Source organism: Leiobunum rupestre, chromosome 6 (assembly GCF_980474605.1).
Source record: "Leiobunum rupestre chromosome 6, qqLeiRupe1.1.hap1, whole genome shotgun sequence".
Lineage (NCBI taxonomy): Eukaryota > Metazoa > Arthropoda > Arachnida > Opiliones > Sclerosomatidae > Leiobunum > Leiobunum rupestre.
The window spans coordinates 7,657,871-7,729,959 of NC_143389.1; the positions used below are offsets into that span (position 1 = coordinate 7,657,871).

The 72,089-nt window shown below is 37.7% G+C and overlaps 5 protein-coding genes across 5 annotated transcripts; 4 read left to right on the top strand and 1 right to left on the bottom strand.

The window, feature by feature from the left end:
• The first annotated feature begins 8,373 nt into the window (after positions 1-8,373).
• LOC149939208 (uncharacterized) lies at positions 8,374-12,138 on the top strand. Its single transcript, XM_090179049.1, has 2 exons — positions 8,374-10,399; positions 10,475-12,138. The coding sequence occupies exons 1-2, from the start codon at positions 8,374-8,376 to the stop codon at positions 12,136-12,138; spliced, it is 3,690 nt and encodes a 1,229-aa protein (XP_090035175.1).
• A 332-nt stretch (positions 12,139-12,470) lies between these two features.
• Positions 12,471-12,953, top strand: LOC149939209 (uncharacterized). The gene has a single exon (XM_090179050.1). The coding sequence runs from the start codon at positions 12,471-12,473 to the stop codon at positions 12,951-12,953; it is 483 nt and encodes a 160-aa protein (XP_090035176.1).
• Positions 12,954-17,685: 4,732 nt separating this feature from the next.
• LOC149939210 (uncharacterized) lies at positions 17,686-18,355 on the top strand. The gene is made up of 2 exons (XM_090179051.1): positions 17,686-17,857; positions 18,018-18,355. The coding sequence occupies exons 1-2, from the start codon at positions 17,686-17,688 to the stop codon at positions 18,353-18,355; spliced, it is 510 nt and encodes a 169-aa protein (XP_090035177.1).
• Positions 18,356-34,326: 15,971 nt separating this feature from the next.
• Positions 34,327-43,320, bottom strand: LOC149939211 (uncharacterized). The gene is made up of 4 exons (XM_090179052.1): positions 43,232-43,320; positions 36,677-37,007; positions 36,075-36,607; positions 34,327-34,533 (listed from the first exon to the last, which is right to left on the bottom strand). The coding sequence occupies exons 2-4, from the start codon at positions 36,693-36,695 to the stop codon at positions 34,327-34,329; spliced, it is 759 nt and encodes a 252-aa protein (XP_090035178.1). The 5' UTR covers positions 36,696-37,007; positions 43,232-43,320.
• A 21,094-nt stretch (positions 43,321-64,414) lies between these two features.
• LOC149939212 (zinc finger MYM-type protein 1-like) lies at positions 64,415-65,019 on the top strand. Its single transcript, XM_090179053.1, has 2 exons — positions 64,415-64,464; positions 64,536-65,019. The coding sequence occupies exons 1-2, from the start codon at positions 64,415-64,417 to the stop codon at positions 65,017-65,019; spliced, it is 534 nt and encodes a 177-aa protein (XP_090035179.1).
• The last annotated feature ends 7,070 nt before the right edge of the window (positions 65,020-72,089 follow it).

A 72,089-nucleotide genomic window follows, 5' to 3' on the forward strand; every position in this document is an offset into this window, starting at 1 on the left:
TGAATTAGAGTCGAGAGTCTCTTGGAGTGGCTATGTATCTGGCGCGTGTATGAAGATAGATTACCAAAAGTCAAGTGTGTCAGCCTTACCATTCATTAATCTCGACCCTGGAAATTTAAACTCTATACACTCCGCACTAGTTTATGCCAAAGAAAAAAGTCAGAAATACAATCAAAGTGTATGTGTGGTAACTTTCGATCAACCTCTGTTTTTCAAAGCTGTTACTACGGTTGAGTCCGTTTCAAGTGAAAACCCAATATCAGATATAATAGTACGGCTGGGTGGATTTCACACTCTTATGTCATTTTTGGGTTCAATAGGATACATTATGGATTGTAGCGGACTAGAAAACGCGTGGGAAACAGTTTACGCGAAAAACTCAATAATCCATATGATGAACGGAGATGTATACTCAAGGGCGGTTAGAGCTCATTTTCTCTCGGAGCAGACGCTACATCATTTAGTATGGAAAATATCTGGTTTAAATGAAGAAGATTTGAACGATTTAGATTTACTTGCAATATATAAAACTCCAAAGAAAGAAGATCTTGAAAATAAAGTACTGCTAACCTTGTATGGAAAGCGCAAACGTACGATGGAAACTCTCAAGAGTTCGGGGAAAACTCCTAAGCTTTGGACAATGTACATGGAAATGGTTAATTTGGTTAAACTGTTCATATTTGCCGAAAGAACCGGCAACTGGAACCTTCATGTAGCTTGTTTAAAAGAAATGGTTTCATATTTTTTTCCCACCGGTCACATTCACTATGCGAAATCCACTCTCTTGTATTTAAGCCAAATTGAAAAGATGGCCAAGCAAATGAGTGAAGCTGACTTTATGAAATTTACTCAATGTGGAAATTTCACAATACGGGGAACGGATAAAATTTGGAGCGGTACCTGGTCCGATATGGTCATAGAACAAAACTGAAGACGCGCATTGAAAATGAAAGGAGGGTTAACGCAAGGCCGAGGTTTCGAGGATAGTACCGTGGCGAAATGGATTTCCGCGATGCCGCTGTATTCTGCCATTAGTAACGCCATCGAAGAGTTAGCTGGAGTGAATTCTTCAACAAGTGAACAACATATTGAAATTAGAGAGTCGAGAATTTCACGTGATCAACTAGACCCTTCCAAAATTCGAAGCTGGTTTGAAGAACACAGTCCATTTTCCGTCGATCTAGGCTCCAGTCTCGTTTCTCTACAGAATGGAATTGTTGCAGAAAATGAAATTAATTGCGAAACTGCTAAGGAAATTGGTCATGGTTTGTTCAAAACAATTGTTGGTACAACCATTGGAAACCTAAAAGTAAAAAGAAATGACAAAGTTAAGACTCTTTCAGTTTCCAACAAAAAGACACTCAAAATAAACAACGATGTTGTCAGTATAAATCCTGTCCAACTTTTTAATTGAATTATTTGTACGAACACTAGCCCAGTTCAGCTTGAAGAATGGTTTAGCTACGAATTATCTACATATCCAACTTCGATTTTTGTCCATGGCTTGATAAGAAAATCTATAAAATCAAATATCTTGAAAGAATTTGACAAAATTGATAATCCTTCCACCGCCTTTCAGAAAAACGATCAAGATTCGTATATTATAGACGGTGGCCATTTGCTCCACAAAGTCGTTTGGCAACGCCCCGCAACATGGATGGATATTATCCAGCAATACATCCGATATATCAAGCACAACTAAGGAAAAAATGTCATCGTTGTATTTGATGGTTACAACTCCAGCCAAATGAGTACGAAAAGTGTAGATCAGCAACGCAGAGGGAAGTTTTCCCCGAATGTTAAGATTCAACCAGGTCTAATATGCAATGTGCCTCAGAGTGACTTTTTATCAAATTCGGAAAACAAATCCAAATTTATTAGCGAACTAGCGAAAAACTTGAAAGAAATTGATATTCAAATAATTCAAGCCGCGGCGGACGCCGACTTCGAGATTGTATCTGCGGCAATCAAGATTAATAATCCAGTAAATTCAGTCTATGTCGTTGCCGACGATTCAGATATCTTGGTTTTGTTAATTTTCCACGTGATTAACAAAAATTTATTCATGTTAAGACCGGGAAAAGGGATAAAATCCGACAAAATAACAAATGTGCTCAAATTAAATCATAAATTGGGTAGACTATCTAATATTATGGCTTTTATCCACGCGTTTTCTGGATGTGATACTACATCGAGCCTCCACAAAAAAGGCAAAAATACAGTTTTAAAGTTGTTTAGAGACAATGAAAGCCTAGTGAAAGAAGCGGAAATTTTCAACACTGAAAATCCTGACAGACACGCTCTTTACAAAGCTGGAGAAAGGATTTTTTTTAAACTTTACGGAGCCGGGTTAAAAACCAAATCATTAAACCAACACCGGTATTTACTATACAACAAATTTGTATCAAAACAACAAATAAAAACGGCTTTCGAGCTAGCTACCCTTCCTCCTACAACCGAATCGGCCAAATACCACATTGAAAGAGTATATTTTCAAACACAAGAATGGATCGGAATAAAACTGTCTCCTGAAGAGTGGGGCTGGAAAAGTAACGGTGAATTGCTAATCGCCATTCAAACGGGCCGTCCTCCAGCTCCAGACAAAATTTTGAAGATGATATTTTGCCATTGTAAAACTAGCAATTGTGGTATGACTTGCACCTGTAGGAGATATGGGATGAGTTGCTCTGCAATGTGCGGAGAATGTAGTGGTATTTCGTGTCTAAATGCATACGAAGACGAAAAGGAATCGGATGATCTAATAAATATATAACCAACTCTTCTAAAGTTAGTTCTCAACGTAATTTTTAATTAATTAATTTTTATCGAAAAAATCCCTACCTATATTGAGTCGTATAATAAGTATATGAACTGAAAACTTCGGTTCATGTACTTTTTGTACTTCTGGTAGTACTAAAATATTAAACTTTCCAGTTTTTATTCAAGAAATATTTAGTAACAACAAATGTAACACTAGAACCTTAGTTAACTATATATATTGATGTATAATGAACAAAGTAAATAATGCTGTTATATTCAATTCGTTTCTAAAAATGTTTTCCATCAATTTTGCAGAATTAGGTTTTAGCCTAATGGTGGTATCGTATTAATATTTTATATACCATTTTTTGAAATTGTGATGTCTAAACATTTTTCTGTATCAAAAACGTGCTATACCTAGCCATTGTGGAGCAATAATCGAAAAATGTACTATTTTATTACATGCAAAGTTGATTAAATTTATTTCCTCTAGATGGCGCTGGCGCACTATGGCATACTATATCCCATTCGATAGGAAACGACGTTCTCTACAACTTTGGTCACTGGTTTTAATTTAATTTCCCTGTACCTATATCTCGTAATTTTCCGTTCGGCTAGAGACGTTTCCAGCGTGCTAAATATCGCTAAACAAATTTCACTGGCTAATACCAAATTCGTTGTTGACGCGTTTCGTCAAGCCGTGGTGAAACCATACGGTTATTTATTCTACGACATGAAACCAAATACCGCGTATGAATATCGTCTGCGAACGGGGGATCATACCGGCAGAAAATACCGCGATTTCCATCCCGAAATAAAATCAAAATGACTATAGCAACCTCAAAACGAGTGTGTAATAACTGGAATTTTTTAAAATATTTAAGCACGTGAAATGTGAAACAGAGAATAGCTATCATTGAACTTGCGAATCACGACGCTGGTCGAATGTTGAATAACTGTACACTCTGTTTAAAAAGTCTTCGACAAGTGAAATTTTTGCCCACTTTTTAAATCTGCTAGAAATCTATAATAGATAGATCGATGAAACCAATTGCAACTATTATTTATTTTCCAATATCTTTCGTTATTTATTGGTTTCATCCGCCAAAAATGAATAGTTTGACGGGAACCGTCAAAACTCATTTTTGAAACCTTTTTAAATATTGATTCTACGGCACTAGCTAGCGCGTTTTTGAATTCCCAATGGTCGGTGCATATTTAGAAAGTGGAAAAATTATCCCTCTACAACCAACGGTTGAGAAGATATCGCGTTTGCAAATTTTCGTAAAAATTACGAAACACCTAAATTGCATCAAGCCATTATTAATAACGCCACTTCGACAGCGATAGAGTCTGCTATGCGTATCGTACAATATCTACCGATGCGTTATTGGTAATAACCAACTAAACCCCGATTGGAAACATTGTAAATGACGAAGGTCTTTTTACCAACATATGGGAGCTAAACACTGTGATTACAATGTAAGAGGTGGAAATTTTCTCTACCCAGGTGACCCTTGGGCAAGGCACACAGCCTCTCGTGTAGAGATTTCCAGTGGAGACGCTCTTCCCACTAATGCAGGTTTAGAGATCTTCTCCGATGGTTCGTTATTGTGATAGTTAATCTTCTCTACGAGCCATTGGAAATCCATCCAACCTTAATGGAATGTGTGCTAACATTAGGGATTTGATTTTAAGTCATTGAGCTAGAATCTCCCTTAATTGGGTTAAAGCACACAGTGGTATTCTAGGTAACAAGAGAGCGGATGCGCTGGCCAAGGGCGCGTTAACGAATCAAGTGATCCAATCCGTTATACCCGATAAGGGTATCATTTAAAATATTTTGAGGGGCATTACTAACGAGGAGACTACCCGAGGTGATAATCACCGATTTGGTTGAAACTAGGTGGGTATGTAAACCTTATGGTAACATGAAATTTCACCAAGGGAAAAGTTGCAATGCGCATTAGTTTTGCCATGGCAACCGAAAATGTTTTTGACAACACAGTACGTATATTGTCCCATTGAAAATAACAATTGATCAATTTTTACATATTTTGATCTAATTGACCAAAATTCATCAAAATATCATAAAATACATTTCATTTGTCAATTTTGATCTATTTTTTTAGATGCGGGGGGGGGGGGCGCTCCATTGAGGGGCCCCCAAATTGCCGTTGGGACTGTGTACAGTCCAACCGCGCGAGGCCTCGTCTAATTTTTTCTCTTGTCAGCTCAAGTTAATGTTTTACTTGCTTCATATATTTCTTTATGTTTCGACAGGCATGCCCAAAACTTTATAAATACAACCACAATAACCGTCGCATAAATATCCAAACAACGTACATAATGAAAGTAAAATACTGAAGTTTGAAAAGTATCGAGACACATGTTTTTATAGCAGATCCGAGGGGCCGGACATTTACCAAAATCCCGTACACTTTTTCTAAAAGGTAATGGGCCAATTGCGCAGTTCCCATTTCCGCAAATGCAATTTCGCGGTTTTCCATTTGCGCAGTTTTCATTTGCGCAGTATCCCATTCCCGCAGTTTTCATTTGCGCAGTATCCCATTTCCGCAGTTTTCCATTAGCGCGTTTTTCATTTGCGTTTTTTCCGTAAGCGCAGTTTTCCACTTCCGCAGATATTTTCCATTTGCGCGGTTTATCATTTGCGCGGTTTATCATTTGCGCAGGTTTTTCATTTGCGCAGGTTTGTCATAAAGAGGTAGTTATATCAAGGCTAGCGTGCGAAGCGCGCAACGGTTAGGTTAGCCGGGCGCGCCGCAGGCGCGTAGGCACCGTTTTCATATAGGGAAACCGCGCAAACGGGAAACTGCGCAAACGAGAAACCCGCGCAAGCGGTAAATTGCGCAAATGACAAACTGCGCAAATGGGGAGCTGCGCAAATAGCAATTCCGCAAATGGGAAACGCGCAATTGGGAACGTGCGCAAACGAAAACTGCGCAAATGAAAACTGCGCAAGTGGACCCCAATCGTCTAAAATCTCAAAATCTTTTAACTCTCTCTATGGTAAATTAACATTGAAATCTAAAAATCACTTCAACAAGTAATGATAAAATCGCCAAAATCTCTACGAAATCCTTAAATCCCGTACAAAATAATGGCAAGTGTCCGACCCCTCGAGCAGATCGTTAAATCTTGTAAATTAATAACTAAGTTGTGTTTCTGGATTTAAAGTTGTGAAGGTAAGGCTAATTCGTTTTCATAATATAATCGCTGGCCTGGGTAGTTTTTGTCTAGAAAATCTAAAATTTCAACTTATGCATTTGCTTACATTTCACAAATGACAATGCTTATTGAACGAAATAATATGGACTCCATTTAGAACGGTATACTCAACTGAAATCAAAACGAGTCATAGAAATCCCGTTTTTATATTTTTCAATGAAATGAGGCAGGGGCGTAGGAACCAAGGGAGCAATGCCCCTCCCTAGAATTTGACTGGGAGGGGCAACTAATGTTATTGCCCCATCAACTTTTTGGTCATTTGAAATCCTCAAAGCTCAAATTCTCAATTTAAAAGCATATAAAGCTTTTAGAAGCTCAAATGTGTCTTTTCCCGCCCATTTACATAGTAGTCAAACAGTAACACATGCATTCGGTGAAGCTACACTCATTTAAAAATTCAAAACCATTCTCATTTCATTATTGTGGATTTGTGTATCTTAAATTTTTAAACGACTCTAAAGACTAAAATACACTTCGTATGATAACTGTTATTACTGTTAATGCCTTAATGACATTCGCGGCCGACTACTTACGCTACATCGGGGGCTAAGCTCCTAGACCTCCGTTTCGTTTCTCTTTGCCCCCTCCAACTTCTAAAACGTTCCTACACCCCTGAAATGAGGAGCGCAAGGGAAAGCAATGTCTCCCCAAAACTTGAAAGTACATCATTACTCCCCCCCCCCATCTTGAAACGATGAAACCGTGGGAATTTTCAAACAGAAGATTTCATTTTTACCCTACTTTATTGAATAAACAAATAACGCGCTTACATGAGTTCCCTACGAGATAATAGTAGCAATAATTTTTTAATTATTTTACATTAAGTAATCTATTTCGTGATTCTAAATAAATAAATCTTTGATTAAAGATCTTAATCAATAACACTGGTCGGACTTGGGATTCTGAACTCCAGACTTCCAAATTCTACCAGATCCTTTGTTTTTAATGCTCCAGACGCTGATTGCCGTGATTTATCTTAATCGTTTCGCTTTGGGCTTTGTAAAAATATATTCCCCAAAAAATCAAAAATAGACTTAAAGTTGTTTTAAGTTGTTACTAAATTTGACTCTGTCCGTATTGAAAATTTAGCTTATTTAACGTAATTTTAATACTGCAAACGTAACCTAAAAAAAGAATTAGAAAATACATAATGTTTTGTCTGCGTCACGTGAAAAAGATTGAAGATAATGAGCACGCGCTGACAGTGGTTTTAAAAAAAAGTGTGCACGCGCAAAAAAATAATAAAAAAAACGTACTAGCAACCGTCAAAAAAAATATATTTTTATCTCTCCGTAACCCTAATTCAATTCTGTATTTATCCGCATTTTAATCTCTTACTAACATTAAAAGTATCTATTTTAAACATAATTTTAGTTTTTTCTACTATTTTAACTAAATACGCGCGCAAAAATATTTCATGGTGCCGAAACCCGGGACCTTAGATTGATAACGCAACGAAATTCAACAGATCAATCGACGGTCTCAATTACGAACATCAAGTTTAAGGGTTAGTGGAATTACGTAACGAAACGAAAATGCCAAACGAAGAAGGGGGCGAAGCAGCCTTACCAGCGGAAACGAAAGACTCCGTAATACGAAAGCAGTCAAGTTATAAAGGAGTGATAACAAGGGCCGTAAACATAATAGACGGAATGTTGAATGATCCGTTAGGTATAAACATACCGACGCTCACTCTCGAGTTACGAAAACTTCACAAGAAAACAGAGACGTTGAAAGAGTATAACCGTAACGTACACTTATTCATAACGAACCAAGACGAAATGAATGCGGAAATAGAAGATAACGAAGTAACGTTCGATAAGATTTTCGAATGTAAAGAAAGAGCTAATGCTAGATTAAGGCCACTGGATAGATTACCACCGAACCGAAATCTTAATTATCCAACCGGAGAAAACGTAAGCGGAAATAACGCCGCGGCTATGCATTTACCAAAAATCACTATCGGACATTTTAACGGTGATAAATCGAAATGGGAAGATTTTTGGGGACAATTCGAAACATCCATAGAAAATACGAACTTAGACGCACCAATCAAGTTTGCCTATCTGAAATCTTTATTGGGAGGAAACGCCGCGCCTGTGGTCGCAGGATTTAGCAATACCGCGGAAAACTACGAATCGGCCGTGAGTTTGCTCAAGAAACGTTTCGGAAGAAAGGACGACATTATCGACGCCCACATGAATAATCTTTTAGATTTGGCCTTGACACCCGTGGAATCGTCTAGCGACGTCGTAGCTTTTGCGAAAATTCTACGATAAATGCGAAGTAGAAACCAGATGCCTCGATAACTTAGGATGGGGACCGGACAGATACGATGCCATTTTAATTCCAATTATCTTGCGCATGCTGCCGGATGATTTAACCTTAGCATTCAGCCGTTTGAAAGACGACGAAGAAGATTGGGAGGTATCAAAACTCTCGCGATTCCTCAGAAAGGATATAGAGAGCCGCGAACGAGCCCTTATATATTCAAAACGGAAAGAAAAAGATAAACGGGATTCACGAGACTCGAAGAGTCATCCGAACCACGCTAGCAACTCGAGTAACAGACAACCGTCGAAACGATACAATAGTTCATCATCAACCTTAACAGTAGCAGTATCAGATTCTTGCGTATTCTGTGATAAAAACCATAAAAATATCGACTGTCCCGAAGTAAAGGAATTAGAAGCGAGAAAAGACATTTTACGTAAGAAAAACAAATGTTTTAAATGTCTAGTTGGTACGCACCGATCGAGAAATTGTCCAAACGACGTGAAATGCGCGAAATGCGGCAGATGGCATCACGAAGACATGCACGAAGACTACGCTAAATTTGCAAAATCCAAGGAAACTTCCGTTAAGAACGTTACTCCTGTATCGACTTCAGGAGACAACGAACATAAAGAAGTACTGCTACAAACAGCCCGAGCAACTCTACTAGGAAAAGACGGTCTAGAAACACCAGTTCGTTGTTTCCTTGACAGTGGAAGCGAAGTCACCTTTATACGTCAAGACGTAGCTAGATCCGTAGATCTAGAAAAGATTGGAGAGGAGACTCACCAAGTATACGTATTTGGGAAAAACTCACCAGAAGTAATAACGTTCGACAGAGTGAAACTCTCCCTGAAAAATCCCATTAACGGCAATCAAATCGCGATCGAAGCCTTGGAAACCGAAACCGTAAGCTCCGCAAATTTGAGAAGTCCTGGGCGCAACTTTAAAGACAATTTAAATCTCAACGGGCTGCATCTCGCTGACGAGATTACGAAGGAGACCACCAACGACAACAACGAAGTGGTAATCCTCATCGGCATGGAATTTTATTGGCGGATCGCTACTGGAAAAACCAAGAGAATAAACGAGGATCTGATGCTCATGGAAACATTACTAGGATGGGTACTTTCCGGATTCACATCAGGATCGGCAATTTCATGCATGCATTTGGGAATGAAATTCACAACGGTGAAACACGTGGCCATCCAAGAAACAAACGAAACGCCTAGAGACGATGTGAATGATATCTCGAAACAGTTAAGAAGTTTTTGGGAATTGGAAAATCTGGGCATAAAAGACGCAGACGGATTATCGCTATCATATTCTGAAGAGTCGATTGTCAACTTTTTCGAAAGCGAAATCAAATTCAATAACAACCGATACGAAGTTAAGCTACCATGGAAGAACGAAATACGAAACCTTCCAAGTAACTACAATAACGCCAATGGAAGATTACGCTCCATGTTCAAAAGATTCAAACGAGAGCCACATCTCTTCGCAACGTACAAAGAAATCTTCCAAGACTATGATCGAGACGGTATAATCAAGGAGGTCCCTTCTATCGAAGAGAACAAAGATGGACAATTTTACTTGCCACATCAGCCTGTGATTCGAGAAAATAGATCTACGACAAAAGTACGAATCGTATTTGATGGTTCATCGCGCACTAAAGGAGCAAATTCCTTAAACGACTGTCTTCAGTCTGGTCCCAACTTGAATCCAGACTTACTGGACATACTGATCAAATTTAGAAATTTCAAGGTTGCTTTTACATCCGACATACAGCAAGCATTCTTGCAACTTTCATTAGCTGAAGAAGACCGAAATTACGTACGCTTTCTCTGGGTAGACGAAAATGACGAAAAAAATCTTAAAGGTGACCTCACGATCAAATGTTACCAAATGGCTAGAGTATTATTTGGACTGACGTGTAGTTCTTTTTTACTCGCCGCAACGGTAAGATTTCACACGAAAAAGTATAGAGAAACATATCCTGAAACTTGCAAGAAATTGGACGACTCGTTATACGTAGACAACTTTCTTTCGGGAGGAAAAGACAAGGAATCAGCATACCAACATGCAAATGAAGCAAAAATTATTCTTAAAGAAGGAGGTATGCCATTACGTAAATGGTAAACAAATTCCCCCGAATTAAGACAACGATGGGATAACGAAAATTGGAATGGAGGCGAAGCGACCGAAGGCAAATCCATTATCGCTCCTTCTACCTTGAAGGTATTAGGTATTTCTTGGAACCATCAGGAAGACATTTTCAGATTTGAGGTACAAGACTTGATAAACTTCATCGAAACTTCCAAAACAACGAAAAGAGGGATTTTACAAACGATCGGAAGAATCTTTGACCCTGTGGGATTCCTTTCTCCGTTCACAATCCGAGCAAAGATTCTCCTACAAGAGTTGTGGAAAGCAAAAAAGGATTGGGACGACCCTCTACCCATAGAACTGAGCGAAAAGTGGAGTAAATGGTGTTCTGAAATACCAAAAATTCAGAAAATAACAGTTCCAAGATTTTACGAGGCGACATGTAACAACGAAAGGGTCATAGAATATCAGTTACATTGCTTTTGCGACGCGAGACAAAGCGCATATGCAGCGGTAATCTATTTAAGAATGAGAACGGAAAAGGGCGAAATAAGAACAAGTATGATAACGTCCAAAACACGTGTCGCGCCGACTAGCAAGATAAATCTAACTTTACCAAGGCTGGAGCTTATGGCTGCTCTAATAGGATCCAGATTAACTTCTCGTATGAAAAAACTTTTTGAAGTTGAAGATTCGAAGGTCTACTACTGGACAGATTCTTTAATAACCATAAATTGGATCACAATGGAAAAGAAAAGAAAACCATTTGTTGCGAACCGCGTTAGAGAAATCCTACTACTTACCAACCCTGAAAATTGGAATCTCTGCAAAGGGGAAAGTAATCCGGCTGATCACCCCAGCAGAGGATTATCGGCTGATCAACTTGTCAAAGGTAGATCATGGTGGTTCGGACCGGAATGGCTTCAACGACCGATAAATGAATGGCCAATCAATTCCAGAGAAGAGTACGAATCCGACGTAAACGAAGATGACGAGAAGATCGAAGCCAACGTATCGACCGTCTCTATCAAGAAATCAATCAAACCTCTTCTAGAATTACACAATTTCAACGATTTAAACCGAGTAATTAGAACAACGGCGATTTTTGCGCGATTCACAAAATACATCAAAGAGCCCGATAAGAACATCTCTGGCCGTTTGACCGTAGAAGAACTTAACGACGCTGAAAATTATTGGGTAATTCAAACGCAGAAAGAAAAATACGCGCGTGAACTACAATTCCTCAAGCAAAATAAAGATATCCCTAAGGATTCCAACATAAAACAATTTAACGTATTCCTCGATGGCAAGGGGATAATACGAATTGGAGGGCGATTACAAGAATCAGGAGCGAGCTACGACCAGAAGCATCCGATCTTAATACCGCCAAATACGAAATTTACCGAACTCCTGATAATTAAAGCTCATTTGAATTTACTATACCAAGGAACGGCTGAAACGCTCACTGAGTTAAGAGATAAATTCTGGGTGATTAAAGGGAGACAACAAATAAAATCCGTCTTAAACAAATGCGTGGTTTGTAAAAAATTCAAAGCAAGACCGTCAACAATTATGGAAGCGCCACTTCCTAAAGAAAGAGTCAATGAAGCCCCGCCCTTTCAGGTGACAGGAGTCGACTTCGCTGCCCAATTCTCTACGTCAATGACACCAAAGAACGAAAGAAGCGCAACACACCCGAAGAAAAGGAAAATAGGAAATGCTACATCGCGTTATTTTCATGCGCTGTAACAAGAGCATTACACCTCGAACTTGTTACAGACTTAACGACAGAGCGTTTTTTATTAGCCTTTAAACGTTTTATAGCGACGAGAGGGATTTGTAAAGTCGTTATATCCGATAACGGAAAAACCTTTATCAGAGCCAATAAGGAATTGGAAATTTTGTGGAAAAATCTTCAATCAGATGAAGTCCTGAAGTTCTTCGGAACAAAAGGCATAAAATGGGAATTTATCGTGGAACGAGCTCCCTGGTGGGGGGGTTTTTATGAACGTATGGTTCGCTCTACAAAAACCATACTCAAAAAGGTTTTTGGAAAAGCGCTACTAACCTTTGAAGAGATAATGACCATACTCAAAGAGGCTGAGGCGGTGATTAATTCCCGCCCAATGACGTACGTCAACGACGACGCCCAAGACCCAAGTCCCCTAACTCCAGGACATTTCCTAATTGGCGGACGTCTAACATGCTTGCCGGATCAAAATTTCCAAAACCTTCCACACGAACCGACTCGAAACGATATCAAAATGAGATGGAGACATCGTCAAAGTCTCATAACACAATTCTGGAGAAGGTGGCGAAAAGAGTACCTTTTGGACCTAAGAACAGCACACCGAATAAAAAACACAGATGATCCAGAATTTAAACCAGGAGATGTCGTTATTCTATCAGACGCTAACCAACCGAAACATCTATGGAAGCTGGCCGTAATTCGCGAAACATTTCCAGGACGAGATGGACACGTACGATCTTGCAATCTGCGTATAGCGGGTGGAGCAGTCGTCAAGAGAGCAATCAATTTGTTATGCCCAATCGAACAAAACTGAAATGTTAAGAACTTCTACAAGTTCATCGCGGGGTGTTGTAAAAATATATTCCCCAAAAAATCAAAAATAGACTTAAAGTTGTTTTAAGTTGTTACTAAATTTGACTCTGTCCGTATTGTAAATTTAGCTTATTTAACGTAATTTTAATACTGCAAACGTAACCTAAAAAAAAGAATTAGAAAATACATAATGTTTTGTCTGCGTCACATGAAAAAGATTGAAGATAATGAGCACGCGCTGACAGTGGTTTTAAAAAAAAAGTGTGCACGCGCAAAAAAATAATAAAAAAAAACGTACTAGCAACCGTCAAAAAGAAATATATTTTTATCTCTCCGTAACCCTAATTCAATTCTGTATTTATCCGCATTTTAATCTCTTACTAACATTAAAAGTATCTATTTTAAACATAATTTTAGTTTTTTCTACTATTTTAACTAAATACGCGCGCAAAAATATTTCAGGCTTAGAGCCATTTTTAAGCGTTTTATATATTTAACATGCAAGTACGTGTTAAATCTATTTGTAGAGGGCGATACATGTTGGCCCTAACTCCAGATGGCGATAATCGCGACTCGGCCTTAATGATTATAAGGGACCCCAAAAACAGTTTCGTGGGAGGACCCCGAACCCATAGCTACGTCACTGAGAAAGCTACTATTTTTAAAATATAATTTACCAAAAACAAATTTTATATTCTAAATAAATAAATCTGGTGGATTTTATTTATCTTTAACTTCATTTGAATTGCTTGTGTATTTAACTTTAATTAATACTAAACACACTGGAACCGTATAGGAACCGTTTAGGAACCAGAACCGATCGGTTCTAAATTTTGAGAACCGGAACCGAAACCGGAACCGATAAATTAAAATTTTAAGAACCGGAACTGTAACCGTAACCGATAAAGCAAAAATTTAGGAACCGTAACCGGATCCGGAACCGAGATAGCCCAAAAAAGTGGAACCGTTGCATCCCTAGTCTACATACCCACCTAGTTTCAACCAAATCGGTGATTATCACCTCGGGTAGTCTCCTCGTAAGAGGCATTGGCAGAGTAGTTGGAGCAACAGCAATAAAGGCAACGTTACAAGGAATTTTATTCCTAACGTAGGTGACAATGCGATCAACCCTAAACACTTCTCCACGCAAATTCTCAGTGGTCACGGCAAGTTTCCTAGCTACTTGCATAGTTTAGGATCATCACTTCTCAGTCCTGCCTGTGTTTGTGGGTCAGACACAGGCGATTCTGAGCACTATTTAATTTAATTTCCCCTCACTCTCCATCTGGTCCCTAGAGGCAACCTTGGAGGTATGAAGCTTGCAGACAAGAGGATTGTATTAAAAAAATTATGTGCTTCATAACCAGCAACCTCGAGGACGTATGTCCGGGTTGATTGCTGGTTATTTTTATCGCTTTTAATTCTTCCTTGCCGTTTTAGTTCTTTTTAACCTTAAATTACCCTTTTTTCAGGGTTTTTATAATTGTACATTGTGCTGTGGTTTTAACCTTTTTAATTAAAAAGAAAAAGTGGGATGTGTGATGATGAATAATGTGGTAAGATAAATTAATTGGTAAAATTTGTGGTACCCCCAGTAGTGCCTAGCGGAACTGGGGTGGATAAATACTATAATCTGATGTCTACTATCCCTATCTGAACTGTTCTTAATGTAGTCACTGGATCCCCAGGTGCGATCCATACTCGACATTCTATAACCTTTCGGGGAGAGCTAAGACGTGGAAGAATAAGTCACTCTAGTCATCAGCTTTGCGAGGGTGGGTTCCGGGTAGCCCATGGTGTCGCCTTTTTTGGCCACGATGAGGGCGTTTGTTTGCTATATGTGACATTCTTCTATAAATTTAAACCCCGCTGTTTCGCTAGGCATTACTTCGGCCCATGTGACTAATCAAGTAGGGACAGGTATGCACTGAAGCGAAACGTGCGGCCTACTATAAGGCACCCATAGAGACCATACAACACAGACGTCAGCAATAGAGCCCTCATCACGGCCCGTCAAAAGGTGGGACCACGGGCTGCCCGAACCCGCCCCCGCACAGCTAAGGACTAAAGTAGGATATCTCGACCTTTGCAAATACCGTCGCCGGGAGGTCAAGAAATGTAGAGTGAAGATCAAAGGACCCAGTGACCCCAGGGGCCCCCCAGTTCAAGACAATGGTGGACTGGTCACATTTACTCTGGCGTGGAGACGGGCAGCAGGCATTCGTTCAACAAACGAACCATTAAACGAACCTGTAACCCCGACGCACACAAGCCCTCCACCCCCCCCCACGACCTCTAGGGCCTTCGACAGTAATAACGGGTAAGGTCTATTTTAAATTTATAAAGAAAACGATTTTATTATAATTAAGTTTAAACGATTAGTTTCTTCATCGAGCCGTTAGCAACTGCCCCTGAATGCGATGCGACAATGCTCTAAAGCGGTTTTTCTTGGCGGTGAGTGCAATGAAAACGTTTGGGGTAAAATTGCTCGTCCTCAGTAAGAAACCGCCACTGAACGCGGCGTTGAGAACGATGACAACGAACAAGACCGCTTTTCATTCGGGATAAAATCACTCGTCCTCTGTGAGCAAACGACACTGAACTTGGCGCTGAGAATAGTGCTCGGAATCGGTTAATCATATTCATGAGTTATTCGTTTAATTTTTGACAATTTATTCCGGGATGGTTATCCGATAAACCAAGTACCTCTATCTTTAATTTCGGCTAACGAACAAACGAATATATTTTCAAATGTGTTAAATGTGTAACATTTTAAGGTTCTTTAAAATAGTTTTATCCGTTTGGATAAACCCCCTTTGAGTTATATTTTCTATAAATAATATGACTATTAAAATAACAACAGATACGTATTTACGGATGAAAAACTTCGCTTATAACTTATCGTCTTTCATCCGAGAAAGCCATGCCAAAAATACCTTATCTATCAGATAAGTCTATATTTTTATAAAATAATATTTTCTACATTACACATTTTAACTTAAAAGAATAATGAAATTTATCCATTTGAATTTGTTTAGCCGCGTCGGATTATTCATCGACAAAATACGATTAACCACAGATAAAGTTCATGGGTCTCTTATTGCAATCGGATACACCGTTCAAACTATTTCGCTAGTTGAGAGCCAAATTGAAGCGAATTTAAAAATCCTTATTTAAAATGAACAGATTTTTATTTTAAATATATTTATTATTACAATTAAAGTACTGTAAAAGGAAGTTAAAAGTATTTAGAACTATTTAATTATATGCCAGCCTTGTGTAACACGTGCACTCGGGAATTCTTAATTAAAATTTCCAAAGCCAGGTATTTTGTTTTGCTTGACGTCATTTTAAATTTACCAAACGTGTTGTGGACCCAGATAAACAGTTACCGGGGCAATGCTATAGCATTCGTGCAGAAGACCCCGCAACTGAGGGGGCTTGAAGTTAGGGGGCCCTTTTCGTTTCGAGTTTCATTGCTCGGACTGTGAAGCAAAGCTTGAGTGAACCAAGATTTGTACGCTTCTTTATAAATGCCCTATCACTCATTTCGATATCGTGCATAGATAACAATAAACTATTCTATTAATTATTGTTCACATTGGTGGCCCAATTTTTCATGAAGCAGGGAGGCTCAAAATAGGATTATCTAGCAAACTTACCAACCCAGTTGTTTGGCTATATAGTGGATTTAAGATAAAAGAAAAACCTTGTCATTTAACAGTTATAGTTTTATATCAACCATTGTAACAAGTTATTTTACTATATCTCGTTGATTATGTTAATAAAGCACTTATAGATGTTCCATTCTTTGAAATGCACCATATTTACGCAGACTACCCCCACTATAGTGATATACACGGTGTTTTTTTTCTCGAAAGAGTGATTTTTTCTGGAAAGTTGAAATTTGTACTGTACATTACACGTACCGGGGGACACTTTCTACCGAAAATTGCTTCTAAATCGAAAAATATATTCTCGTTTTTTGAAAGTTTTAATTTTAACCGCTAAGTGCTATAAGAAAATTGTCAAAGAGAAAATTGTAGAGCGTCACCGAAAACGTACAAATAGCGTTGGCGAAAAAATAGACGTATTTTTCAATGAAAAATACGACTTGAAAAAGTAACAACTTGGGCAACTAGCTGAGAACAATGAAAAAGAACAAGAAGCATTTTCTTTCGGAATAAAATCACTCGTCGTCTGTGAGCACCTGCCATTGAACTCTGCGCTGCACTGTTAAAAAAAATTGTTCTAATTTGAACAAATCGCCGTTCAGAAGGTGGTCCCTGTAACAGAACGCCATTTTGTTCTAATATGAACAAAAATATTCGTTCGATAAAGAACGATGGTTGATTGTTCAATATTGAACTTAGATGTTCTATATTGAACAAACCTTCTTTGTTCAAATTAGAACGTTTTGTCGTTCGCGGTGGAACGCTTTGTCGTTCGCCGTGGATCACGACATCCACACATCAATTACACTAATGACGGATAAGCGGGTACGTTGGCGTTCGAGGACTATATCGTTCGGCTCGAGAAAAGGGTTGAAAAGTTACGTTGAAAAATGCGAGGGAATTTTTACAAAACCAAGGTACGGCCTTAACGATCAATGTGAAGCCGACCTCATTGAGCTCCAGACTAAACAATGGGTACCGCTATATTGATTTTATAGTAAGTACGCTTACGTCGAACCAGTGATAAATAAAAAGGAGACAATAGTGAACGCGCTAAAAATGATTTTAGATGGTGATAGGAAACCAAAGCGAATGCAGAGTGACCACGGGAATGATTTTGTTTCTAAAGCCGTTCAATCTGAACTAAATCCTCACGGAATAGAATTTTTCACGACGAACTCTGAAGTGAAAGCCAGCATCGTTGAGCGGTTTATTCGATCGTTTAAATTGAGTATGTATCGATATTTCACTGGGGATAATATTTATAAGTACGTTGACGTGCTTCACGAATTCGTTAGCGCGTATTAAAATAGTTATCACCGAGCAATTAAATGTAAAAACGGCAATGTAAATCCTGAACATTCGAAAATAATTTTTAAACATTTGTGAAGTACGACTCGAAATTGGCGACATTGTCAAAATAAGCAAAAACAAAGGACTATTCGAGAAAGGATATCTCCCGAAATACTCGGAAGAATTATTTCGAGTGATTAAGCAGATACCGAGACGGCCGCCGGTATATAAACTGGAGGCGCTAGATTGGGAGCCCATTTTGGATTTTTTTTACAAAGAAGAAGTACAAAAGGTGGTGAAAGATGTTGACACTAGAGCGTTCAAATTGAAAAAGTGCTCAGGAGGCGACGGAAATCTGATCATTCAGTCGAGTTTCTCGTACGCTGGAAGGGTGAAGGAATTTGACAGTTGGGTTCAAGAAGTAGACTTAGAATGAGTTTCTATATCATTCTACCATCCGATTCTTCGCTGAATTACTTTCCCGGTAATACTCTGAGCAAATTCAGAGCTTACCTTCCGGATAATTTTCAGCTGAATGGACCTTATGAAGTAGGTTTAGCGGAAATAAGTTATCATAGAACGTAGAACAATATTAAAAAAGAACGGGTAAGGAGAGTTTATATAGCGATGATGTTGGGGTTTACACGGTGAATTTGAAATAACTTAATCATCGTTAGCCCCTTTACCGAAGATATGGACGTGGGATTAGATACTTTGTTTGTTTATTCTGACATCGTTGAAAATACGATCGTGGGGGACAGGAACGTCAATCTTTTAAGAATTATTAATGTGAAATGAAAAGACGGGGAATACTGAATTATCTCGTCCGCATTACCTGCTCCCCGCTTCTTCCATCGTACAAACTATCGAAATTAATATTATGGACGACTTGGGGAACCACGTGCAATTTAAAAGCGAAGGGCATGGCTCACTCTATAAAAGCGAGTGTTGGGAAAAAGTAGTCTTCAGTTTAATTCAGGGTTGGCAAGAGCCAGCCAGACTTGATTAAACCACCCTAGTTTAATCCGGATTTAACCACCAAATAAAATCCATGGTTAAAACCACTTTTTTATAAAAAAAATTGAGAAATTAATTAGAAACATTGACAAAAATTAACCTTCACTTTTTGTCGCAAGTAATGAGTGCTAACATATAAGCAATTAGGGTATCTTAAAATTAATTTTGAGCGTGAAAATACGCTGCCATGTTAGGGTATAAAATCGGGTAAATAAGTCTCCTATACCTCACAATGTAAAGGTACTGTCACGCGCAAAAACTTAATTTTGAAATCGGGCAATTTGAGCAATGAGGGCTTGATATAAGCAATTTGATCATTTTTTATTAATGGTGTTAACCGGTTTAAACCACCGCTTACAACCGGATTTAACCATACTGGATTTTTCAATTTTTAAAAAGCCGGTTTTTTGCCAACCCTGGTTTAATTTAAAGTAACGATTGACGAACATCATGAGACGTCCGCAATATATTTCCTCCGTAGACGATTACGAGAGGTACTATTTAAATCAGGCTGGATACGGATCAATCCCCGTGTATCGTGGCGTGGGTGTCCAGAGAGGCTATGGATTGGGTAACATAGTCGCCTCGGCATTTCGTCGTGCCATGCCGCTTTTGAAGCGCGAAGCCCAGTTTATAGGAAGAAATTTCCCGATACTGGGGCAAAAGTCGTGTTTGACGTCGCTAGCGGTGTCCCAATCTAAGAGCGCTGGTAAAGAGACATTGTTATCAGCCGCGGAGGCCGTTACGCAAATGGTGGGATCTGGCGTAGAGCATCGTGCAAAGTCACTCGAGTTAAAACCAAGAAGATGAAAGCATCGTGCCGTTCTTACACCGATGTTTTTTCATAAAGTCTTAGAATGGCGTTGATACATCCGAACTCTAGTGGTTGCGTGAATTCCGAATTGGACCTTTTCGAAGTTCCGTTAACGCAAACGGGAATTATCGCTGGCGAATGCGTCGAATACAACCCCATTTCCAGCATAACTAACATTTTAGGGTTAACGTTTTGCATTAGTTGGAATTCCGAAGCGTACATTGACTTGTCACAAACTCTACTTCACATTCCGGAACATGTTAAAATTAAAAAGGGATCTTACCTTAATGCCGTCGTTGTCACTCCGGCGGGAGTGCTTACGACCCCGGCGGATAATGTAGCCCCCATCAATTTGTTTTTTGCACAGTCTATTTCCCAAAGTCCATTTATTTTTAAACGAAAAATCAGTTACTACTTCCGCTCAGAATTAGACGTACCAAAGTACGATTCAAACTATGTTAACATTTGGAGACTCTGCTTAAACGAGTCATCTTACCAGCGGCCTATTCTATCGCGACACGGCGTACGAGTTCAACGATTTCGTGAATAATAAAGGTTTCTTACAAAGAGCCAACTTCGCCGCTCAAAAGGGAACTATAGATATGATCGCCGCTCTTCTTTTAGATATTTGTCTACATCCGCGCCTCCTTTTGAACTTGGTAGATTTAAAATTTATTTTTGAGAAACCAAATACTGAATTTTGTTCACACTCTGACGTAAATTGGACATTAAATCGACTTCGTTGTATTTAAAAAAGTCAAGTTAATTCCAGAAATCGCACTATCACAAGCCAAAGTTTTACAAATGTCGAGAGCGAAGTACCCATTTCTCGATTGGAAGTGATGTCGTTTTCGATTCCGAAAGGCAGCATGAGCGTCGTGCAAGATCATTTCTTTACTGGATAAATTCTAAATAAAGTAATCGGGATGGTAGAGCACACCGCGCTTCTGGGTGAGCTTAATTCATCGCCAAATAAATTCCAGGATTTCAATTTGAACCACTTTGGTTTGTTCGTCGACGTCATAAGCGTACCACATAAACCACATACACCTAACTTCGCGGAGCATAGCTACATCCAAGCGTAGACCAATTTCCTCAAACGGGTCAGTGGATCATTGACGAGGGAAATCAAATTAGTCGCGAAGATTATGCCGGTGGAAAATGCCTTTTCGTCTACGATTTGACCGCCGATTTAATGAACAATGCCTCTCATTTTCAATTTGTTAAAAACGGAAATTTGAGGCTTGAAGTTAAATGCACTTCCGCGTTACCCGAAACGATTGCCGTAATTGTTTACGCGGAATTCCAGAGTTTGATTGAAATTGATAAGAACCGAACCGTAATGTTTTACTAGAATGGGCCCAATGCAGCTAACGATAATTTTGGAGAACGATAATTTCACCAGATACTTACCAAAGTTCGTGACGACGTTTCCATCTCTATATATCGTGAACACGGATACGTCGAATGACGATGGTTAGCACTGGCTAGTTTTGTATTTCTCGAAGAATAATACAAATGCCGAGATGTTTGACTCCTACGGTAACTCACCAGATATGTTTCACTTTTATGACTTTGTCGAAACAAATAGTAAAACTGTGATATTTAACTCTTTACAACTTCATGGAAATCGAAGCGTGGCGTGTGGAGGTTGTTGTTGAGATTAGGGACGAGCTTATGCAGAGTGTCTTTCGCGGGGATGTTTAATCTTTGAAGCATCAGTTTGTAATAGGAGGAAATTTGATCCGCGGTTATTCTTTGAAATTCGCGTGCGAGGGGGTAGCAGTTGTGTTCATAATGCAGTTCAGTGGGGTATTCCAAGTTGACCTCCAAAATGAAGCCGTAGGGAGACTCGTGCGATAATGTAAGCATAAGTTTATGGGCGTAGTCGAAAAAGTCTTCGACGGGAACCCAGCGAACCTACTCGTGGGTAGGTAATCGACCATGGCCAACCCATAGATATTATTTATGTCGAGGTACAAGATGTAATTACGCTCGTTCTTGGGGTCGTAGCTTTCGGGGATGTAGGGCTAATTGGCTTCGGTGACGTAGCGGTGACTACTCATCGAATGCCACGTTCAATAAACAAGTGCATGTCAATATCGATGAGTAGATCCAACTTTACTTTGGTCTCTGTTACTAGGTACACCGGGCTATAAATTCTGACACACTGTATGTAGGTGTACGCGTGCGCGCAATCTAGACCGTAGAACTATACACACATAGCGCGGAAAATGACTCTTTGGGGGCAGTTCTGTCTCTTCAAACTTGTCTACGTCACTCATGTAGTCGCAGGGATACGTAAACCTTTTGAGCAAATACGGGATTTGATTAGTTGGATAGAAAGAGCTCAAGATGGAGAATTTATCATGACCTCCAGTGGCTAAATTTGAAATTAAAGTTTCGAGACTAGCGGGCATAAAGCGAATAGTGTCAATGAAACGGAGGCGGCCGAAAGTGAAGCTGAAATACGTTTCGGCGTTAGATGGAATACAGGAAATGTTTTCTTTTTTGATCAACCCAATCCTTTGCATGATTAGATGGGCATCGTATCTGACATTTTGTATAAGCACTTTATAGTTTCGTAAATATTGGAATGAAAAAATACAATACCGTGATAAATTATTAATGATGACCGGCGTGAACTTTCCTACTCGCTACTTTCCATTTACAAGAATTACGCGCGACTCCCGGGAAACGTCCTTATTATTATAATTACGTGTTAACTTATTTATGTCTAAAATAATTAAATACGTAAGTCATACCGGTATTATGACAATGGTCTCTGACTGCCGGATCATCTTGCGTAAGAATTCTTTGACACACGTAACATTGTGTCGCGGTACGGCACAATTCTTCTTCAACTGGAGTGAGATTCATTGGAATATTTTCCTTCACTAATTCGGTGATGGTGCTCCGTTCCATCAACAAATTTTCAAGAAAAAGGACGAAAGCCTCGGTTCCTCTATACGTAACAGGGGCATATGGCTTTCCTGTAATAATAATAGTAAAAGTCGTAGCGAAAATATTTTTTTTAATTAAACCAAATATAAATACCGTCGGGTCCTATTACGACGTAACTAAAGCTACGTGTTCCGAAAGTTTCGTTGTTGATGATAGTGAGGAATCGGGTAAACAAGACTGGATTCTGTCAATTATAGATTCAAAATCCGGTTAAATGACGTAGATAACCTAAAAATAAATGTGTTAAGTACGTAAATTCATGAATTTTCGAAAGAATTTCTTACTTTTTGAAGCCAATCAATTTTTTCGAATTTTAAAACGGGATTTTTAAGTGGCATTTTAACAAGTTGGGGGGCGTGAACGTTGCAGTTTTTGCACGTGTTCACTATGGTTTCGTGTGCTGTTTTGTCCTGAAAAGCGATGAAAGCTAGTGGAAGTAGCGATGGCGTGAGGTTAACGAGATACTACAAGGCGTAAAATATCTGTCGTTTAAAACTTAAAATTTAGAGATTAAAATGGGTAAATATTGCGTATATAGGTCGTGCAAAAGCCATCAGTTATAGAAGGATTCGCGTGCTGATGGTGTCATTTTTTCCCCGTTCCAAAACCGGAAAAATTATGCAAAATGTTTATGTTGGTTAAATGCTATTAATCAGGATGATAAAACGGTTACTAGTGTGAAAGCTCATCATTACGTATGTTCTAAACATTTCATTAATGGGAAGGGTCCAACCCCAGATTACCCAGACCCAGTGAAAGATTTCAAACAAGTAATTAAGTTAATTTTTAACAAATTGTTTGTACACTTCAATAAATATTTTTTCTTTTAATTTATAGTCTTCAATAACTCTTGATCACAGCTATGTTTATTGTTTTACTGATAATGATATCGGAAATTATGATAGGATTGATGCTCAATCAATGGGTTGTAACACAGGCCTAATTTGGTGGAAACCTTACAACCTACTTTATTCGCAACGCTGGATAGTGAAGATTGTGTGAATTAGGTTGTAACATCATTTGTTGATCTCACAGAATGTGAGGAAGCTCCAGATATAACTCTAATCGACGTACACCTTCTTAAAAGAGTAGCGCATGAATTTTTGATTCATCTTGGAATATTACCAACACTTAAATCCACCAATTTCTCGTGCCCACATTTTATTGTCTGCGAGTTCTGTAGATTTTGACAAAGAAATTTCTTGTTTGGAAGATTTAAAAATTATACTTTGTGAAATTGAAAATTGGAGAACCTGCTACGGTGTTCAATGGGAGTTATTATCTCATTTCAAAGACAAGTATTTGAAATCCGCCCGTTTCTGTTTGGAAAGTCGGTCAATCCGAACAGAAAAATGTAATCAGCTGGTAATAGGTGAAACAGCCACAATTTGTGAAGCTTGTCGCTTAACCAAAAAAATATTGGTTAGTCGGGGGAAAAGAGAAACACAAAAAAAATAAATTAGATGTAAAAAGAACTACAAACATCCGGTACATATCTCCTGATCAGGTGAGAGGAAATGTTGCGTTTGAAAAGAAGGGTCAAGTTATTGGAATCCAATCTGAAAAAGCTTTCAAAAAGAAGGAGTTTTCTTAACAGAAGAAGAGAGTAACGATTTTGAAAAAATAATAGCGAAAAACCCATTTCAGTGTAGGACTGTTTTCCAAAAGATTTTAATGCGCGAACAACTAAAACTCATAACATCAAAGAGGAAAAGACCAAAAAAATGGCATCCGGCTATAATTGAGTGGTGTCTTTCAATAAAGGCCAAGTCTTCAAGTACGTATGAAGCAGTCAGACAAATAATTCCGTTACCATATCAAAGGACCCTTTTCAATTACTCGGCAGATTGAAACACCAAAAGTGGTTTCAATGACGAAGTGTTATTAGAAAAGCTGCAAAAAATAGACATTCACAATTTGGAAGAACACCAAAAAATTTTCGCTCTCATCATAGATGAAAGACAAGTCAAGCAAGACTTGGTTTTTAATAGTAGTACTGGTGAGTTGATTGGAGCAACAAATTTGAACGAGTTCAGAAATAAGGTGAATGAGATGGAAGGCCAAATTAAAGAGTCTATTAATGATTCGAACAACTATATCAACTTAGCTTCACACATCCTTCCGTTGATGGTTCGTGAAATAACGATAAATATCAAATTTGCTTATGCCTATTTTACATTTTGTCATAACAATGCTGAAGATTTATATTAGATACTGTGGGAAGCCATAGAATATTTACATTCCGCTGGATTCTTACATTCTGGCAGTCTTGTGTGATAAGGCTAGTTCGAATCAAAAATTAATAAAAATTTGTACAGAAACGGAACGAAGATTAAACGACCACAAAGTAGGTTTCCAAAGTAAGAACCCATTTAGTAGTAACGGAGAACCACTATATTTTTGACTCGGATGTTTGCCACAATATAAAAACTGCACGAACTGGACTGAGCAACAGTGGAAAACTTAAAAAACAGAAAGATGGAACTAAGAGACTAATTAGACGTTTGCAAAAAAATGGAAAATTTCTACTTTGAGATCACGTCGTCAAAACATACAACAAAGATTGCTCTTCTTTGCTGCGGTTGGCTCCGAAAATATCTTATAATCACGTATACCCAAATGCATTCAGTTGCATGCTAGTCAAACTTGCTACGCAAGTAATGAGCATCAGTGTTGCGAATGCAATGGAAGTTTTAGTCGGAGACGAGGCCTCAGAGACCGTAAAAGTATTGCGTTATTTTGACACATTTTTTGATATTATGAATGTTGCAAATGTATCATCGTGTGTGTTCCAAAAGAAACCAGCTTTGGCTCCCTTCACAAGCACAGATGATTGGAGATTTAAGGTACTTGAGGTGTTTTGAAAAAACATTGTACTATTCTAACAAATTTTTTATTCAGTGGTTAGTTGAGGACTTCCTCGCTTATTTAGATGAATGGGAGGCCGAAGTCGATCAGCTGGAAGTTGATGATGGGTTGATAAATCCAAAATGCTTCTCAGTAGAGATACGTTGGACAGGATTCAAACCAATGGTACGTATCATAAACCTTCTTAATCTGTCGTTTCACAGTTTCAAACATTACACGTTCTACTTTCAGTTTTCTCAACTATTGAAATCATACACTTCTTACTAGAAAAAGAAGCTTCGTTCGTTTTGACATCTTGATTAAATCAAGGCCCTTTACACAATTATTTTGGTACATTACGAGGAGCATGCGGGTCAGTTGAAAACCCAACCGTAAATCAACATGGTCAAGGGACAAAAATAATAAAACTCATGAAATCTTCAATGAAAAAAGATACAAATGGCAATTGCACTGCCACGAAGACAAAACGTTGAGAAGACGAAAAGATGCCAACGATGCTTGACGAGATCAAATTTAAAATGTTTATAATGTTTTCACATTAAACATCTTTTTAAACCACCCTTATTATTAGCTTTTTCGGTTATCACTTTGAGCTCTTTACGAATGCCACTGCTATTTAAGCAATCCCTTTTTACAGCCTGGAATGTATTTGTTCCGCTTCGCGTTAAACCTTTCAAATGGCAATTTATCAGTATACTATAGCACTTCTGCTTAGCAGCGTTAGAATTTTCTTTCTCTTCCCCCAACAAACTATCTATTGCCTTTTAACCCATGAACAATACACTTCTTTCTCGCATCATTGTCTTTAAAGGTATTTTCTGGGTTTACAAATGTCCTAATCACTTTACAAATTTCATCAAATAATTTGAAAGCTTCACTAGAGAGATAGAGCTATCCCCCTCTATCTTTCTTCAAGCTCCATTCGTGAAACTCTTCTATAGCTACCAATTTAATTACAAGACAAAATGTTGGACATTCGTACAAACTAATCAATTTGCTCATAGTTTATGTTGAATTACTTTTGATTCTTCACTTCGCATTTCCTGTGGGCTTTGTTTCTCAGTCTTACAGTTTTCTTTAAGTTTCGGTTGAGGCTGACCCAAATTTCCTTCATTTTCTAGATATTTACTGTGTATTTCATTAAACAAGGGATTGCAAAATATTGGTGTCAAGACGTCATTTTCCTTCGGTTACAAAGTGTTAAACAATGGCTTATTTGTGAATGATTCCGTCAACTCCAAATTAAAATCAGAATCAGTCATTAGCATATGTCTATTGTTAGTAAATTGTCCTTTATCTAGAAGTCCAGTTTTGCTATCTGAGAAAATTGATAGGTAATCAAAAGCTTCATCAGTCATAGTAGTAATTGTTGATGTCTTTATGTCTTGCATTTCATCCTTAAGAATTTAGAAGAAAATGACCAATTGAAATTATAATAGCTGGTCCTTCGTTCATATTAATACTAACATTCATTCTTTTTGATCTCCCAACGTAATTCACCTTGTATAATTTAGAAGCATTAGCAAGAATGCTACTTAAATTTTCAATTAAAAATTTCCTGTTAAAAGCAATAACTATGATGAACGAATATTGATTCCTGAAAAGGCCAATCTGCTTGTAATAATTTCAGAATAATACTAATTTCTTACCTTTATTTTTTTTCCGTTGCTGGTTCTTAGTAGGTTTTTGAATATTTGGAACTTTAGAATAGTTATGATCGATAAAATCCATTTTTAAAAGACCAAAAATGAAAACCGTCTTGCAGTTAAAATGTATTCACACATCGAACACGTGGGTTTCATATGCTTTTACTACAACCAAGAGCGTCTAGAAAATTGAATTTAGATAGCGGAAAGAGGGCGCTACATTGTGATCCATTTTACCCACTTTACAACATTTTACCACAAAACACCTCTACCCCCTTTCTCCCAAGTCGGAGTTTAGGCCGATGCATTAGGAACCGTGCCAGCCCCACATTTCCTCTCCTTGTCTAATCGTTCTTGGCTGAGCTAAAGTTCCGACACACTAGCTGCCTAGCATAGAAATCAGGTCTTGTAAGTTATACATAAGGATAAGCAACTACATATAAATCTCAAACAAAGTTAATGACTTTAGGGAAGTAAATTTATGGGAAATTCTAACTGATTTGTTGCAACATCGTTTACAATCGATTTAGTAGTTTTTTAATTAACAAACATGTTTCATAATTTTCATTTTAACAAGTCCACCTCAATTTGCCAACTCTACACAGCTTTGGGTGGGGGAGCCTCCCCCAAAGGTACGTACCTGATGCAGGGCTGGCGCTAGGATTTTCGGGCCCCAGGTAATTTTTACTCCAAAATTTGTTTTTTTTTGGAAATAGTCAGATAGTTTTAGTTAGGCACCCGTTGCGGCGGCCCCTTTCGGAGGCCCGGGCCCAGGGTACTTTTGCCCCGCTTACCCCACCCCTAACGCCGGCCCTGCCCTGATGGCAGTCATCGGCAAATAACAATTTGTAAAAGAAAATATGAAATAATTATAGAGTTGAGGTTAAGAAATCTTAACCTAACAACGACTATCACATTACTGCGTCCAGGTTTAACGGAAGCTAAAGGGGTCATTCATTTGAAATAGATCAATAATTTTACCATGAAAAATAACAAAATTTAAATTTGAAGAGCGTGTTTATGTGCTTTATAAAATTTTATCGAATTTTGTTTCGAAATTGGCATACATGAGTTTTGAATGATCTGTTGACTCGCTTGGCATAATGGGCCTTCTACCACACTCGTTCGCTATTTAACCCGGCCACCTGAATTAAAGGCAATAAAAGTCGCTAGATTACTTGGACCTAGGGTCGTGCCTCGGGTCCGGCAATTTACCATTAACAAACGTAATGAATATTCAATTTTATAGGCAAACCGATCAAAAGTGAAACGTACCTTTGTGATAATTTCCATCTAAAGTCTTTGAGAGAATGCAATTTCATCATAAAATTCCAAAATTTGAGCACAAAAAAGTTTCCTCTTTCCGATCCAAATTAGCTCTTGAATATCATAAGATAAATGCTATCGATTTTAATAAAACTTAATTTAGTGCGTAATGATAATAGGGAATTTAAGCCTACTGGAAAACAAGTTGAGAATACGTGCAGAATATCGGTAACTTGGTCTCATTCCTCGTTGAGGTATACATATTTCACAATTCATCGATCTAACGAACGTGGTTAATATACTAAGGTTTATTTATACCTAATTAGGACAATATTTATTATTTAATAGCTTCATTAAAAGGACTTTGTATGGATATTAATGAAATACTTATTTTCGATAGAGAAAGCTGCTGCAATCGTAAAGGCTTTGCGTGTATCTAATTATACAAAGTAATTTGTTGATACTTCAACGTACAATAGTGACACCACATTTCTCACTCTTTATCGACTTTTCTGCTCAGTTTAGCTTTTTCATTAAAAATATCAAATGTAATCAGAAACGTAAGGTAATAGAAAATAATCTGAGCTTTGCAAAACAAATGAAATGTAAATGTACTGTTTCGTACGTTCGAGTAATGGTTATTGGACTTGATGGGAAAAGTGAAGGTGGACGTTTCGCATTCCGGTGAGAAAATCTTTAAATATTATCTTTCTCTAAAACGTCCTTTTTAAAAAACATTCATATGAATATTTTTATTGAGTTCTTCCAAAGAGTCTAATAAAAATAGCTCCGTCATATGTCGTACTACCGTTACTTTTTGATAGGCTTTTATCATCAATTGTTCTTCATGGAATTACGTTCCAAGAAATATTTCATAGTTGTTAATTCTGCACAGGGGTTAAAGGAAATAAAAACCCAGTTGTATAAGACAAATTTTCGAACGAAAGTTCTGAAATATTAAAAGAAAAAAAAGGTTTCCGAGAAGACGAAAATATTATTTTCCACTGTGGTAATCTAATAGAAATAAATTCTTTGAATAATCCGCGGTCTTCAGCGGGCGCTTTTAACGTAACATCCAACAAAAAACAAGAAAAAGCGTTCGTTTAAAAACATTTTTAAGTATAACCCGCTTCACTATCAATTAGCATTACAGAATTTATCCTATTATAAGGCGACCGCAAAGTTAAAAAATAAATCCCACATTGGAAATTATTTATTTTTAAAAACAGTATTTGCCTATTTTTTTTATACAGGGTGTCTCAATTTGCTTGATCAGGCCATTTTTCTCAAAATGTATTTATGCTAGGGTTCTGAAATTTTCAGGGTTTATTTGTTAGGTATGGAAGGCTTTGGTTACTAAATTTCGGAAAAATCGAACGATTATGTGCCGTTTTGGAAAATTTATTTTTTCACCGGTAGGTGTCACGCAAAATGTTTCAATAGAAAAGTTGTAGGGCATAGTCGAGAGTGTAAAAATAATTTTGTATCGGTTGAAAAAGACCTATTTTTCCCTGAGTTTGGAGGTCGGGGTAAAAAACAAGTTGCACTAGCAGGCAATAGCCTTTAACGTAAACAATCGTACATAATCACAACACACATGTACATTTATTTTAGGGAACTTATGCTTTCAGCTATGTAGTTAATAATCAGATCTGCAAAAAGTTATTACGTTCAACACCTAATTAGACTAAGTAGACAAAGACCACGTCTTCCATTTCGACGTGGTTACGAGTAAGATCATCAAACAAAGATTTGTAGACCAAAAATTACGCTTTTTTTTCTTTTGTTTTTGTTTAACGTGAAATATCAATTGTTCGGGGAGCATTTCGAAATATGCAACATCGTGCATATTTGTGCATTGCATCAGTAGGTGGCATTTTTGAAAACATTTTGTAGAAGTCATTAAAAAACATTTGTCACTTGGGCTTATTGTTATTTGTTTATTTTTCGAAATCTTTTAACTGAAATGCATGTTACCTACAATTCGTTAAAGGCTATTGTCTGCTAGTACAACTTGTTTTTTACCCCGACCTCCAAACTCAGTGAAAAATAGGTCTTTTTCAACCGAACCAAAATTATTTTTACACTTTCGACTATGCCCTACAACTTTTCTATTGAAATATTTTGCGTGACACCTACCGGTGAAAAAATAAATTTTCCAAAACGGCATAAAATCGTTCGATTTATCTGAAATTTAGTAACCAAAGCCTTCCATACCTAACAAATAAACCCTGAAAATTTCAGAACCCTAGCATAAATACATTTTGAGAAAAATGGCCTGATCGAGCAAATTGAGACACCCTGTATATAAAATGGTCAATGTCGACAAAATTCTTATTTGCATAGTGAATATGACACAGTTTTTTTGCTAAGTCGATTTTAATGAAGTTTTTACAATAATACAAGATCCATACTTATAATTGAAAAATTTTACGAATGGACGAAAAATGGAACTTGAAGAAAAAAATCACAGTGTAATTTTAAAGTTTTGGTGTGTCAAAATCGTTGATATATTGAAGTCTCCTAAAAAATGAAGAATCCATGTTATTATATACACAAAACCCCATAATCAAAGTTCGTTCATTGCGTTTTGCATAATAAAATGTTAAATTAAAGGGCCGTGACTAGTTAATGCGAATTTTAACCTGCGGTATCTCATTGTTTGTTTATTTATAACTAAATTTCGCTGTTTTTTCTATATTTCTAATGATAATGTTTTCTTCCTGCTCGTGTTTAAGATTCCCTAATACAACTGAATTCACTGTAGCTGTCACAGTGATAAGTATTTTTTTTATAAACCAAACATAGACCGTTAGCATTAAAAATGAAGCCAGAGCAAAACTTATTACAGCAAGGACAAAGTCACAATGGTCAAATATTTCTGAAGAACTTCTTTGCAAGTCTCATTTCGAAGGATATCAATTTAAAGTTTGTATTTAAAGTAAACGTTGAAAAGTCCATTTGCCAGGCACAAAATTAATTTAAATGGCTGTTACAATAAAGTTAAAATTGTCTGTTAGGTAACCGAAGGCGAGAACCTTTTAAAGGGTTTGTTTCCTAGAGATTTGAAAAGAAAGAGACTTGTTCATCGTGTTTAAATCTTCTCCATGAACTTATATCTTATGGTTAACCATCATATTGTTGCCTTAGTCTTAATTACAGTTTGAATTCATTCCGTTGTAAAGTTTGTTATCTGAGCAGCAACACATTCCTTTAAATATGTAATGTCCATGTCAAACAGCTACATAGATCGTGAATAGTACCCCACTGTCAATGTACACAAGGTGTCCCAAAAGTCTCCCCATCCTTTTTTTTTTCTAAAACTATTTTTCTGATTGAGATGGATCAAAAGTCGTCAATCATGAATTTATTTTTCAGATATTCTATATAGCTAGGACCGTTATTTTAACCTTTTTAAATAATCAGGTCTGCCAAGTGTAGAACAGTCGGTTTTTGGGAATAATGACACTATATAAAATTCAAAAGCGGGTGAAAAGATATGGATCCTTAAATTGATTTTAACGTTAAACACATTTGCATATTATAAGTTCATGAAATCAGTAGTTTATATAATTTGATGTTTACTCTTTCTCTCTCATTCTCTCTCTCGTTATTGTAAAGAAAGGTGAATTGCGTTTACCTTTCCTTTTATTTAAACGAAGTCTTATCTAAAATTTATTTCATTTCCAATATTATGTTGGAAACATCTACCTTCGAGGTTTGGATGCAGCCGGAACGTGGAAGGAAAAAATTCAAATGAAACATCCCTAACACTAGCACTTTAGCCCTCTTTCTTTGTTGCTTGTTTTCGGATTATTTCTTTGGTCTTTTTCGTCAAGGTATTATAGCAGTTATAACTATTAAAAAAAAATTTAAAGCATAAAAATCAATGAAAAAAATACATTTATTACCGTTTAATTAAGTTTGAAAAAGAAATGTCAAAATAATTAATTTAATTTGCAATATTTGTTAATTATATTAGTACTTTCTCAAAAACAAGGAAAATAATAAGTAAATAATATATTAATGAACAAATATATAAATAACAAAATAACAATAAGTGTGCATGATCTTCAAGTACGTAAACAAATATAAATCAAGTAAAAAGTAGGAAAATAAACAAATTCACAATTTTAGTGTACATGATCTTCATATACCAAAAAAATAAAAAAAATATGAAAATAAAATAATAAATTTTAAAATTTTCTTCATTTTCTAAATCAAGAACTTGCATATCATCAGAGTCTAAATCGTTGTACTCTTCTACACCATTTTCTGGGTTCGATGGCAATTTCTGATCAACTTTCTCCGTTTCTTTCAACGAAAGGATAACAGCGGCTGGTAGTGGTTTGTCTTTTATTTTGCTTTTTCTTTCTGTTAGACCAAAATCTGAAATCACCGGTCAGACGAATCTTAAGATCGGTTGAAGATATCAAGCAGGTTGTCTTCTCTTCAAATTTTAAGAGTGGAATTCACGATATTGCCGGTATACCTTGTTTCTGGTTTTTGCAGCTTGTTCACTTAGGAATCCTAATAGTAGAGTAGCAGACTTGATGATATCTTTTCCATGGACCAGAAGTTTGTGGACACTAACAGGCATATAGTACCAGCTGTATGTTTCAAGATATTGGTCCAGTAAACCTCTACAAAACTCGCACAATTTGTCTTCCTCTACCGGTTATACACATGATATTGTGACGAGAATCACGTGCAGCTGTTCTACCAGCCAATACTCCAATCCTAGAATGTCAGCGAAAATTCTTCGGTTACGCTCATGAAACGCTCTTCGGGCTGTGTTACCATCGTTTGAAGAGCCACTCCTACCGGGTTTCGGAAAGCTGACCCTCAGTGCCAATTGAGCATTCAGTTTCTCTTTGATTTCCAATTGGCGCTTTTGAAAGATTTATTTTTTACGGCCCCGTCTTACATCTTAGGCCCTCGCAGTTTCGATAGCCCAAGTGAAGACAAAATTCTCGGCATCGTATCCACGCATGAAGCGGGCTTATTCCGCATTAGAGGTTTTCTGGATTTGGGGTGAACGAATTGTTAACGATCTCATTGAATTGGGATGGAGTAGCTGCGCAAATAGGACAAGATTATTGCGATTTCGTCCCCGTTATGACATTCAAAACTTTCTCATCAATGATTGTAAATGATAAAGCATATTTGATGCATATTTCTTTGTTTGAACTGATATTAATCCCAAATGGTAAAAGATATATTATTTCTTCATTGACTCTACGCTTTTCCTCGTTAATTGCCGTGGAAGTCTCTTTGCAAAAAACATATTTCAATGGGCGACAATATCGCACAGATTGAGGAGTTGGGTTGTTCCATAAATTGTATCCATTTTCAGACTTCAACTGGAGAGGAATAACAGTAGTAACGAACAAGCTCTGGTCAACGTCATTCGAGGTCTCATTACTCACATACAACTGTTTAATTTGCGATCGTCCCCTAACACCCGTCAAATCCCCAAGAAAGTAACAGAGTAAAACGCAGCTCTTCTAAACGTAATATGTCTAAATACTGATCAATAACTTAGTATTGCAGGTTTACGATGCTAGAAACCGTATGGTTTAGAAGGAATTGCCACGGAATAACCGCTAAAGTATCAGAAACTTCAACGGTTTCCACGGGTCTGGACTCCTTCTTTTCTTCGAAAACCTCATGGTATGGGGATACAAACCAATACCTTGGGATTTGGCACCTTCTCTTAAGTGGTTATACGTTTCCACCGTTAATTCTTCGTCAATTATCAGAGCAAGAGCTTCTTGCGGGGTATATTAACGGAAAACATTAGGTTCTTGAAGGACTTTTCAGCACCCCTTATCACAGATCACGTCTAGCTGATAATTGGACAGCCTTCAAATCTTTCGTCAAAGGTTGCTCCGACAATGAATTTGATAGCTCTAAAACTTGTCTTTTCTGCTTCCAAGTACCTACCATTGACCAATCCTTCGTTGTTTTCCCAGCAGCTGAACTAGAAGAAGGCTCAGAAAAAAATCTTCGCTTCACGACGTTTTTTCTCGTGTAACCCTGGTGAAAGTCGTATTTAACCAATGAGCATTCTTTAACAGGAAATGGTTTTTGTTCCGATGGCTATTTTTTACTTGTTCTGGAACTTTGATTTTAAATTCTTTATCTTCTGAACTTGTAACTTCAGTTCCGATTCATCGAGCGTATATTCCAAATCCTTAGCCTTCATAAGTTCTAAACAAAGTCCAAATTCTTCATCGGCTTCCTTTCTGTTCATGAAAATCTCGACCCAGGCTGAAGTGAAGAAAAGGTCTAAGTACGCTGGACTCAAGAATTAGTACACTTTTAAAGCGGTGGCCGTTGAAACTCTCGGCTCGTTCGGTCAAGAAGGTTCAGATTTAGTGCATGCCATTGGCCGTCGTTTAAAGGACGTCACCGGTGAGCCGCGTTCGGTTCAGTTCCTTCGCAATCGCGATTCAGCGGGGCAACGCGACATCAATTTTAAACACCTTTCCTTCCGGGGCTTTCCTAGAGGATAACCTCTATTCTTTGTATTTTTTTTAAATATTTGCGAAATATAACTAATCCATATTTTTTTTTATAACAAAAAATATTTATTTCGCAAATATACCTCAGGGCTCATCCTTTGGTCCGCTATTTTTCAACGTTTATACCTCTGATATACCCTCGCAAATCCAAAACTCGGAAATTTACTTATTTGCTGATGATAATAAGCTATGAAATTACATCAAAATGATAACCATTGCGAAAAACTAAATTCTGACCTAGATAGTCTTCAAAACTGGTGCACCTTAAACAATATTCCAATCAACGAGGACAAAACTTATGTTATATCATATACTCGTAAGAAAAATAAAATTATGTTTCCCTATAAACTAAACGGGAACATTCTTCAACGCGAAAATAGTATTCGTGACTTGGGAGTCATTAGAGATAAGGGATGTCCATCCGGTGAATGATAATTTCATTCTCAATCACCGGAAGGACACAAAGCTGCAGCTTGGCTCCCGCCGTTCACCCGCTGCTTTCCCCCGTTCCTCCCAGCCGTTCACCCGCGCCTCTCCCGTTCCTCCCTTAATCACCAGAATTTCTAATCACCAGATTCTCGTTCACCCGCTGCTTTCCCCCGTTCCTCCCTTAATCACCAGAATTTCTAATCACCAGATTCTCGTTCACCAGCTGCTTTCCCCCAACCCCCATTCACTGGATACTTTATCTCTCTCGTTCACTGGTTGCTTTCCCCCATCCCCATTCTCCAAAATTAGTTTTGCTCGCGCAGATATCTGGAGATTAGATTTTTACACGTTTGCTTATCGCTTCCGAGCCCTTTTAATTTCTAGGATATAAGCAATAATAACAAGTTATTTTCAATTTAATTATTTTTTTATTTTATTTTAGAACTTTGTTTACATGTTAGTAGGTACTATCAGATATTCCATTAGATGGTTATCTTGTGCATTACACAATGAAAACAAATTAAAGTAGCTAAGTTTACAGGTTAATTGATTATCTACGAGTAAATTAGTAAAATCTTGTAGTACTTCCGAGGGTGATTTAAAACAGCCAAAATAAGATTTTACTTGATGGTACGAATTAAATTGATCTGGGTACAAAAATAAACCCTCGAAAGGTTTTCCATATAATAATTCGTGAATTTTTTTAAGGTTTTTAACAATAGCTAAGTACATGCATTCGATAACATTTTTATGTTCGTTTAAAAGATTTATTTGAAACCGAATAAAATCAATATTTTTTTGGAACTCACCGATTTCGCGAGCTCCCAGATCCAGAACATGACCGTAGGCAGAGTTCAATTTGATGTTGTTGGTCGTGGCGACGACGGATACGTTGTTGTCGTGATAGTCGATGATGTTGTGGGTTAGAGACGATGCTCCGGTTTGCGTGGCGGCGAAAAGCTCTCCCCAAAGAGAGAGTAGATTGGTGAAAGCTTCGGAGGTCAGGAACAGAATATTTTCGTTCGATTTTTTGAAGAAGATAACTTGTAATTTTGATCCGTCGAAACCAAAAGAAATGTAGACTGATCCTCCTAACGTGATTTTTATGTTGATACGTCTTTCTTGGCCCCTGCGTTTGGATACGGTATGCGTCTCGGCTATAGAAAATGAAAATGTTAAGCCTTTGTCTATTGAAATAGTAATAGTATTAATTAAATAATGCTTACCAATAGATCGTTTTTCCATGTTTACGGTAGATGCCGAGAGCAAAGCGGATGCACTTCTTTTCAGTTCAGCGTCTCAGAGAGAAATGACGCATGGGAGATTAATCAGTTCCTATCTTGTTGAGATTAATTCATCACGTGATCTAAACTTCAAATAACCCTCAAATTCTATCGGCTGTCTCTCTGAGATAACAGTTCTAGACACTCGAAATTAAACCGTCCCGTGCTCGAAACTGCCTCTAATTATTCCCATTGACGTCACATATTAATCCACTTGGAAGAAGAAAAAAACCCATTGTAGTTTCCTCTCGAGAGCTTGTGATGCAATCATATCCTAGAAAACAACAATACAATTAATAGAAATTAACATAAAATTAGTATACTTTTAATACCATTTTGTGAACTACAGTGAAAAAAGTTACAATTTTACGGTAGAAACGTTTTCAAAATACCACAAAATGAACTCAATTAAGAAAATTGTAATTAAAATAATCACTACGGCTATAATTTTAGAAGGTTGTTTCAGGACGGTGATTATGGCAGATGTTTGTACTTCAGTGTCCATATCGGAAATGAAGTTAAATGGAATATTTTGCGTAAATAAGTATAAATTTTAGCATAACCCTAATATATTCTCGAGAACTGAACAAGTTCTTTGGGAATAAGAGATAAGCTTACTATCTTCCCCTAGGCCCTATATAAGGGGGTGCCTGAACCGGGGGAACGTCACTCTATTGTTGTTCTTTGTACGTCTAGTACCAGGATTTTTTTGAAGCGCGCCCTCTCTCTCTACGTAAGTTTATTTTGATTTTTTTTATCGTAATTTTTTTGAATAAGGTTTAAGTAAATTGGCATAAAAATGAAAGGTGTACAATACCCAGAAATTAATTTAGTTGATACCCCGGAAATGATTATAATCGACTCCCCTGAATTGATTGATATAACTGATAACGAGCTCCCTGAAGTACCCATAGTAACTTTACCCGATTCTCCAGAAATGGAAATAAAAGATTTAACTGATACCCAAGACCCTACCCTTTCCTTAACTACAGTAACTGATTCGCAATTGGAACGTTTAAAAGAAATGACAATGGTACGAGATTATCTTAGAGAATATCAACTAACCCATCAAATCTGTTCGCCCCCTATCGTTAACTTACCTTCATCCCTTTTAAGACCTAGTTCTATCCCACCTGACGAAGTACGTTATTCGCCCTCGTATACGCCTATGGATGCTCCCTCACCCTTTCTAGAATCAGATGACACGTGCCACTCTTTATCTTTGGAAGATAATTTTATCATGTCGCCCCCCAGTACGGACAGCATTAAGAGCTTAGCTGAGAACGTACAAGTTGCCCGACGGGACGCGGAGGAACTTGCAGCCGCAGCCGCAAGGGCTGCCGAAATGTTCGAGGAAGCTAAAGCGTTGTTAGCTGCTCGTACTGCTAGTAGTGGCCGGCCCCCTCATAATATTTCCCCTCAGCGTAATAATAATAATTACCCTATAGCGGTCGCTGGCCGCTCACGAGCTCCGCAGTATTCACATCCACCGTCTCAGACTGCTGAGAAAAACGCGAACCCTGAGAACGCAAATTTGGTAGCCCCCACTTCGTCTCCTCCTCAAGTTGGAGGTGGGCTGGTTGACGTTCCAATAACGCCTCCGTCCTTTCCTAATTTACCAGGTTCTGTTAAAATATTGAATAATAATATCCAAAATTTTCCAAATTTTGGACTAATGGGACGGACTTTAAATGTCCGGTTAGAAAATAATATAGAAAATGGTATTTATATATTGATGGAAACCCTATTAGAGGACTGTTTGCCTTCAGATATGGTTTCGGTTTCATTCGTGAACGTCACTAACCCCGGTTTTCAAATTAACGTCAGTTTCCGGCGTCGGGACCAATTAGACTTGCAATGGTTGATGACGTATATCGATGAAAAAAGCTATAGATCCGAGAACGATGGTAGTTTTTTTGAAGGAATAGTTACGGTTACGTTTAATCGAGTCAGATTACCGCAAGGAGGAACTAGATCAGTTAGCTTAGGGATTTCCCTTGAAAAAGAGTTTTCTTTTTATAAACATTGCACGATAACGATAAATAACCAGGATAAAATTTGTTTAGCACGCGCTCTTGTAGTAGCCATAGCTCATAGAGAATACATGGATAATAAAAATGATGGAGAACTTAAAAGAAAATATACTACTATAAGACAGTGTAGAGGAAAAAATATTGAAGCGCAATTACAGACCCGCGAAGCTAGGACCCTTTTGGTATATTCTGCATTAACAGACGAAGAATGCGCTGGTCCGGACGCTTTAACTCGGTTCCAAGAAATCTTGCCCAAATACAGTATTATCGTTTTTCGATTACGCGATCCCGTACCCTTAGTTATTTTCGGCAGCGTCGAAGAAGAGAGGGAACTAGAAGGGCCTCTCCGCAAACGTCTTTATCTTCTAAATATTGACACACATTTCAACGTAATTACTAACCCCAAACCCCTTTTCGCGTTTAATTACTTTTGCGAAAAATGTTTAGTAGGTTTTAATAATCTCACTGACCATAATTGCCTTCTTTTCTGTCATAGTTGTCATAGACAGCAAGATTGCCTGAAGGACGTAGATAAAATAACTTGCCAAACATGTTTAAGAGTTTTCCCTAATCAAAATTGTTACGATTACCATTTATCAGGAGCCGAGCCCTTATGTAATAAAATTTACGTTTGTAATCTTTGCGGAAAATTTATCAGTATGTTTAAGCGTAAGGCAGTACACGTTTGTGGAGAGACCTATTGTCCTTCGTGTAGTGAGTTTAACCCCGCAGGTTATCTATGTTACATGCAACCTTTAAAGAACGACCGTAAAGATTCTGCCGATAAAACTACTCGTTCTCGAATAAATAGCAATAATAAACGGGTCCACGACTCCGACAATGAACAATCACCACCAACTAAGAGAAGTACTCCAAAAACGGAAGTCTTTGTTTTTTATGACTTGGAATGTAAACAAACAAATCGTACTGACGCCAATGCTTTGATTCACGAACCAATTTTATGCGTTTCGCAAAAAGCGTGTAAATTCTGTTTCGAAGAAAAAGATAGTCAGTACGCATGTGCTAAATGCGGTAGTGGTCCTCGGGAGAAAATATTTCTTTCAAAAGACCCCGTCGGCGACTTTCTAGAGTATCTTCGTACGCTTAACAGAGTAGCCGATAAGATTATATGTATCGCCAATAACGCTAAAGGTTACGACGCGCAATTTATAGTACGTAAAATGGTCGATTTAATGTGGACCCCTAAAGTCTTGACAGACGGGACCAAATTCATGAATGTACAGTATAAAAAATTAAAATTCTTAGATTCCTTAAATTTTATGCCCTTTGCACTTTCTCAATTCGTTTCCACATTCGGTTTAGATAATAATTTAAATAAGGGACATTTCCCGCATTTACTGTTTAATACCGTAGACCATGAATTTGATCCAGCCCGTTCGAACGAAACCAATTACGTACTTCATAATGACATGCCTCCGATGGACGCGTACGACCCTAATCGTTTAAGCGGTAAGGCCTACGATGAATTTATCCAGTGGTATAACGATTCCCGGTCCAAAGCTTGCGGTAATTCGGACCCCAACTTTAATTATTTTGATTATAAAAGAGATTTAATCCGGTACTGCCGCCAGGACGTAAACATTCTTTTGCAAGGCTGTTTATCATATCGTTCTATTTTCATGGATAAATTCGAAATAGACCCGTTCTTAACTGCGATAACGATTGCGGGAGTATGCAGTTTTATCTTTAGGAAACACTTTTTACAGCCCGATACGATTGGTGTAGTCCCCCCTTTCGGCTATCGTATGAACTGCAACCAGAGTTTTGGAGCGATCGAATGGCTTGAATGGATGTCTCACTTACGAGGGAAGGAAATTCAGTCTGCTTTTAATGGATTTGAACCTAGAATTCTTAACATTAACGTGGACGGACTTCTCGATAACGAAGTCTTTCAATATCACGGTTGTTATTATCACGGGTGTAAAAAGTGTTTTCCTATCAATGGAAACTTAGCGTTATACGGCGACCACACTCAGACCCATAATTCGCGATACGCGTCAACCATTGCTACCACTAACCGCTTGGGATACACGGTCCATGAAAAATGGGAATGTACCTTCAAAGCTGAGAGGAGTACTAACCCCGCCATCAACGCATATCTTTCTACAGAAAATTTAAAATTTAAAATTAAAGAACCAATCCGCCCCCGCGAAGCCTTTTTCGGAGGACGTACGTCAGCTTTGAAATTACATCAGACGTGTAAAGAGGGGGAGGAAATTAAATACATTGATATTTGTTCACTCTATCCGTGGTGTAACAAGTATTGCAAGTTACCCGTGGGACACCCTAAAATACATGTAAAAGCTCCTTTCCCTGACATTTCTACCGTAAACGGTTTAATAAAAGCCACAATGTTATCGCCTCAATCTCTCTACCATCCCGTTTTACCCCAAAGAATAGGATCGAAACTAGTGTTTGCCAACTGCCAAAAATGTAGTGAGTCTCGAAACCAGCAGGATTGTCCCCACGAAGACTCAGAACGACAAATAACTGGTACTTGGGTTGCAGACGAGGTACAGTTGGCAATCGAAATGGGGTACAAGGTCATTTCTATTCACGAAATTTGGGAATACGAGGTAGTAAAATACGACCCGATATCGAAAGAGGGCGGTCTTTTCTCCGAGTACGTCAACGCGTTTCTTAAACTCAAACAGGAATCCAGTGGCTTACCCACGGGAATAGAGACCGATGAAGAGATTAAGAAATACGATGACGAATATTACGAAAAGGAAGGAGTAAAACTTGATCCTACCAATATTAAAAAGAACCCTGGTCTTCGTACCATCGCGAAGCTTTGTCTTAACTCTTTTTGGGGTCGTTTTGGTTTAAACCCTCGCAAAGACCAATCGGCTATTATTAGCGATCCCAAAAAGTTTTTCGATTTATTCTTAGACCCCGACATAGAAGTTAAATCGGTTATTCCCTTAAGTCAAACGCATTGCGTGATCAAGTGGGCGTTTTTGAAAGATATTGATCTTGTTTACCCAAACACGAACGTAGTAATTGCAGCCTATACGACCGCAATGGCTAGGATCAAGTTATACTCTTATTTAAGGAGATTAGACCCGCTTACGTATTATTATGATACGGACAGTTGCATTTATCTAAAAGAACGAGATGGAATAGAGATTGAGACGGGAAACTATCTCGGAGACATGACCGATGAGTTGGAAAAGTACGGAAAAGGCTCGTACATCCAAGAATTGGCAACAGGTGGCGCAAAAAATTACGCCTTTAAAGTACTGAACCCTACGACCGGTAAAGTCTCCTACGAAATGAAAGTCAAAGGGTTCCGTATAAATCAAGGCATTAAAGATTTGGTTAATATGGACACGCTTAAAAGATTGATAGGTGTCGACGGAGAAACGAACGAGCCAGTAACCATACCACAGCCGAGGCAGATTTTGCGTCTACCCGATCATACGGTCGTTTCCGTCGACCGTACTAAAATCTATAGACCCGTCGTAGACAAGGTACGGTTACTGGACGACTTCACTACGGTACCCTACGGTACCCTACGGTACCCTACGGCTATAAAGCGAATCTAATTGGTCCTGAGGACGGGGACGTAGAGCCCTCCAATCGCTAATTCTCGCTAAAAATTAGTCTCTCCACTCTAAAGTGAATATAGGTTTCAGTCTTACGACTCTAAAGTAAATATAGTCTTGCGACTCTAATGTGAATATCAAACCTATACGGGGTAAGGGATGAAATAGGTTATTCGATTATATTTTTCCTCCGCTGAAGAGTCCCATAAATTTAACCGAATTTTAATTTACATTTTCATTTGTACGCTCGTACTCAAAGGGAGATAACCATGCAATTTATTCATCCGTTTAATTGCGTAACGGCAGGCCCGAGTCAGAATGGCAAAAGCTATTTAATTGAATCTATAATTAATCACGAAGAGGAAATGTTTGTTCCGGGTTTCAAAGAAATACATTGGTATTACGGAGAATGGCAAGCTCTATACGATAAAATTAAGCACAGGGTAGTTTTTAAAGAAGGATTGCCTGTTTTATCTGATTATGACGGAAAAGATCTTATATTATTAGTTATCGACGACCAGATGAGCGAGAGTAAAGGTCAAATTGGCGATTTATTCGTGAAAGGGACCCATCACCGTTCTCTAAGCGTTATTTTTATTACACAGAACTTATTCCATCAATCAAAAGATAGCAGAACCATTTCCCTGAATTCGCATTACATAATTTTATTGAAAAGCCCCCGAGACCGTCAGCAAGTGGCTTATATCGCTAGACAAATGTTCCCTGATAAGTGGCGTTTTGTAGTTGACGCCTACGAAGACGCGACTTCGAGACCTCACGGTTACCTAGTATTCAATTTAACTCAAACTTGTCCCGAAGATCAAAGAGTCTTAACTAATATTTTACCGGGAGAAACTTGCTACGCTTATCTCCCTAAATAAATAAATAGAACTTACATTTCGTAACTTCAATCAGTTATGAATCATGTCTCGTAGAGTACGTATCGAGAGAGACGCTCTCCGATATCTCGGTCGTTGCAAACCCGTTCAAAGAAAAGCTATTTTAGCTAAAGCCGACAAATCCCTCATAGACGCTATCAGTGAATGTATTCATAACACTTTAATTGGTAAAGTAAAACTATCAAATACCCAAAAATCCAGGTTATCTCGTCATAAAAATACCCTTCGAAAACTAGCTAGTAAGCGGGTAGCTTGGAAAAGTAAAAAGAAATTGTTAGTTCAGTCTGGGGGCGGATTTTTCTCGTTTCTTCTACCCGTCGTTTCAACCCTTCTTGGTTCTATATTCGATAGTAAACAATGAAACACGCCAGAAAAATGATTCGTCCCTAGCGGCGTTTTAAAGCCCGACCCGTTCCCGCACCCCCTCGCTCTGACAGTCTCTGAATTAGACGTTAAGATGAACCAAATATTAAATATGAAAGATTTAGACGACGCCTCGAAATGGATTTTATACGAACAAGCTTTAATGTGACACGGAAATCTACGTAAGCAAGCCTCGGCTCCTAAAGAAATCGAAATTGCCCCCGCACTCGACTCGCTAAGTAGGGACTGGATAGACGATTTGCCTTTGATATATTACCAAAAAGCGCAAAGCATGGTGGATCAGTTGGAAACTGTACCCGAAAGAATACGGTGGGATGAAAACGGGGAGCTCGTAATAAACGGTCGACCTATTAAAGGTTCCAATATTAGCGAAATTGCCAAAGCGTATTTAAATCCTAAAGCCTACCCAAAACCTATCGGATATTTCGCGTTTATTTCCAATTTAACCCAATTTAACTCTTCACCGGCGATCCAAGGCTTTCCCTCTCCGCTAGCTCCGAGAACCCGACAACGACGTTCTCCCGTTAAGCGCGAGTATCCGGTTCCTCAAAGAGGGCGCGCGCGCAGGACAGATAAGCCCCGCCCCACTCGTAGCCTCGACCGAGATCACTCCACGTCTGACTCTTCTCTTCACTCTTATAAACAAACAAGGAGTCGCGCGCAAAAGTCTAAAGTATGGGCGAAGCTATTTTAGAAAAAATATATTTTAACCCGAAGCATCCGGCTTCTTTCGGAGGCGCTGAAAGGTTATTCCAGTCCGTAAAGTCTCACGGCTTAAGTAGGGAAATTGTAGAAAAATGGTTAAGAGGAATCGACGCTTTTACGATGCATAGGCCGAAATATAAAAAGTTTCAACGAAATAAAATAGTAATTAGTAATATAAGGGAACAATACCAGGCGGATATTAACGATATGCGCTCGTTAGAGGCTGATAATGACGGATACAAATACATTTTAACAATTATAGACTGTTTTAGTAGAAAAGCGTGGGGGTTACCTCTTAAAACTAAATCGGGGAAAGAGGTTTTGAAAAATATAAAAATTGTTTTTAAAGACGGAATTCCAGATAAATTTCAATCGAACAAGGGCACGGAATTTAGGAATAAAGAAGTACAAGGATATTTCAAAAAGAATAAAGTAAAATTTTTTAGTACCGAAAATGACGAAATAAAAGCCTCTATCGTAGAAAGGTTTAATAGAACGTTAAAAACAAAAATGTATAGATATTTTACCCATCACTCCACAAATAGATATTTGGAAGTCTTACAGGACTTGGTCGAAGCGTACAATTCCTCTTATCATAGCTCAATTAAAATGGCCCCTAATGACGTTTCGGAAAATAACGTATTACATGTGTACAATAATATCTACTCTAAATATTATGCCGAGAAACTGAAAATGAAACCGCAATTCCAAGTAGGGGATTTGGTTAGAATAAATACAACTAAAATGATATTTCAAAAGGGTTTCGAAGCTAATTATACCGAAGAAATATTTAAAGTCGTAGCTATAGTTAAAAGACATCCCCCCGTTTATAAAATAAAAGACTTAGCAGAAATCGATATAAAAGGGACGTTCTATTTTCGAGAGCTTCAAAAGGTCAGTGCGCCTCGTTCGTTCAAGTTAAACAAGATTTTACGTCAGAGAACTAAAAACGGAGTAAAACAATTGTACGTTAGTTGGCTAGGATATCCTCCATCGTTTAATAGTTGGGTTAATCAAGATGACGTCTGGGATTTACATAACTCTTCCTAGTAATACTAGAGATAAGAATAAGTATGATTCAGAAAATACTCTAGCCTTGTATTCTACAACGTTGGCCAAACCCATTAGTTTACGCGGAGATTGGGAAATTGCCCTGGTAGAAATTATTTATCCTTTATCTTTTTATAACGTAAGCGAGCCAATGGGATGTGGAATAGAAATTAAGGAATTACTATCGAAACCTCCAGCCCACATAGTAGATTACAAATATACGTACGACTTCCGCGAGATACCTCAGGGTTACTACAAAAATCCTCATGAACTTTTGGCCGTACTTAATGAAAGTATTAAAAGTTTGAACCTTGATTTAAAGGAAAGCGCTAATTCAGAGTTCGATAATGATTCATTAGGAAAATTTGAATATAGTTTAGAAAGTGGACACGTACAATACACTTCCTATAGTAAACATTATTACCAACTCGAGTTAACGCCAAAGTTGAGGAAAATTTTAGGATTTAGAGATAATGTTACTGATATTTCACCTAATATAGCATTCAGATCAGATTCCCCTATGCAATTAAACTTATTCATCCCCGATCTTATGTTCGTGTATTCCGATTTGGTAGGAAATGAAATGGTTGGGGATACATTAGCACCCCTTTTGCGAACAATTGTTGTAGACCAAAACGCGCCCAATGGATCAACCGTTTCAAAAACTTTCGATTCTCCGCATTACCTTAAACTGAGTAGAAATTATTTTGACTGTATCGACATAAATATAAGAACTAGTTTAGGTGAATTCGTGCCATTTCAGTTTGGTTCAGTCACGTGTAAAGTACATTTACGACGAGCTCAGTAAAAAAATGGCTTATCAGTACGTTGATAGAAATTGTCCCTACATGCAATATTATTTAAATCAGGCGGGGGGCGGAGTAGATTTACCTTATTTCTCTGGGTTTGCGGGACAAAAAGGACACGGAATTGGTAGCTTTTTTTCTGGGCTAGCTAGGTTTGTATTCCCATTCCTAAAACAGTCTGCCAAATACGTGGGAAAAAGGGCTCTTTCTACAGGAAAGAAAGTACTCGGAGACGTCTTGCAAGGTCAGGACTTAAAAACGTCAGCCAATAAACGAATGACAGAAACTGTGGACGAAATGGCAGCGCAAGAAGGTTCGGGTCGTCGCAAGAGAAGAAAAACTACTAAGAAAGCATTGAAGAAGAACCCCCGCGCAAAGAAAAAGAGTTCAGTTAAACGCCGCAAGTTCACGCGTACGGTTCGTGATATTTTTGCTCTCTAAAAATGGAAGTACTTAAAAGCGAATGAAATATTTTCAACGAACTACCAACTCAACTCAGCGTTGAAAAAGGTCAAACGGTATGGTGTAAGCCAATTTCATCTATCGACAGCAGTTCTATCATCGAATTCGTGGTACCGGGTACGGGAGACTCTTACACAGATTTGGCAATGACAATGATATATTGTAAAGTCAAAATCGTCAAGACCAACGGTGACAACTTGGATGCCGGGTCTAACGTTTCGCTCGTGAACAATTATCTGCATTCGCTATTCAAACAATGCGAAGTGAAACTCAATGATACGACGGTTTCACCATCGGCCGCAAATTACCCCTATAGGACCTATATCGAAACCTTGCTCAACTTTGGGTATGATGCAAAAAACACTCACCTTGCGACATCTGGATGGTACGATGACACGGCTGGAAGTATGGATCTGATAACAAACGCCGGATTCATAAAACGTCAGGCTCTAGCAGCTGAATCAAAAGAAATTGAACTTTACGGGAACATTTTTTGTGACATTTTTAATTTCAACAAATATTTAATTAATGGCGTACAACTTAAGGTTTCACTCACTAGAAATAGCGATAATTTTACCCTTTTTAGCGACACTGTCGACGCGTATAAAGTCGAATTTATAGACGCTGCTCTAATTGTACGTAAAGTTAAAATTATGCCTAAAATTTTATTAGCCCATCAGCAAGGATTATTACGTAGCAATGCCAAATATCCCTTTACTCGTACCGAAATTAAAGCTAAAACATTGGCTAGTTCTATTCAGAACGATAGTTTTGACAATATATTCTTAGGCCCGATGCCCAACAGAGTTATTATTGGTTTAGCCACCAACAAAGCGTATAAGGGCTCCGTTAAGTCTAATCCTTATAATTTTGAAAATTTCGACCTAAATTATTTGGCTCCATACGTTGATAACGAACAAATCCCTTCGAAAGCGTTGACCCCTAATTTTAATAGTAAACAATTTACGCTAGCCTATCATTCGCTATTCTCGGGAACGGGGATACTCTACAAAGACGAGGGAAATCACATCGCGTTGGCTCACTTTCCTCTAGGCTTTGCCTTATATGCTTTTGATTTAACCCCTGACAATTCGGCCAGTGACGTCACGTTTTGGAACCCCGTAAAGAGAGGGCAACTACGTTTAGATTTAGGATTTGGTACCCCTTTAAAAGATTCTACGGTCGTTATCGTATACGCCGAATTTCAATCTTGTTTACAGATAGATAAAAATAGGAACATTATTCGAGACTATTAAAATGACTACGACAAACGTGGACTTATCTCAGGCACTGTATGAAACACCGAACTTTTTAGGCGTTTTTTCTTCCGATAATTTAAAACCCATGGTGAAATATCCGCAATCGCTTATCATTAATTTTGATAAAAGGGGAGAAACAGGTTCTCATTGGATTTGCGTCTACGTCGATGGCCGAAAACGGGGATTCTATTTTGATTCAATGGGGCTTCCCCCATTTTTACCCCCAATCAGAAAATATTTAAATTCAATGTGTAAGACGTGGACATTTAGCAAAAGACGATTGCAAGGACTAACTAGTAACGTTTGCGGCGAATATTGCGTAATGTATATTTTGCATAGAACTAAAGGACAGAGTACAAAAACGTACTACCAAAAGTTTTCCAAAAATTGGGAAAAAAACGACAGCAAGATATTTTTATCTTTCGCAAATCATGCTAGAAAAATCATCACATCGAATTTGGCGAATCCATTAGCTAGAGAGAGAGAGGTATGGTGACTGACTGGAAAAAATCCGGTTCCAGAGGATAAAACAATATATTCCCACGCTATCTGGTATCTTTTAGAGATATGACCCGACCTCTCTCGAAAACATGCGCGCGGTTCTACGAGCGCCAAACCATTTACTTTCGAATAAAATAAACCATCCAAAAACAAAAAAATTAAAATAGAATCAGAAAGTATTGGTATACTAGTTAGGACAACGGGGGTGGTTTACGCAATCTAGCATGAAAACAAAACATTGGTAGAAATATATTATTGCATTATTCCTGCACGTTCTATTTAAAGTACTTTCTAAAAGCCATTGAAATCTGTTACCGCCTTGAACCATTGAAAGATGTTTTCTACCCGTCATTAACAAAATATCTTTAGTACACGCAAAATAAGATTGGTGAAAAAAAACATTGCCTTAGATAATTTAACAGGGATTTAGTTAGCTTTGGGTCTTGTAATGATAAAAAAGATTGAAATTTTACTCTGCCATTTTATTTAATAATATAAACTCATGTACGCGAAAAAAAACAATTGTAAACAATTTTTCCTATGTAACTTTTTTCACTCTTAATAAATACTTTAAAACGTAACAAAAAAGACTCTTTATTGAAAATCGCTTACCCCTTTTTTTCCAGAATTTCGTTAAGTCAACCAGTCCGATGCAAGAACGTACTACAATGCGGACTCTTATCTGTAAATTTGTTAGACTTTGCACGAACCTAAACCATCTTCTCGTGACGTACGATAAGAGGAAGATGGTGGAAATTCCCAGTCTCACGAAATTAATTATCTACGAACACTATTTAACCAAAGGAAAAATTTACCGACTTTACCCACTTATTTACACACTGAATAGATTCCACACTCACTCACTAACTTAGATTTCATCACGGAAAAGAAGGAGATAGGCTATAGGGGCTAGGAATTGGTGGGGAGGGAAAATGGTATAAAAAGGGTGTAAAAAAATTAGAACAAATTATTCCAACCTTTTTTCTTTGATTGGAGCAAACCGAAAACGAAATCAAAAATGAGGTAAATATTATTTTAAGATTAAAATAACTTTTAGAACAAAAATTTTAGATTTTAATTTTCTTCATGTAGAATTGAAGAATTGAAGGGTATAGTGATGCAAAGCGCGAGCGACGATTCAATTAAATTTGAGATTAGAATAAGGTAATAAATTAAATTTCACGAATTATTTATACTGTACTAAAGTTAAAATTTTATGAATTGTTCTGTTAGCCTTGAGGTGGGAGAGCCCAAGGGAGGCCCCCGGATGCTTCTTCAAGTCTTGGAGCATCAATTATATTGGGATGATGAGGGCGAAATACATAGCAGTAGGATACTACTCATCATCCCAATTATTTTATAATAAAAAAAATTAACATTTATCACGATTCTTTTATTTTCCTATCCAACAATAATCATTTCAGTATATATCAAACATTACAATAACAAGGATTATATGCAATTGCAATTGCTAAAATAGTGTATTCTACCGAGTTAATAGTCTCTAAGATTTCCTCCTGTGGGTTCCCCGAAACAGGATTAATTTTTATCAAAGTTGTATCAGAAGTAAATTAGTGCGAAGTAAGCGCAATGTATTTTCAGCTATTCTAATTTGCCTAATTTAACACGTGACGAATTTTTTATCGCTAACCGATGAGCAGTAACCTCTATTTTTGGTTACATTTTACAATCTCCCGTGACGTCAATTGGTTTCAGCCAATGAGAAATCAGGATTTACTTGAAGTTTCGAGTGTTATTTGATCTCTAGATATACGACTCAGCGTTCTTTTAGTTCCTGGACCTCATCGAGAAGAGACACGTAGATTTTCGCGCTCCGTACCCCGCCTTCTCGACTCTATTTACAGGCAAAGGCTTAAGGATTTCCGTAAAAGTAAGTGACTTTATTATTTTACTGTAGAGGGAAATTAGGCCTTGTTTAAATTGAAGTAAATAGACTTAGATTTTAGTCAAATAGTCTTAGAGTCTAACCAAAATAAATAGAAAAACATTTATTGAAATTTAGGCTTAACCAATTAGGCTTAAGAATGTTGACAATAGATTATAGAAACTATCAGTTTACAGTATGGACATCGAAGCGTATCGACTTGAAACTTTTCGTCACTGGAGAAATCCGCACGTTACTAAGGAACAACTAGCGAAGGCTGGATTCTACTATATTCAGCGGGGCGATGAAGTACGATGTTACAAGTGCCATGGCGTATTAGAAGGATGGGAATCAGGAGACGTACCAGAATGGGAACATGCTAGATTCTTTCCACACTGTCCGTCGAGGGATAATTCACCATCGGAAAAAAAGTACCTTTCGCAAGAATGGGAGATCCCGGCACCGCCAAGGGCAGCGGCACTGGAGGATGACGATTTCATATTTATTCCGGTCAGACGTGGTGAGGTAGAACTTTTAATAAAATTATTTATACAAACCGCACTTGCAGAAGGTAGTTCGTTTCAGCCCTTTAAATGAAATTGTACATATTCCTTACGAAGATCGAGTTAATTTTTTTTATATTGATAAAATCCGATTTAAACGCGTTATTTATATTGTCGGTCTAATATTAGAACCTGTTTTACGCAATCATGTAATTAAAAGTAAAATAAAATTGGAAATGTATATTTCTTGTTTTTATTGCCTAGAGATTAGAAATTAAGGAGTTCTGAAGCGATAAGCAAACGGGTAAAAATCTAATCTCCAGATATCTGCGCGAGCAAAACTAATTTTGGAGAATGGGGATGGGGGAAAGCAACCAGTGAACGAGAGAGATAAAGTATCAAGTGAATGGGGGTTGGGGGAAAGCAGCTGGTGAACGAGAATCTGGTGATTAGAAATTCTGGTGATTAAGGGAGGAACGGGGGTAAGCAGCAGGTGAACGAGAATCTGGTGATTAGAAATTCTGGTGATTAAGGGAGGAACGGGAGAGGCGCGGGTGAACGGCTGGGAGGAACGGGGGAAAGCAGCGGGTGAACGGCGGGAGCCAAGCTACAGCTTTGTGTCCTTCCGGTGAATGAGAATGAAATTCTCATTCACCGGATGAACATCCCTTATCTCTGTCATTTTTGATGAAAAACTGAAATTTGCCAGTCACATTGAAAATGTCTCGGGAAATTGTTTTCGAACTTTATGCTTAGCCCTCAAGATCTCCCGGAATATAAATTCTCCAACATGTTTTAAGAAGCTATACCTAACATTAATAAAGCCAAAGCTTTTATTTGGAGCCTTGGTTTTTAGCGGTTCCAGCGTTAACCAAATAGTCAAGCTTGAAAGAATAAAAAAGAAATTTGCATATTTCTATCACAACTACTTTGATTCGAAAAAACCATATAAATATAAATCTATTCTTAAAAATTTAAAAATGGATTCGATTAAAGACACCCTTATTAAGTTTGACATATTTTTTTTTAATTAATCAGTAACAATATTGACTGTAGTGATTTGCTTAAACAAATACACTTCAATATTCCCAATAAAAAACAAGGATTAAAAATTTTATACCATTTAAACCACAGACAAAAATGATACAACCATTGAGTCGTATCATGGATAATTTTAATAAATTTGGTGGAAAATTAGATATATTTGAGAACAAAAAGATATGATTAAAAGCATTAGATTTATCAAAGTAAATTTTTCAGTATTTAAAAATTGTATATACCTACCCCTTCTAATTTAAAACCCTAAACGAAGTACGATAGTACAAAAACCTTATTCTCCTTGTAACCCGTGTAAATACTTGTCGGTCACCATTGATGTACTGTTTATTTACACGAAATAAACCACTTTTATTATTATTGTAATACTAAATATTTCTTTGGATCAAACGAAGCTACCCTCTTCCATAGCTTCGCCATGAAAAACAGCAGGATTTGGTTAAGTTAAATAATCAAAATATAAACTGTTATGCACGAGTATGGGAGTAATATTTAAAACTTAGTGGAAAAACAGTGATTTCATATCCGAATTAATAAAAATAATAAGTGAAAACGAGAATAATTTAAGTAGTAACCGAGTCGGCTTGCCGGGTTTGGAAAACGGAAAAAAATTAAACCTTGGCGAAAACTTGAGCTCTGTCACCCCTAATCCGCCTGCTGCAACTACTACTACCACTATAACACCACTTAGCGAGGACAGTTGTTTGGAGAATCTTAAAGAAACTTTAGATTTTTTAAAGAGAGTGAAAATTTCCAAGAATTAGATACTGTGGAATGCTTCTGTAATAGAAAGGCTTCACTCCTATAATGAAACCCAAATACATGTAAAAGCCAGAATTCACAAATGGTACCACGGTAGGTTCAATTTAACCATAGATTAATTTACTAATTTTAACATTTGATGACTTTGAAATGGTTTTGGATAACAGATTTATGCGGGGAAAGTTACTCCACAACCTGAACAAATTTTAAATCGGAAACATCCCTCGACTCTTCCAGTTATTTCACCGATAGAAATTTATTTTTATTTGGTTCAACAAAAGTCTGTGATGGACAAAAACCTTAATATAAATGTTAGAGGTTTCGAGAAAGCGGTGGCCCATCATGAAGCCAATCACGTAGTCGGAGGTTTAGAATAGGGCTCGGAATCGGATATCCATTACCATGTTTTACACATATTTTCGTTGATAAATTATAAACGAATAGTTGGTTTTAACAAACTTAACCGCTATCTTTAACTTTGGTTACACGAAATCGGATAAAGTTTGATTAATGTTATATTTTTGTTTTTCTATTTGTAAACATTATCTTTTTGGATAAACGTTAATTGCGTTTTTTGTCTAAAGGTAAGACGTTTTTGCGTTTGATCAATAGATACAATTTACGAGTAAAGAATTGATTCGTATAATTTATTAATCTATCCGAATTAACGGCTATCATAATAATATATCATTTATAAGATTAGTCTATTTCCTATTAAAGTCATATATTATACGTTTGAACATCGTATATTTAAAATAAAAGCGCAGCCATATCCGTTTGAAAGTGTAAACGTTTCTCGGCATGTTCGTGAATATATATATAAATATATATATATTATATATATATTATATATATTATATATATATTATATATATAAATATATATATATTATATATATATATATATATATATATATATATATATATATATATATATATATATATATATATATATATATATATATATATATATATATATATATATATATATATATATATATCCCTGCGCTATTACGAATACCTCACTTGAAATACCGTAGGATATACTGTAGCCCATAAGAATACAAAAAATATTATTTCGAATTGTTTTAAATTTGCAACCAATTTTACCACCTCTCCCACCAATTTAACAAAGCTAACAGGGGCGTCGGTACATTTTTGGAGCTGGGTGGAGGAGAAGAAGGTGGAAGGACACGGAAAATCGTTCGGGGACGAACCTGTGAGGCGGAAATTAGGAATCGCCCTCAACTTTTTGGAGCTGGGTGGAGGAGAAGAAGGTGGAAGGACACGGAGAAATCGTTCGGGGACGAACCTGTGAGGCGGAAATTAGGAATCGCCCTCACCTTTTTGGAACTGGGTGGAGGAGAAGAAGGTGGAAGGATATCAAGAAATCGTTCAGGGACGAACCTGTGAGACGGAAATTAGGAATCGCCCTCAACTTTTTGGAGCTGGGTGGAGGAGAAGAAGGTGGAAGGACACGGAGAAATCGTTCGGGGACGAACCTGTGAGGCGGAAATTAGGAATCGCCCTCAACTTTTTGGAACTGGGTGGAGGAGAAGATGGTGGAAGGACTTCAAGAAATCGTTCAGGGACGAACCTGTGACGCGGAAATTAAGAATCGCCCTCAACTTTTTGGAGCTGGGTGGAGGAGAAGAAGGTGGAAGGACATCAAGAAATCGTTAAGGGACGAACCTGTGAGGCGGAAATTTGGAATCGCCCTCAATTTTCCCGAAGATCACAAAACTTAGTAGAAATGGCGAAATTTTCTAGGTCTCTGACTAACACAGTGCCGTATTTTCGATATATTTTCAATTGGTTTTGATCCTTAAAACCGCTCTACGTTACTCACTCTCGTACACAAACGAAAAAGCATCTATAAATACACAAGTCTATCAGTACACCGCTCCCACAAAATTTAATATCCGTACAACTAAGACCCCGCAGAACGACGACCCCGCTCAATTTTCGTAAGTTTCGTAGTAAATGGAATGTAATTTAATGAACTATATTAATTATTGCTTAAAATTAAAATTGTTTTTTAAATTAAAAAATTTATACTTAAAACGAAAGGGCACCTAGTTTGAGAAAATGACATGGGTCCCGTGGGGTCTGCGGGTCCTCAGATACGCCACTGCAACGTCAATCAATTAGGAATATCTAAACCTAACTCTTATTTTTAACAATTTTGAACCTAAGAAGAAGTTGGTCATTTATTCATTTTAATCAGTGCCGGATTACCGAAGACGCTAAAGAAGCTGCAGCTTAGGGCCTCAGGCTGGAAGGGGCCTCAGGCTGGAAGGGGCCTCAAAATTTTCGTGAATTTTTGCAGTTGGCTACATATTTACGAAATTAGGGGCGTCATATTCTTATTGGTAGATCCAATTGGTATTAAGAAATATCAATTTAACGAACTCTATCTATTAGGCGGTAATCCGCTACGGCCAATTTTTTATGGTGAGTATCAACGAATTAGCTGTAAATGGGAAGATCAGACGGAAAGGAGCTCTTTATTAAGCAGACTTGGAAAAAGCTGGAGTCCTGGGGCCAATGGCCCTTAAAAAGTTAAGAGTCTTTAAAATAAATTATTCTAACGTTGGTTACGAGCCAACGGGGCCCCAAACTAAATGAAAAATACTTATTAAAAATTTCACGGAAATTTCTGGAAAAACATTTTAGGCAGTTTCTGAACCACTAGCGTTAAATCAATAAATGTTTACTTAAGTAATGTGACCAATTTTTAATATCGTATTGGCCCTCATTTGTCCCTTCCCCCTGGGCCAGTGGCCCTCAATAAAAAATAGACTTAAGTGGGGTCGGGAGCCAGTAGGGCCCCCGTTAAAAATATAACTTTTTTAAGTCTGTTATTTAGATTATAAAATTTTATTGGCACAGCTATTTTAAAAGAAAACCGCGTTGTTTTATCTTTTCTATTCCACATGTAGTGCCCTCTTTCGACGCAGTATAATTCTCTGAATTATACTGTTCAAAGGTGGCGGCACCGTACAGCGCACCAACCAGGGAGTGGCCCAACTCTTTACTGGGGGTGGCGCGATTCCTCCTCCATTGGCCGTCGCTCTTGATACACTACTGGATACCGCTATCTCCAGGTTTGCCCTTACTGATGGGGTTGCTGTTCAGTCAAAACAAGGCAATGTTCGTCCAGCCTACCGAGAGAATACAACAAGATCAAACTCCGTGCCACCTGATGGAGGAACGTAATTTCACTATTATTCAGTGGAACATTAGGAGTGTAAAAAGGAGGTTGGGGGAACTCACCGCTATTCTTCGGCTTCACAAGCCAAAGATAGTCGCCCTTCAGGAGACATGGTTGAAACCGCCGGATAGACTGAATCTAGGATTTGGCTGTTATACGGTCTTTCGCTGTGATAGATCCACCCAGGGTGGAGGCCTGGTATTTCTGGTGGATAAAACACTACATGCGTTCATGACACAGTCCCCCTGGGTCTCTGGCCCAGATTTTGGTGAGGTTACACTTACAGTACATGATAAACAATATACGCTGGTCAATATTTACGATCCACACCGGACAGCTGATCGAGCTTTCTTTGATAACCTTATCGGGCGATTGGACACTCCCTATCTCATTATGGGCGACTTCAATGCCCAACACACAATGTGGGGGTGTAACACGATCAACACTCAAGGTGACCTCATCGTTCGTTGGATTGAGGATACGGATCATTTGGTTCTTCTCAATAACGGGGACATTACTAGACATTCCATAGGAGTCCCGGATAGCGCATTGGATTTAACATTTGCCAGCTCCGACCTGGCTCACAGGCTTTCTTGGCACACGCTGCCCGGGGGATCCAGTGACCACTTCCCCATTCTGCTGACTTTGGAGGAGAGGGTCCCTAATCTTGTCAACACGACAACGCGCTGGCACTACCCACAGGCTGATTGGTTGGGTTTCCGTCACACTCTAACGGAGGGAGTTCTTCACCCAGATTTCACAGTGCAGGTGGACTCGATTACAGCTTTGCTAGCCAACGCTGCTACACTGACTATTCCAAAGAAACTCTGTGGCGGTACTACTCAACCTCGCACCCCCCAGTGGTGGGATTCTTCTTGTCCTATTAAGGTAAAAAGAATCAATGCACTAAGACGGCTTGCAAGAAATAGTCGAACCTTACAGGATTACGTGAGCTATCGGAGGGCCGCTGCTGAATTCAGGCGGTATACCAAAGTACTGAAACGGAAGAGCTGGCAAGAATATTGTGACGGTTTAAATAGCCATTCCTCCCTCACCCAAGTTTGGCAGCGGGTCAAATCGTTTAGCAAAGGCACTACGTCAACCCAAAATATTACGTTAATTCAAGGTAACCAGGTCTACTCTCAGCAAGGGGATGTTGCTGATGTCTTGGCGAACAGATTCCGGCAGAACGTGCATCTTCCACCGACTAGGTTCCTCCGGTCTGGTGCACCGGTGAGAGGTCCATCTCCGTTAGGGGACCCATACGATCTTCCCTTTACGCCAGAGGAATTAGAGAGTGTATTCTCACGCTTAACAAACTCGGTTCCAGGTGTTGATAACATCTCCAACCTTATGTTGAAGAACACCCCTAAACTTTTCCAAGAAAAGTTATTGGAACTGTTTAATTCTTTGTGGGTTCAAGGCTGTTACCCTACAGAATGGAAGCATGCGCTCTTACATCCTATTTGTAAACCGGGAAAAAACCCCCAAGATGTCGATTCCTATCGCGAAATTTCGTTGCTTCCTACCTTAGGAAAAACGTATGACAGATTGGGCCTGACAAGGCTTAGTTGGTTTCTGGAGGCCAGTGGTGCCATTCCGGATTCGCAATCGGGCTTTCGGAAAGGACGTCGGCCAACAGACAATATACTGCGACTCACCCAAGAGGCCCAAATCGCTATGGCTAGGGGCCACATATGCGTTGTTATTTTTCTGGATCTAAAAGATGCCTTTGGTAGCGTACACCATCACGCATTACTATCCAAATTGGAAGCATTTGGTATTACTGGTAACCTGTACAATTGGTTGGATAATTTTTTAAAAGGGCGTACAGCTGCGGTGAAAGTCGGCAACAAGGTTTCAGATACGTTTCCAGTCACTCGTGGTTTACCTCAGGGCAGCGTGATTAGTCCTACGCTCTTTAATGTTATGCTGGCCGCCATTCCTGAAGGCTGTCCAGTCGGAGTTCTACACGGGGAACATGCTGATGATTTGGCTATCTGGGCTTCTGGGCAACATGCCCAGATTTTACAAGAACATCTTCAAGTGGCCCTAAATAATATGGAAGAGTATAGCAATGAATGGGGACTCACTTTTCAGCCGGACAAATGTAAATATATGGTGATCCACAACAAGCGGAATACAGACTTTCTCGACGATACTTTCTTCACTTTGGGTCAGTTACGTTTAGAGAGGGTGGAGACGTATGTCTATCTTGGAGTCACCATCGATTCCAAATTGACCTGGCGCGCCCATATCGATTCCCTTCATGCGTCCTCCATGAAATGTTTGAATTTACTGAGATGTGTTTCCTCTACCTATTGGGGAGCCTCTAGACGTGCTCTGAAGGTATTATATACACAATTCATCCGGTCCCGACTGGATTACTCTTGTATGATATACAATACGGCGGCTAAGACACACCTTGACAAGTTAGACAGAGTCCAAAATGCAGCGCTTAGGGCAATTCTTGGAGTCCCAAAGTCTACCCGAATAGAAATGATGGAGGCGGAAGCTGCCGTTATGCCACTTTCCCTCCGAAGAGATCTACTTGGTGTACAATACCTAACATTAGGGGCTGCTTCTGATGCTCCGACTTATTATAGGGTGCAAGCCCAAACTAGTCTGGCAGCATTGCAGCCACATGAAGGAAAATGGCTATCGCATAAAACCCCTCCACTTCTAAAATACTGGAGGCACCTAGAGCAACTTAATATTGATTGGTATCTTACTTTGGTACAGGACGCTCCTATTTCTCTGATCTCTCCTTGGCAGCCAGTAAAAGCTACCATCATTTGTAATTGGTTAAGGCTCTCAAAGAGAAACCTGTCAGATGTAGAACTTTATCAGATGTTTTTCTCAGAACTAGACAAAATTCAGGCTACTCACACAATTATATATACCGATGGTTCAGTCAGGGAGGATCTTGGTTGCGCGGGTGCGGGTTTTTGTATCCCGGAACATGGGATTGAGAATCGGTCATTGGTGGATCCGCGTCATCCCATCACTACGGTGGGAATGTTTGCAATAAATCAGGCATTACGTTACGCTCATACTCACAGCCTTGGAGATAGTATTGTCTGTTCAGACTCCAAATCTGCTCTCTCCATGTTCTCCAGCTTCAGTTTGGACTTCCAAGTCTTGACCTTTAGAACATTATGCGACAATTATCAGGGCAGCATCACTTTGTTATGGTGTCCTGCTCACGTGGGAGTGCCGGGAAATGTGGTGGCCGACAAATGTGCTGATGTTTCTCTCGCTTCTTGTCCCCCCTTTATCAGTGAGTTTCTTCCAAATTCGAAAAATTGCCTGAAAACTAGATGTTTGCAGTTAGTGTCAAACAACTGGACCACAGCGTGGCACCTCTTTCTAAAAAGTACGGATAGAGTTTGTTACAAACCAGTTCCATCGCGTGACATATTGTCAGCCTTGAGGCTTCCCCGTTGGAAGGACTCTCTCCTGGCCAGACTGAACTGTGATCGCTTACCTACTAATGAAAGACTATTCCATATCAACTTAAAACAGTCGAATGCTTGTACTAGTTGTAACACTCAGAAGGTCCAGACAGTGGAGCATATTCTGTTCTCCTGTGTTCGTGGTCAACCAGTTAGGCCAAGACTTTTTCATGCCCTAAACACAGGCAGATATGATATAAATCTACAAGGGGTGAAAACCGCGGTCCAAAACGGAGACATGGCAATCATTTCTGATATGTGCTATTTTTCGCGCAGCCAGTATTTTTTAAAGCAGATATAAATAGTAATTTTTGTTTTTTTTTGTTATAAACACAGAAGAGAAAACAGTAGAAAGGACTGCCAACTTTTTTCTTTCTGTATATATATTTTTCTTTTTCTTTTGTTTTTGAGTATTTGTATCAGGGTGTGTATGGTGCGAAGGCCTAGTTGTCATGTGCACCAAAATAAAGTTTGTTAATTTTCGGATTTTTCGCGATGGCGGCTGTCAGTGACAGCGATTGGAAACATTGGGAATACTACGGCGGTAAAAACTGTTCTTACGCAAATTGCAGTAATGCACAAGGAAGAAAAAAGCCAGGGGTTACTTTTTTCAATTTCCCAAGGAATTCTGAGAGGTTTGTAATTTATATTAACCAAAAAAAAATTATTCTTGTTAAGCCTTGATCAATCACATGGCTATGTTTACATAATCTTGGTAGATGTGAGGTATGGTTAAAAAACGCTGGAAGAGAAGATCTTTTGGGAAAGGAGGAACATGTTTATAAAAAAACAGTGGAAAATATGTAGTGATCACTTTGAAGATATTCAGTTCCTTAATCTTAAGAGGTGTTAATAATATTAAAAAGAAGAATATAGCAGCCTAGTTAAGTTATAACTAGATATATTATAATCTATTTTATAGATCAAGACTAGTTTGGAATGCTGTTCCTAAGAAAACCAGTGAAATTGCAATTTCTTATAATAAGTCATTAGCTAGTAAAGATACAGAATCTATAGAAATGTTACAGGTATAACATAAATGTTATAGTTAAATTCTATAGGTTCTTGATATTATGTAAAAACTGAAAGAATTTTTAGGTCCTGTAGTTTGTAAAACACCTGTTGTATCCAGTCCAGAAATATCAAGTTTGTACTTTCCAGTATCTAGTCGTACTAAAGATGATACAGGTAATAAAACTAATCTTTCAAGTACAACATATATTTTAATCAGATAATATTAAAATTAAGGATACTTCTGTTTATAGGTCCTATAGTAGTCCGTCTAACACCAGTATGTAGCCAAGAGAGATCAATTAATCAGACTCCTCCAATATCTAGTTGTATTAAAGATGATATATGTAATGTTGCAAGTGCTTTGTACATATTAATCTTATTATATAAAAACTGAAGATACTTTTTTATAGATCCTGTAGTTAAGCTAACACCGAACATATCAAGTCAAAAGAGAGGAAAATATTTGAACAGTGGTAATTAACCCTCAACAGTTTTTAAGTGTTACGCAAATATAAAACCTAAAATGTATTTATTTTGCTAGATTCAGTTGTTAGTCTGACGCCAGTGGTGAAAGTAACAGATTACAGCCAAAATAACAAGGAAGTTTCAACTAACAGGAAAAGGGATCTTGACATTGACTTTGAAAGTACGCATTCTATAAAACAACTTAGGACATCATTTTCAACACCAATTGGAATGCCCATGCAAAATATTTTAATGACACCACAGTTTAAAAGTAAGGAAGTTCAATCGCAAATATTCAATGAAGAGTCACCGTTACCAAGAAGTTCCTCAAAAAAGATTCAAATAAGGCCACGTTTTAAGAACAAGAAAACACAAACTAAATTACAAGACCTCACCAAAGAGACACCTCGGAAAAAGAAGCTGAAATTGTTACTACAGAAACAGTACCTTAGGAATTGGAGGCTCGTTAAAAAAAATATCCAACCCCAAAGTTTCTAAGACTCAATTAATTCCCGAAATCCGGAAAATTCTTCCGAAACCTGGAGCCGATTTCTTTCAAATGCAAGTTAAAGCTGGATCAAGAAATCCCAACGGACGACGTTGGTCACTGAAAGAGAAACAGCTCTGTCTCACACTACACTATCATGGTCCAAAAGCGTATGTTCTTTTAAAGAAGATTTTTTTATTACCAAGCCAGGCTTCATTGAAATCTTGGTTAAGAAATATACCATGCAATCCAGGGATTGTGGAAGAATTTTGGGATATTTTGTTCAAAAAAGTAAAATGCATGTCTGAAAAGGAGAAATTGGCTATTTTAACTTTTGATGAAATGTCTATTAAAGAAGGGGTCAAGTACAATGAGGGCGATGACCTAATAGAAGATTTTTGTGATTTGGGTACTAGCCATACGGAGGACTTGGCAAACCACACTACAGTTTTCCTTATTTCTGGAATCCAGTCCAACTGGAAGCAGCCAGTTGCGTACTATTTAACAAAAGGACCAATGCACAAAGAAAGTTTACACAACATATTAATTGAGGTACTTCATCGCTTGATCAAAATTGGCATAAATGTCAAATCACAGTATGTGACCAAGGGTCTAATAACAGAATTGTTTACAAGCGGCTAAACGTAAATGAAAATAAACCTTATATATACATAGTTAACCATAAAATATTTGCCATGCATGATCCGTCGCATTTAATATAAGGATTTCGAAACAATTTGATGAAATACGATGTGTTAATTAATGGTATTAGAGCTTCTTGGTCGCATATCGAACGTTTCTTTTTCCTTGATTCCAAAGAACCATTAAGGATTGCCCCAAAACTTACGCTAAAACACATAAATGTCAACAATTTCATTAAAATGAAGGTCAAACTAGCAACTCAACTGTTGAGTCATTCTGTAGCAACTGGAAGCACAGAATACTGCCAACCTCATTTTAGAATTTGACAAATTGTTTGATTGTTTAAATTAAAGCCGTAAAAGCGATGTCAAGGAATATCGCTCTGCAATAAAAAAAAATTCCAAGCACCTCGAATATTTAAGGGATAAACTTCATTGGTTTGAAGAACTACAAATTGACTGTGACACTCAGCCCCCTGTTATTCAGGGCTGGAAAACAACATTGGCATGCGTCATACAATTGACAGAAAACCTTTTGGTCGAAGAAGGACTAGAGTTTGTTTTAACTTCGAGGTTTAGCCAAGATGTTCTAGAAAACACTTTCGGGAAAATCAGAAGACTGGGTGGGTGTTCGGACAATCCAACTCCTCACCTCTTTCGTTTACACCTTAGAAAGGTCATGGCTTCATCTCTTTTTCAAGTATCATCTTCGGCTAACTGCAGTGGCAGTTCAGATGTAGGGGATTTTTTGTGTGACCTACTGTCTAAAAGATCGCAGCGTCATTCAACTACATTTACGGAAGAAACAGTAATCTGTTTCAGACCAAATGAAATATTACTTGGTGATGTAAATGTTCCAGAACCAGAAGATGGAAAACATGCAAATGTTACTACATATATTGCTGGTTATGTAGCCAAAAAAATTGTATCATTTCACGATTGCAACATATGCCACGATTCCATCTTCAAAAGCACAAAAAATATCACCTCGACAAGGGAAACACTAACGGTCCTAAAATATCACCGAGCTGAAGAAGGCAGTGATGTGGGAAAACTAACCTTGGTTACGGAATTGTTTTTTAAGGCTAATTATGCTAAAATCTACTGGGAGGGAGGAATAGCGGATAAACTTTTACCTGGACTAAACAAAATCACTTTCCCTGAAATGTGTAAAGTTACAAAAGATAAAATTATTAAACTCTACTTAAGAATTAGGCTACATCATGAGGTTCGTCATAAAAACAGGTGGATATTTGAAGAAAAAGAAAAGAAAAGGAAGGAAAATGAGAAGAAAAAGAGGGAAAAACAGCAAATGGGAAAATAACCAAAACCTCTCCAAAGTCCAGAAGAGACTCTGCAGCTCGCAAATTAATGAAACTTGCCCATATATAGTTTGAATTTGAAATAAAAAACTTTATTTTCTAAACTCTTGCCTCTTTTTAATCATTTCTATCCCTAAAATTTCGTTTATATTGACATTACCACCTATTTTATATTTCTATTGACCTATTTTTTAAAGCAGACGAATTATCCTCCAAATTTTAAATGACGTGAAAAAAAAACGCTATCGCCATCTCGTTAACTTGCTGAAAACTATAATTTACAGTGTTGCCAATCACTTTTCAAGAAATCCGGGGAGTCGGCTCTCCATGCTATCCTCCTTGGTAGTGCCTATTAGGCTTTGTTTTAAATTTGTTGTATGCTTATTGAGCTACGTACGGTAGACTGGCGGACATTTTTGTCGTCCGAATTATTTTACTTGTGATTTCTGACTGAATCGTTGACATTGGAGGCAAAAGTTTAAAACATCAGACAGGTAAGCAAATGAAATTGTTAAAAATTTGGTTTAGGTTCATTGTAAGACTAACATATTTTTGGACTAGTCGGTTCTTTCAAGAACTACCAAAGGCCCAAAGCTAAAACTCAACGAAATATTTGTTAAAAATACTAAATTGTAAGTTTGTAACATTATGAAAAGATCTTTTGAAAGCGGATCTCAAAAGAGAAAAAAGAAACAAGCTCTGCAAGCCGAGACTAATGCTTTGCCGAAAGTTGTCACCTTTTACTAAAAAATTGATAAGTCAAAATTTGCCATCAATAAAAGATGATACAAATCAATCAACTGTAATACGGTTAATACGTTCACCATTTTCATCTCGGATTTCGGAGACGCGCACAGATGCTCCAGGTAAAGATACTGTAGTATCAATAGCCGGACCATACTCTAATGACCTTGGACTTTGGGGCCATAAAATAAAGGAAAGTGAAATTGAATTTTGGCTATTAAAAGTAGCGACGGAATGCCAAAATTGGGATATCCCATTTACTAATTCAAAACGGACATATAAAGACCAATCGAGGTTCTGCACCAAAAGTCTCTTTCAGTCAATCAAAGTTAACGGAGAAAAATATAATAGAGACTGGCTAGTTTATTCCCCAGCTACTGGATGTGTGTTCTGTTTTGTATGTAAACTGTTTTCATCTACAGTGACTGCTTTAACAAATGGGTTTAATGACTGGCGAAATTCAAAAATGATTCAAGGACATGAAAACTCGGAAGATCATAGAATGGCGTTACTCACGTATATGTAACAAGAAAGCGCGGTTCAACTATTAATTGTGCTTTGGTAGAAGAAACTAAAATTGAGCAAAGATACTGGAGAAGCGTACTGGAACGTATTGTGGCCGTTATATGTTCTTTGGCGGAACCCGGATTAGCGTTTAGAGGAGATGACGAAAAATTTGGTTCGGTACATAACGGAAATTTTCTTGCATCATTGGAACTTATTGCAAAGTTTGACCCTTTTATGGCAAGTCACATAGAAAAGTATGGAAATCGTGGAACAGGAAATCCATTATATTTATCGAAAACGATATGTGATGAGTTAATTATACTAATGGCGAATAAAGTGAGGCAATCAATATTGGGTGATTTAAAAGAAGCATGTTACTTTAGTAATTCTGTGGATTCCACACCGGATCTTTCGCGTGAAGATCAGTTGACCGTTATTGTTAGGTTCTTGTCGCCAATGTCGCCACATCCTGCCGAGCGGTTTCTAACGTTTCTGAAACTAGAAGATCATAGTGGTCAAACCATGGCCAACCAAGTCATTGAGTACCTCACTAATGTTTGTTAGATTGACTTTAGTAAATGTAGAGGGCAGTCCTACGACAATGCATCCAACATGGCCGGGAAGTATAAAGGGATGCAGAAACGAATCTGGGATGTCAATAAATACGCTACTTATATTCCATGCGCTGGGCACTCCTTGAATCTAGTTGGACAAGCATCCGTGGTGTGCTGTTTAGATGCCGTAAATTTTTATGTAATTATACAACAGATTTACGTATTCTTTTCCGCTTCAACGAAACGTTGGAAGGAACTAGCGTCTTTTTTGGTCCGAACTCTAAAGAACCAATATCCCGAGGATATTGATGGCCAATTGATCGCCGAATTAAAACAATTCCATGTGAATGTTAAAACGCATTATCAAGATAAAATTTCTTTTGACAGCCAAGATGCGTTTCAAGAACTGTACAACATCATCACTCAGGATAAAATACAAACTGCTTTCCCAGGGGTAGAATCCATTCTACGTTTGTTTTTGTGTATGATGGTTACTAATTGCTCAGGAGAAAGATACTTTTCTAAACTTAATCGCATTAAAAACGAACAGAGAACCACGATAGGGCAATCGAAACTATCCGAATTAAGCATTCTAAGCATAGAATCAGACAAACTGAGATCTTTGTCATTTGATGATATAATTGATGATTTTGCTCTTAAAAATCACGAAAAAAACATTCTAAAGTAAAAAATACATGTATAACTTTGTAATTTAAAAAAATACTATTTCAATAAATAGTTTTAGTTAAGGTTGTGGGGGCCTCGAATTACTCTTAAGCTTAGGGCCTCAACGGACGATAATCCGGCACTGATTTTAATGGAACGCAATTCGAATTTGATCGAATTTCAAGAAAGTGTCAGCTTTAGTGTAGTGGCGTTCTGGCTCGACAGATGGCGACACCGTGCAAATTTAAACAAGTTGGTTAAGCATATTACCCAGCATAATTAACCTATATGGCGTGGCCCAAAAGCACGCTTTTAGGTCATTGGGTATTCGTAATCACGTGCTCAGTAGACGTCGCTTGGATTGCCTTTTCGTAATTATCGTAAAAGATCCATGAAAATCTATCGTTTTTGGCATCTGCAACCTTATCATAAATGCATCTGCAAACCAAAAATAAATGTTTGCAATGTGATCTACTAGGTCGACGTTTTATATTTCAAAACAACAAAATACTAAGACCTGTGTCGGTATTAGCTAAGCTGGTTATCAATGCTTCTGGTATTGGCTATTAGATAATTTGTCACTGGAAAGTCTAAATTTATTTCAAGACAACATTTAACTATTGAACTGTCTTATTATTGGACACGCTGTCACGCAAATAATCTGTTTTCTCTTAAAAATTATTTCTAAAGCAACTTTCGTCGAACTAATATGAGGTTTTAGGCTTTGGAATGAAGTAAACCGAAGAGATAATTGAAAAGCACTGCACCACTTAGAATGATAATATAACAGTTTTCAAGTTAAGATTCCTTGTTTGTTCGGAATTCATAATATTATTTTTTTTTTTACAGATATGACTGCTGAACACAATTTGACACTTAAAGTTTCCGCAAACCAGGTAAGTTAAATGGTCTTTTATAATATTATCGCGTTGTATCATATACATTATCAGAAATAATCAACAGTGAAGAATCCTTAAATGTAGATAGAATCTCTAACCACAGATAAAGCCTATCGTGGAAGCAAAAATCATATTTTTGAAACTTCTTTTCCACTTTTGGCCCATAGGCTTCTTCAGCACAAAGTGAGGATAGTCATAAAAAGTCAACTGTTTCATAAAATGTTACCAGCATTTGGTTTTTCACGTATTATATGCCAAATGCAGTTGAGAATAGAATTTAATACACCTGTTTATTTAGGAATTAATTTGAACTATTTTGACATCATAATTTTTAATTTCTCTACATCTAATATATATTTCGAAAAGTTTGTTGGTCATTCACAATAACGAGGGTAAGCGAATCACACAACCTTTGTGTGCTCTCCCAACCTGTCGTCCCCGGGCCATATAATACTGTCTATTGGTCTCAATGTGGAAAATTTGTAGCATTTCCGAGTAGTCTGGGCTCAGCTCTTGTAACACATAAGGGTTGTGGCCAACTGGGTGATGTTAGCCACGATCATATGGTCCTATCTCCACGAGTCTGCCTCCAACTTCGTTCAGTTAAGGGACGGAAACTGGGTTTCAGCTCAGGCTTACGGAGAGGGGCCAGGTATCTCTGGCGCCTGTATGGAATTGGTAGCCAGCTGTGTGGATGCGGGTCTCCTAATGAGGCGCTGTGACCGTGCTTCTTAACCTTTTGTGTAGACACTGGGGTTCTGGTGCCGGCTGTGTTGGGTTGCGCTGGGTTGCAGTGTGCCCATCATTCGCGTTGTGTATCCTTTTCTGAAGGGCTTGTCTCTCTATTAAGTAGAACATCCACTCTCTCTATTCCATTCCGTCCCGTATTGGAGGGTTGACGGGCTCACGTCAGAGAGTGCGACCGTCAAAAGTGGGGTTCTCCTGCGGCCCCCAGTGGTTTCGTCACCCGTCGCGGCGTTGGACGCTGGCGTATGATATTCTGATGAGACCACCAGTGTACTAAGCTTTTTAATCACTTGGAATTTCGGACCACATGTCTGTCTGTCTCGCTGTAGGCGTTGCCCTCGAACGCCCAAATTGGCCTCATTTGTTCGCATTGAGGAAAGTATTGCGAATAAGTATGCTCTTCCAGCCTGTGGTCCGCGGGTCATAAACCCCTTCGCGAGATTCTTACCATTGTTATTTATTTTCCCCACACTCACGCGCACATTTTAACTGCCGGGAATTCCCTCCCTGTTCGTAGAGTCGCCAGGAGCCCGGATAGCTGTTGCGGGGTTCAAAGAGAAAATTCAATTGATTTTGCAATGTTGTGTAGAAGAAAAATCGCTATGCTCGTGGGAGTCTTGCGAGTGTCTAAAGTATATTTGTATCGCAGGGTATCAACGACTGTGTGAGAAACCCTTTGTTGAATTTGGCTCATTGCGAAGAACTTCGCTACTTCATCACCTTCAAATCCGTCGAGTAAGAATTAAATTTGTAAATAATGTAAAATTAAATTTAAAACATTATTTTAAGTTAATTACCGAGAAAATTGAATGGCTATCGTTATATAGCTGATTTGGTATTCTTTTAAAAGATAATGAGGCAATCTAAGGCCTCATTATTTCAACTCTTTTAAATGTCTTATAACAATTGCAGATCGTTATTGAATATTTGGTATGGAAATATTTCGTCTATACCATTGATATATTTAATTCTTAAAAACTAAATATTGATCTTCGCTAAGGACCTTGCGGACTTTTAATACATTTTTGTAAATCTCAAATAACTGAAAATTGCATATCTAGATGTAGCTAAAATTGATTTTCGTCCTATATCGAATATTCTATTTTAAACCTAAAGCGCGACCACTGGCCCTGTTTATTTACAATTTTTTGGTTCATTACAGAGAGCACAACTCATTAAATGATCACTTAACATTTAGTTAGAATCAATTAAAAATAATAAGGTATTTCACAAATATGGAAAGAATGTTTTTGTTTTAATTCTTCTCAAAATTATTAGAACACCTCTGAGCACAGGCCACATTGATTTCTCCAAGAGCTAAGAGGTTCGACAAAAGGTTTTTTTTAAATATTAATATTGAATTGATTATATAATCCGCGTATATGCCCTCACGTGTGCTGGTTTTGAAAGGAAACAACCGTCTACGTCAAAACATTATTTTAAATGATCACTTGACCACCAAAGTAATCATCGTCTCATGGTCGACCTGATCGGATTTTCGCTCAAACTTCACTTTAAACATAATGCGCTTGTTTTAATCAGGCCAGTTTCTTTAACGCTCTATTGTTTTGCAGAATCAATTTCGAGTTCAGTACTAATTTTAAAGTAAGTTAATAGTTTTCAATTACCTTTAATTATAATATAAAACTTTGATACTCATAAATAGATATATATAAAATGTATTAGAATTATTATTTTTATTTGCAATTCCCAATTGCAAGACTCTAAACACGTTTGGGAGGACAAATCAAATGATAACTGGGTATAGCATTTGATAACAGCAAAAATCTTCACCTCGACCTAGGAATACTTACGCTCCCATGCCCTATTGTACGATCTCGCGCACCGTTTTCGTTTACCAAGTCACCCCTCTCACTCGATTAAATAAATCCGGTTCAATAGATTGAAGTTTCAAAATCATTATTAAAATGAAGCTCCGTTTGCTTTGAAATTAAGAAAAGTACGGCGATAAGACTAACCAGTATTTCAACAAAGTATAAATTCCAGGATTCTAATCCATATTCGCCAATTTCAATTAGTTATTTTTAATTATTCTACGAAGAGTGGTAGTCGGTTTAGGACTCGCGTTCCTCACCTGTCATTTCATTTTAGTTGATTCACGGACTTTCACTCTTTTGCATTGTGGGTTTTCGTAAACAGTTTTATATGAATAAAACGCGTAAGAAACTAATGGTTTGATTCCCCGTTAAACTGATGTTTAGAAAAGGTGCCGTTACTAAAGCCAATACACTAGCTACAAACAGGCTACGACTAATATTGTGCTGCCACTGTTTTGGGCTGAAGGCTGAAGCGTAAAAAATTTTACCCAAAACCGGCATGCACAAAATGTCCCAAGAATACACCCATATTAAAAGGTGGGTAAGGATGTCGAACCACCCTTGCGAAATTTGAATTTTTATGAAGACGAATTTCCTGTTTGGAGTAGTTTCGTGTTTTAGGTTTAAAATCATCTGCGTTTCATTCAACGAGTAACGAAACAGCTTATTGGCCTCTCATTTAAATTCAAATTTTGCTGATTTCGTTGGCATTTTTACATTTTTACCCACCTTTAAATATAGGCATATAGTTACCCTTTCTAAAGAAAAAAATTGCCAAATGATCCTTGGTTACAACGAAGCTTTTGGAAATTAAGCTGGACACTGAAATTATGAGAGCATTGAGGCCAAGGCCACGCTTAGGGTGTGGAAAGCTGAACTGAAATTATGAGAGCATTGAGGCCAAGGCCACGCTTAGGGGGTGGAAGCTGAACTGACATTATGAGAGCATTAAGGACAAGGCCACGCTTAGGGGGTTGAAAGCTGAACTGAAATTATGAAAGTATTGAGACCAAGGCCACGCTTAGGGGGTGGAAAGCGGAACTGAAATTATGAGAGCATTGAGTACAAGGCCACGCTTAGGGGGTGGAAGCTGAACTGACATTATGAGAGCATTATGGACAAGGCCACGCTTAGGGGGTTGAAAGCTGAACTGAAATTATGAGAGTATTGAGACCAAGGCCACGCTTAGGGGGTGGAAAGCGGAACTGAAATTATGAGAGCATTAAGGCCAAGGCCACGCTTAGGGGGTGGAAAGCTGTACTGAAATTATTAGAGCATTGAGGCCAATGCCACGATTAGGGGGTGGAAAGTGGAACTGAAATTATGAGAGCATAGAGGCCAAGGCCACGCTGAGGGGTGGAAAGCTGAACTGAAATTAAGAAAATTTAGGGTTTCCAAAGATCTGGTCTTGAATGCCTTTACTTAAAACATTTTACAGTCAACAACTACTCGACAACGAAGTAGTTACCCATAGTCGATTAAGTGGAAAAAATGAATTTTAATGGACTTTTTGAAACATTTAAACCGTTTCTTAATCATGTTATCGCTTCAAATGATAACGTTATCGCAAACTCTAGACCGACTATAAATAAATGAGAGCCGTTCAAAGGTACAAAGAGAAGAAAAAAGAATTAGAATATCCGCCAATGGAGATAGATTTCTTAAAAATTACTGTGATAAAACAAACAATTTGGTTTTCTATCATTTTATTTTCCCTTATACAATTGGAAAATCTGTAAAATTTCCAAAATGTGTTTTTCAATTGTGACAAATAATGATTTTCTTTACTAGGATGAGGATTTAAATTTATATAGTAAAATTTACGAATATTCTTATTTACGGGGATTTTTTACTGATCCTAAATATCGAAACTATACTCTTATGCCACCCAAAACAAGCAAAGAATATTGGCCACTTTCACGCGAATGTGTTTTACAACAAAGCTCGATTGACCACCTCTTCAATGTGTTTCCCATAAGTGTAAGTTTTTTCTATTATTTAATATTTAAATTAATTTTAACTGATTATTATATCATAAAATGATGAATATATATACTAAATTTATTAATAATTCGTCTTTTATTGAATATTTTTAATTTTACCAGTGGGAACGAGCAAAAACAATTCCAATTTTTAAACGTAAATATTAATTTAAAAAAAAATGTGTACGCTCATTGGATCATCTTTATTTACTTTTTTTTTAAAAAGAAAGGCGTGCGTCACAATTTAGAGACAAACACGAGTTCTTTCATATTACTTAAATATTCAAGTTCCTCAGTTTTAAAAATGTTGATTAATATCTATTTATAAAAGCCGTTTTTGTTCCATATCTAGTCTTTCAGTGATATTTTATTAAATTTAGCTACACGTAGTTAAAAATTATTCTTAAATCCTTAAAAATTTAAAAAAATTAAATGTTATTTTTGTTTCTGAATTGAAGAAAGTTTAATATACATACCCTAGATAGTTTCAACTAAATATTACCGAAAATAGTTTACTCGCGATTGTTATAAAACTAATAATTAAATTGGAAATGATTTAAAATAAAGAACCGTTTGTAATATATTTTCAAAGGAGAGAGATTATCTTTGAATTTAAGTACACTTTAAATACTCGTTTTTACCATCAGAGGCAAGTGATAGGTTCGGTTTCTTCATGTATCTGAAATAACGTTGGCATGAATACCATGTTAAAGATAAATGTGTTTTCTGAACTAAATCGACTAACTTTCATATTTTTTTGCAGGTTTGGGCTTTTTTTATTTTGACACTCATCGTTATCAATTTTAAGAAAATTTTAACCTACCTGAATTTAGAGAATTATTTCAAACATCGTGTTTGGATAAAAAGTAACGAAAAAGCAAGTACGTACTTGTAAGCCTTATAAGATTGCTTACATTTATTTCCTCGTTCGACCAGCGTGGTAAAATG

Coding starts and splice junctions, on each gene's coding strand:
- LOC149939208 (XM_090179049.1), top strand. CDS start 8,374: ATGCTGCCGGATGATTTAACCTTAGCATTCAGCCGTTTGAAAGACGAC. Junction 10,400..10,474: donor AATTATTCTTAAAGAAGGAG/GTATGCCATTAC, acceptor ATTGGAATGGAG/GCGAAGCGACCGAAGGCAAA.
- LOC149939209 (XM_090179050.1), top strand. CDS start 12,471: ATGACCATACTCAAAGAGGCTGAGGCGGTGATTAATTCCCGCCCAATG.
- LOC149939210 (XM_090179051.1), top strand. CDS start 17,686: ATGATTTTAGATGGTGATAGGAAACCAAAGCGAATGCAGAGTGACCAC. Junction 17,858..18,017: donor TATTCGATCGTTTAAATTGA/GTATGTATCGAT, acceptor ACATTTGTGAAG/TACGACTCGAAATTGGCGAC.
- LOC149939211 (XM_090179052.1), bottom strand. Junction 34,534..36,074: donor AATTTAATTCGTACCATCAA/GTAAAATCTTAT, acceptor GACTTTCACCAG/GGTTACACGAGAAAAAACGT.
- LOC149939212 (XM_090179053.1), top strand. CDS start 64,415: ATGATTCAAGGACATGAAAACTCGGAAGATCATAGAATGGCGTTACTC. Junction 64,465..64,535: donor CATAGAATGGCGTTACTCAC/GTATATGTAACA, acceptor AATTGAGCAAAG/ATACTGGAGAAGCGTACTGG.